This window comes from Delphinus delphis, chromosome 19 (genome assembly GCF_949987515.2).
Source record: "Delphinus delphis chromosome 19, mDelDel1.2, whole genome shotgun sequence".
In the NCBI taxonomy this organism is placed as follows: domain Eukaryota; kingdom Metazoa; phylum Chordata; class Mammalia; order Artiodactyla; family Delphinidae; genus Delphinus; species Delphinus delphis.
Genome location: NC_082701.1, coordinates 19,503,533 through 19,558,245, shown reverse-complemented (window position 1 = coordinate 19,558,245; position 54,713 = coordinate 19,503,533). Strand labels below are relative to the sequence as shown.

The 54,713-nt window shown below is 45.3% G+C and overlaps 2 protein-coding genes across 2 annotated transcripts; one reads left to right on the top strand and one right to left on the bottom strand.

Annotated features, from left to right (window-relative positions):
- Positions 1-576: 576 nt before the first annotated feature.
- On the bottom strand, positions 577-21,686 carry RETREG3 (reticulophagy regulator family member 3). Its single transcript, XM_059996282.1, has 9 exons — positions 21,414-21,686; positions 9,571-9,677; positions 7,830-7,860; positions 6,773-6,899; positions 6,048-6,132; positions 5,105-5,242; positions 3,908-3,990; positions 3,145-3,277; positions 577-2,741 (listed from the first exon to the last, which is right to left on the bottom strand). The coding sequence occupies exons 1-9, from the start codon at positions 21,650-21,652 to the stop codon at positions 2,284-2,286; spliced, it is 1,401 nt and encodes a 466-aa protein (XP_059852265.1). The 5' UTR covers positions 21,653-21,686; the 3' UTR covers positions 577-2,283.
- Positions 21,687-21,940: 254 nt separating this feature from the next.
- On the top strand, positions 21,941-26,667 carry LOC132414980 (tubulin gamma-1 chain). The gene is made up of 11 exons (XM_059998001.1): positions 21,941-22,080; positions 22,399-22,511; positions 22,716-22,883; positions 23,745-23,813; positions 24,101-24,180; positions 24,605-24,731; positions 24,955-25,041; positions 25,155-25,304; positions 25,720-25,872; positions 25,956-26,117; positions 26,286-26,667. The coding sequence occupies exons 1-11, from the start codon at positions 22,032-22,034 to the stop codon at positions 26,481-26,483; spliced, it is 1,356 nt and encodes a 451-aa protein (XP_059853984.1). The 5' UTR covers positions 21,941-22,031; the 3' UTR covers positions 26,484-26,667.
- The last annotated feature ends 28,046 nt before the right edge of the window (positions 26,668-54,713 follow it).

Genomic DNA, 54,713 nt, shown 5'->3' with positions numbered 1-54,713 from the left:
AGGCGCTGCTCTTAAGCCACAATGCTTGTAGAAGTTTCCTCTTGGCCGAGACAATCTTATGGCAACACCTGGCAGGTGCTTTCCACTCCTGCCCACATCGGCCAATGGGACAAAGCCTGAAATAAGTATTTCTAGTTTCTGAGGTCAGCTGAAGGCCAAAGAGCAGCTGTTGAGTTGCAGGTTCAAACAATCCAGGGGGCCATGGTGCTAATGTTTAAAGCTTCTATTACCTAAAATCTCATTAGCCATTGAAACCTGTGCTTGTCTTCACACGTTTAGGGGACAATATTAAGAATTAGAAATGACGGAACTGCAGGCTAGATGCCAGCCGAGAGTGCCGGTTATGCTCACATCCGGGCTCTCCTGGAGAGGGGAAGTAGCCTCCCACCATGGTGATTGTTCCGGCCATCACAGAAGGAAAAACAGGGATGGGCAGGTGGGTCCCTCACACATGGGCTTCCTCTTTTGAGGCTATCACCTCCTCAAATTAATATCATCTCAGATTAACAAGACTTATCAAAGGATAAGGCACCATTCAACATCAGTCTCTTAAAAGATTGTTCTCATACAAGATTTATTCCCCAGCACCCCTCCCTCCCTCATCCCCATCCCAATTCACAGTGGAGGACTAAGGAGATTCAGAGCAGGATCCGCAGGTACAAGAAACACCTTCCAAAGATTTTGCTCTCCTTCCTTCCCTCCCTCTTGCCAATTTCCAAGGCCCGAAGCTAAACACACTCATGCAAACACACAAAGTCCCACTCCTTTCCCACACCTGTTTTTTCCACATCAGAGCTCACTTGTAAGACATCTGGGCTCTGGGAAGAGAGAAGGTATCCAAAGTCTGTTTGAGAACACTAAAGTGGGGAGAGGCCGTTATCCTAACCTTCCACAAAGGGAAGTGACTATGAATCAGACACCTAGCTCTTCTCCCTTCTCACCGTTGACTATTTTCACTCCTTGGCCTCTACCTTGTCCATCAACCAAGAGCAAACATGTTAGCACACTCCCACCTGCAGCACGTGAAAATGGGCTCTGTCCAACATCCCTCACCCAGCTACAGGGGTGTTGGGGGAGTGGTCCCTGAGGATCAGCAAAGGGTTAATGCAGAGGGAAAGAGGACAGAAGAGTTCAGCTTGAGCTCTGATTGGGGAGGCACAGGTTTAGAACTAATGACCTTTTAAAATTTTTGTCTCACATGATTTTATTAGGGGCAGTAGAACAGATACCCTTTACTGGGGTCTCTGCTGATTATAGACACATTCTTGCTAACTGGGCTCATCCTTAAAAGAAGCCCTGCCAAACTGGGGAGGAGTTGAAAACAAAATTATTAAAGGAGCTGAACAAGGAGTAAGAATAGCTGGTGCAAGAAGAGCTGGTGGCTCCTGGGATGAATGCCACTGAGCCATCTGTAAAGTGCTACTCTGACATTGCCCATGTGGGATTATTGCTTCTCCAGAGGAGGAGCAGGGGAAGGAACAGGAACATGGAAATGGGTATGGCATGGTATTGCTTTGCTCACTGCTCAGGCTGATGGGCAAATGGAGCCAGGGGTTAGCAGCACCAAAAATAACCAGGCAGCTCCGAAAGATTCAGTGAGACCATGAGATACAGAGGCACTCACCCTCCCAGCCAGCTGACCCCATGGCCCAAAGTAATGTAGAAGAGGCCCACCCCCACCTCATGTTCACATTCTTAAATTTCACAAGCAATATGTTGGAGCACTGGAGGTTAGGCCTCGAGAAATGAGGATGGGCTGGGGCAGAGGGAACAGGCCTGCTCTGCAGAACCAAAGGACAAGCTTGCTTAGAAAAAGGCAAATCAAAGCATGGCTTAGCAAAAGAGGAAGATGACAGTGTAACTCTCCCAGCTGCCTGACTTGGAGCTCTCGGGAGATGATAAAGGGAGGAAGGAAGGAAGGGATCTATCACTGAGGGCTTCTGGGCACCCATACTTAGAAGCACACAGCAGCATCCCCTCAAAAGGGAACCAATACCCCTGACTACTTCGTTCCCCAGAAATACCACCATCCTGATGGAGAGAAGTGTCCCTCAGGGGAGCACATTCTCACTTCAGTGACTTGAGCTCAGAAGTCAGTGTCCAGCTGGTGGCAGAGGAGTGAGTGTCCTCTCTCATCAGGCCTCTGCGCATCTGCCAGGCTACTGAGCATACATATATAACTCGGGGGCTGGGACCTGGGTTCTTCCCTTGCCCCTTCACCTTAAGTGGAATGGGGAGCAAAAAAAACCTAAACCACAATGACCCCCAAGGGGAGTCTCTGCCTCAGTGGCTCCTGGAACTGGCAGGGTCCAGCTGATTCAGCTCCGACTGGTCCAGAAGTTCAAAGTCATCCCCCTCAGCATCAGTGTCCAGGTCTGAACTGGGGGCCCGGAGGACACCTCTTGTGGCTCTCCGGGGAGGTAGGCCAGCAGGGCCTGGCTGGGAGGCCCCTGACAGGGCCAGCTGGATCATGCCCTGGGAGACCAGGCTAGCAAGGTTGCTGGTGAGGTTGGATCCTGCAGGCAGGGCGCCGAGCAAAAGCTCCGGCAGTGCAGCCTCGTCCCGGCTGGCAGGGGGGCCCTGAGGCTCCTCGGCCCCTGGTGGGGAACGGTACATCGAGCTGGGCATCCCGATGCTGGTATCGTCCTCATCATCCAGGCCAGCAGGATCCACGTTAATGGAAGGAAAGTCTGGAAGGTCTCTGGCAAAGGATTCCTCTGGATCACTGTGACCATCTAGGTCTGGGAGAACAGAGGAGTGTCTGAGACATGGCAACTGCTTGGCCTTCCTATGCCCTAGCCCCACCAAGTCATCTCCAAGTAACCAGATGTTTCCACCCTGGATTTCTGGCACCGGTCAGCTTTCCCCCTCCACTTATAGACTGCTGTGACCTCTATTGGCCAGAGAACTCCCCCTTTCTTCCTCTGCTATGTCCCCCATAAGCCAAGAATCTGAGGCTATAAGGGACTGAGGATTTCTAGGAGAGCAGCAGTGCCACCTGGCTGGAGCCATACCCCTAACGCTGCTCTGCCACCTGCTCCACAGCTCAGAAAACAGGAGAAGCGGGGGCAGTATCCCCGCTGCCCGGGAAGCTGAGAGGCAACAGTCAGGGCCAGTATCAACTTGGGTCCAAGGTTCCTCTACCTTCAGAGCCTTCTGTTAGAGGTGTCTGGCCCCGTGAAAGATTGAATGTGCCGTTGTCTGTACAGGAGACCTCAGCATCCGAGTGCTCAGAGTCTGTGATGGCCAATTCCCTGGCAACAGTAGAATCATCCAGCTTAGGAAAAGAAAAGACCAACACGCCTGAAGAGATGGTGCCATTAGAAACGAGCGCAGTTCCCTAGTTACAGCTTCACCAGTGAGCTGGCCCTAAAGGCTACCTTAAGGCATGCATGGGGACTTGAGTCAAAATCTTGACCCCTTTTAGGCTGCTCCCCCAGGGAAAACACCCTTTTTCATCAGTCTTGAGCACAGGAAGGAAAGCAGTCTTGGGTGTCAACCAGCCACTTACTCTTAAGCAAATAATTGATCCAGAGAATACTTTTCACAGGTGGCCAGGAGGATGCCCACATTGCCTGACCTAAGGCAAGCCGGGCTGTTTAAAAAACGATCACGCCAGTTGCAGAAGTTCTGCCATGATGGCAGGGGTTAAAAGGAGGCATGGAAGAGGGTGTGCTGGTCACCAGGCTCAAACTGAGATTCTACATACAAAGTCCCAATATAAAACTAGCTTCTCTCCTCACTGCTCTTGGGGCAGTGAGGTCCTTGGAAAAGGGCAAGAAGCTGGGTCCCTGGAGAGCCCACAGGGAGCTTGAAAACCTGGTTACTGTCTAAACATGCGTGCCAGATGGTTAAAAAGGAGCTAAAAAAAAACTGGCCAGCGACGCAGCTCCCACACCCAAGATACCTGAGGACAGAAGGCAGCAAGTTCCTCTTCACTGTCACTGTGGTTGTCCCCAGCGCGTTCTGCGTGTAGACCTCTGCGGCGCACTATGTGGAAAGAGCAAAAACGCCTTGACGCCTTCCCTTGAGGGGAAACTCCTGTCCCCTTTGGATTTCAAAGGCATAAAATCAGAACACGAGAATGAACCCCCTAAGCCTACATAACAACGCCTGAGGGAGGAGCTGCTGAGCCTAAGTGGCAAGGTAAGCTGATAACACAGGAGAAAGATCTCTCTTCCAACATCCCTCCCTTTTTGTTCTGGTCAGATGATCAACTACCAGGCTTGTCAACAACTCTCAGGATCAGCTAGGGACAGACCAGATGTCAATGTGTAAAGCGGACACTGTCACAGAGAAGGCAAAGGGAGATGCCCCACCTGGGCTGAATCAGCCTTTTGAGGACTGGTACTATTCAACTGGCTGCGTTAGGGGGAGCTGGGCCTTGGTGCCCATGTGCAGGGCTCTTAGAAGGCCAGGGTTTAATGAAAACCCAACCTGACCATACCACAGAAGAGAGGGAAAAGTTCGCACGACTGTCACTCGTGTGTTGGAAGATCCTGGGCTAGTACACTTCTGGCTTCTGAAGCCAGTTTTAAATTACTTTTGGAAGGCAGCTTTCAGTACTGAATGGAGGCCGAGCTTAGGAGTTTGAAAGACCTGCTCTGCCATTTACTAACCGTGAGCTTCAGTTTCCTCAACCAGAAACTCAACCAGAAAAAGATAATACCACCCTCTTCTCAAGGTTGTTATAAACGTTAAATAAGACAATGTATGCAGAGCAGCCAGCACATGGGACGTGCTTCATAAAAAGAGGCTAACACTGGGAATATCTTCACTGTCTGTCTTTTAGTTGACTTGGTGGGACGTGCTTCATAAAAAGAGGCTAACACTGGGAATATCTTCACTGTCTGTCTTTTAGTTGACTTGGGAGAACTTTTCTCGTTATTTGTTTAAAATGGGAGCGTCTAGAATTCCAAACGGGAAAAACCAGTAAGCCTGCACAGATTTCCCTGGAATAGAAGGTCACTTTTACCACCAACCCCCTACACACCAACCACATCCCACTTCTCCATGTTCAAGGACCTATTATGTCAGACCTACGGGCTTCTCCTTCTCCTCCCCAAATTGTCCAAGTGGAAGGAAGCTTCCCCTTGACACTTACATTGTCTCTCTCTCTGCTTGGACATCATGTAGCCACGGACACTGAAGTCCAGCCGCTGCAGAGCTGGCTTCAGTCGTACATACACTCGATCCCACAGTCGGTGGTACACAGCAAGGGGCCACATCATGACAGTGACAACTGAGAGGAGTGGGAAAGAGTGGCAAAATGGAGAAAGGGCTGCATGAAACAGTCCTGACTGTCCCTCTGCTATCGTGTCCTTGGGGCTTGGACACGGTAAATTCTAATTCTGCTGGTCATCTTCACAGATGTGAAGGTTCTGGAGGGCAGAGACTTCGGCAGTCACCTACAGGGCTGTGCATAGCGGAGTACATGCTGACACATCGAGGGCAGGACCAGGCAGTGCTGTCACTTGCATATGGGTGTTGCTGAGCCATAAATAAGGCCAAATGGTAACAATGCCTCAGCAAATACACAACAAATCATGTGAGCTTCGGATATATAATGGCCAGGGCCATCACTGCTCAGTTCTTCCAGTCTCAAGCAGACAGAGTTCATGCCAATATGAAGCAACTAAATTTACAGAACTGTGCTCCAGGGGGAAAAAAAAGTGCTCCGGGGTAAACAGAACCTAGTAGAGGATCCCCTAAGTGTTATGTTCTACTGTTATACAATACACTGACTCTAAAAATTCCCTCCTGAAATAGGGACAGACAGTCCTTTATAGCTGGTAACACAATATATGTTAGTGGACCCTCATCAGTTTCTAAAGCTGACTTGGTAAGAAAAGGACTTTATATGTGGGGAGCCTGATACAGGTAAGAAGAAAGATATTTTCATGACACTAAACAGGACATGAAAATATAAAAAGGTCATTTCCTGGAGAACCAAAATATAAAAGTCCTCTCCCTAAACCCAGAGTTAGCTATGGCTGGAAAAGCTATGAGGAGGGTAAGCTTGTGGGGGAGGTATATACCATACTTACGAATTAAGTAGGAGAGCAGGAGCCCAGGGATGTAGCGGCCCAAGACAGCCAAAAAGGTCAGTATCCCACAGCTCAGCAAGCAGAACTGGGGGCGTCAGGAAACAGTAGTAAGCTTCTGCTATACGGCAGGGGACTGGGTTGGGCATGGGGGGCGGCTAAGATGGAGATGTGATAGAAATGATTCTTTATGACCTCTGAGTAAAGCATGGACATGTCAGAATGACATGTACCTAGCTACTGTTGCATCCAGTGGTGATTCTGTTTGGGAGGAAAGGGAGGATGTCCACTTCTATTCAAACTCTTCTCACATGGCTAACCCCACAGGGCCGCACCTTTCATGCTGGCAAACTGGTTTGAATAGGACTCAGCCAAAAGTTCTCTCTGAAAACAAGTGTTGGTGGTGGGCTTTTTAAGTCGAAGTAAAATAAAATAAAAAACTCAACCACCTACCACATGTTTAACGACACAGAATGCACACAAGCAAGCTTTCTTTCCCGTCTTGGGGCAGGAAGATGGCCTAATCTAAGTAGCAAGCACCCAAAGAAGGAATCGTCACGCTCTTGCCTTAGTCTTAGTCAGAAGCCCCTTCCTACAACTTCCCTTGTCTATACAAACACCATGGTCTTCCCTTTCTTGAAGGAGGGTAGGTAGTAAAAGGGCTGTTTCCGTTTAGCATGAACTGAACTGAGAGCCAGAAATGAGAGTGAAAAAGGGAAGAGTCTTACCTTGCCTGGGTTTTGCTTTTTGAAAAGCAAAAGGTTCCTTATGAAAATGGTCCCACTAACCCAGACTTCAGCTACGTGGTAGCAGAGCTCGGGCACGCTGAGCAACCGAGGGTGCACAAAGCCCCAGCTATGGGAGAGAGAAGGGGGAGCTGTGAAAGGAGGGTGTTGAAGGTTCCCCCCGCATCTCACTGTGAAGGCAGCCAGTCCTTCCGGTTTAAATAGGGTCTGGGAAGTGGCTAGTCCTAGTTGCTCTGGACGTGAAGCATGACTTTCTTCTTGGCTCACCAGGTTGAAACTGGAATTTAAGGACTAGGAGGGCAGACTTGTTCTGACAACTCCACCCTATGAGCAAGCAGCCCAATCCACGTGTGTAAACCTGCCACCAGCTCCAAGGCCCTTTGTGCTTAAAAACATCTTTCCTGGGCTCAGACCATTGCAATTCACTGTGATTGCAACGCAGGGAAAAAAGTAAAGCACAGTCTGATACCACTGCTGCAGAGGCGAGAGGCAGAGGATGTGCCCCTGAGAGAGAAAACAAAGCAAAACCAAAATAAACCATGGCAAAGAAAATTCTTTGGGTCAAATATATGAGATGAATGAATTGAGAAATGAAAGCAGGAGCTGTAAGCCACAAGGGGAATCTTTGGCTTGCTGATGCCAGGAATCACTGTGTTTTCTGACCAGGAACTTGAAACAGCCAGAGGTTACAGAAAACACTAAATGACCTGGTATAAAAGCCAGGAGACAAATGAAGTAAGTTGCCTCTAAGTTTTCATACTAGAGCTGAATAATGCAGCCAATTCCTTGGTTATGTTAGGTTATGGGGCACTGTAATGCTTCTTTCTCAGAAACATCTTTTGTAAATATCAGAGGACACTAGCCATCTTAACATATTCCTTCCTGAACTTGAGGATTTGTTAAAATGATTATTTGCAACAGACTAGGTTCTCAGCTTATACTTTGTATCTAGAACATGGAGTTAACAACCTATAACCAGAATATTACAACAAGAGAATCAATCAGAGCAACAAAAAGGGATTTAATTAGTGTTCCATACCTCTCATTGTCTAATGCGTCGGGTCTTGGCACTACAATATTAAAACAAACACCAGCATTAGTTGGTAAGGAAAACTTAAACATGAAAATGTTAGGCTGTTGGTCTGATAGCTCAAGTTTTAATGGGTTTGGGGAAAAGGAAACAGTAATAGACAATAAAAAGGAGACACCATGTTATACTGCCAGAGTTAGGGAGCTGCAGACAAGGGAATGATGGCTGATGCCTGCTCTTTTCTCTGGTGGGATGGGGTGGGGATCCAAATGGAGCATTAGGGCCCCTTCTAATTACTACAGTTGAGAGCCAAGGCGCACATAAAAAAAGGTCCATCCCACCCCTCAAGTGTGTCTGGGTTGCGCGTACGCATCAATGTGTGCCAGGTTACGAAGGCATTATATGACTACTTCAACTCTAGAAATCTGCCTATTCTCTTTAAAAAGAGACCCATTAACTACAATCAATGATGTAAAGTCTTTTGACATTCACTAGCCATAAGACAGGTGGGTGAACTACCTGATTCCTTGAAGTCTCTCCAAAATAGGATGGGAATGTATTTAAAAGCTGTATACTCTGGTTTGAATATTCTGCCAACACTTCAAAATTACCATGTCCGACCTACATCAATTTTCCTCTCTCTCACTCCCCACCCAAACCAACTGCCCTGCCTGACGTTGCCTACATCTAACTGTAATGCCACTGCTACTCTCCTAGCTTTGAAATCCCAAAGCTGCTGTTATCCCTTACTCTCCTAACCTCTACTTATCAGTTTGACGTGTCTTCCGTCTTCACAGCTCTCCAAGCCATCCATCGTTTGTTTCCACTGATACCTCTCTGACTACTTCTCACACAGATACAGCCAGAGTCTCCCTTCTTCGCCCTTTTCTCTTACCATGTGGTTGGGTAAAATGCTATCAAATTAATCTTTAATATCTTCTCAGCATATAGCTCTAATAAAAGAATTATCAGGGACCACCCACTATCTATAGGATAAAGGTTCTAAGCCTAACTTAAAGGCCCTTATAAAATCTAATCCCAACACACTTTATTTCCTAGCACTCCCTTTAATGACCTCTCCACTCCTGTGAAAATGATCAGTTCCCTGCCCTCAGGAGATGCTTTGCAGCTTCTGGTTCCTCAGACTAATCAAGCCTCTGACCCCCATAGAAACCCACTTATCTCTCTACCTGTCCAAATCTTTTGTTTCATTCAAGGCTTGAGCTAGGGCCAAAATACATGACAAACATACTGCACTGTGACATCTCTGGTGCTGTTCTGTAACTTTTCTTATGTTTACGTATGTATCATCTTGGATAAAAGGAACCATATCTTAGAGGACTTTATCTAAGTCATTAATACCTAACTTAGTGCTTTGCAAATAAACAATTTAAAAGAAATTCCAGAGGCAAATTGATACTGTCTTGGTAATGATGTAGCACCCAGTGAGGAGAATTATTTTTTAACAACTTGAGCACTATTTATTCCTCAGGCCAATTATGAGGGCAAGAATATCTCAGGTGGCGGATACAGATTTCCTAAGCTTAATAAACAATGAGAAGGACAGAACTCAGCTCTAAGGAACTACAGATGGGGCACTAGCCCTTCAAACGTCTCCTAAAGCAAATAATTCAGACTTCAAAAGATATTCCCAGCTCCACATACTCTCCCCAAACCCCCTAAAACTAAAGGTAAAAATGACAGAAAAGCCATTTCCGGTTCAGATTGTTCTAAATGCTACCAGACTTACCTTTTATTTCAGGCCAGATTTTGCTCTTCCATTGATCTATACACACAATGATCATTGAGCTGAATGCAAGTAAAAACACAAGACGAAGGGATGTCAGGGCAAAGAACCTAAAGAGAAGGAAGAACAGAAGATCATTATCCAATTAAGCTAATTTCAGAAAAGACCATATGTGCACCACTGGTCCTGTGGTAAACAGACTTAAGTGTTAGTTATACACCTTGGGAAAAATCACTTAAACTTTCTGGACTTCAGCTATTCTACCTATGGTGCAGAGATAATAATTTGCTTCTGTAAAGGCAGAGGACTAAACCAAATAACCTCTTAAAGCCCATTTCAACTTTCAAGCCTGTGATTCTATTAATGTCAAGGAGAAATTCATTCTTTGTTTTTGTTTTTGCCACACAGCACGGCTTGTGGGATCTTAGTTCCCAGACCAGGGATTGAACCTGGGCCCTCATCAGGGAAAAATGCAGAATCCTAACCACTGGACTGCCAGGGAATTCCCGAAATTCATTCTTGTACTGACCAAGTCGTTTTGATGAAAGCAAACATCGTTCTACCAAATTAGACCCTGGTTCAGGGCAACAAACTGACAGACATGCACTAAAGTGCACCTAATTCAATTAGATATCCTTTTACAGAGGAAGGAACTAAGGCTCAAAAAAGTAAAACGAGTTGGTCAAGGTCACACAGAAAGTGAGCACTGAAGCTACATCTAAAAGCCAGTTCTCCAGAATTAACACCAACCCTTCTCAAACTCTTCCCAAAAAATTGAAAAAGAGAGAACACTTCTTGATTCATTTAATGAGGGCAACATTACTGTGGTACCAAAGCCAGACAAAAACACTACAAGAAAACTAAAGTATATTGATACCTATGAATATAGATGCAAAAATCCTCAATAAAATATTCAAAACGCATTCAGCAGCATATTAAAAAGACTACACACCATGACCAATTCCTGGGATTTACTCCAGGAATGCAAGGGTGGTTCAACATACAAAAACTCAACAGTTGTAATGTATCACATTAAGAGAATAAAGGAAGAGCTAGTTCTTATTAGAAGGCATCAACCATAAAGAGATATTTACAAAAAATCTGGGAAATCTGAACACTGACAGTACATCTGAAGATATTAAGGAATTATTGTAATTTGGGGGCTATGATGTTATGGAAGTTATGCTTTTAAAGAGTCCTTATCTTTTAGAAATACATACTAAAATATTTATGAATGAAATGATATCTGGGATTTGTGTCAAAACAATAGTTTGGCAAGGGAAAGGGTGTGAAAGAAGAGGAAACAAGATTGACTATGAGTTGATAATTGCTGAAGCTGGATGATGAGTACTTGAGATTATTTATGCTATTCTCTCTACCTCTATATATTTAAAATCTTTCACAATAAAAATTTTTTTCAAAAAAAGCTAGTTCTTATGAGTCTTTCTATGATCCAACTCTAAAGCCTTTAGGGCAATGCCCTGTACAGTGTCTGTAGTCCAGTGACGTTACCAGACTGTGAGGAAATAAGTATAAAAATTGAAAGTAAGAATTTAGCAATTTGACCAAGTAATTTTGAATCTAAGGGTATATTTGGGCTTGTATTTTGTATGCATTTTAAACATATCTAGTAACTCATTTATACTGTATTTTACAAAAGTATTGCTCAGAAATAGACTGGGGAAAACGACAACACTAGTCCTTCACTGCAGATCGTTTGAGAAACAGTGTTCTAAGATCTTGAAGGAAGCCAAATGCATCACAAGAGGCGGTTCAGCAGGCATGGCTCTTAGACTGACTTGAGTTTGTTTCTCTGAACAGCCACTCTGAGTTGATGACCTTGAATAAATTAGCTTGACCTCTTTAAGCCTCAGTTTCCTCATCTATATGTGATGTTAACAATAACAAATCAGGAGACTTTCCTGGTGGTCCAGTGGCAAAGAATCCACCTTCCAATGTAGGTGACACAGGTTTGATCCCTGGTCGGGGAACTAAGATCCCACTTGCCGCGGGGGCGACTAAGCCTGCGCGCCACAACTACTAAGCTCGCGCACCTCAACTAGAGAGAGAAAAACGCACACGCCACAACTACAGAGAAGCCCACACACTGCAATGAAAGACCCCTCATGCCTCAATGAAGATCCCACATGCCGCAGCTAAGACCCAATGCAGACAAATAAATAAATATTTTTTAAAAAAATAACAAATCATGCAAGATTATTTGTAGGTATTAGAAACAACATACTTAATCACTTATAGAAATATCATAGTTGGGCTTCCCTGGTGGCACAGAGGTTAAGAATCCGCCTGCCAATGCAGGGGACACGGGTTCGAGCCCTGGCCTGGGAAGATCCCACATGCTGCGGAGGAACTAAGCTCACCACTACTGAGCCCACGTGCCACAACTACTGAAGCCTGCGCGCCTAGAGCCCGTGCTCCGCAACAAGAGAAGCCACGAGAATGAGAAGCCTGCACACCACAAAGAATAGTAGCTCCCACTCACCGCAACTAAAGAAAGCCCAGGCACAGCAACGAAGACCCAACACAGCCATAAATAAATAAATAAATAAATAAAATTTTAAAAAGGAAAGGAACAGAGAGCTAGAAAAGCAGCAAGAAAACAACTAACAAAATTTAAAAAAATATCATAGTTGATCTTGCTAAAAAGACAAGAAAATACAAGGCACCTAATATACGCCTAATATATGTCCTATTCAGTTTTACAATGCAGAAGTGTCGTTAGCTATCATCACAGCAACTGATCAAACAAGAGTAAGGATGACCAAGAGTTGGTTATAAATGACCTCTTCTCTCCTCAACACATGACCTAATGACATATTCACAGAACACCATACTAAGAGTATAATCCTTACATTAAAAAAAAAAAAGCTTTATCTGTATCTATGAATACGTATATGCAAGCAGGAATTGTCAGAGGAACTTTCATTTTGGTCTCTAGACGTTTCTGCACTGTTTTCAATAAACATGAATCTATGTCACATAATTTTTTAAACTATACAAAGAATGAGGGATGGAAGAAACCAAGAACTTAGAAATCCAGTCATCAATGACAACCCTATTCCAATATTTCCACTCCATCACTTGAAGGATACTGTAATTATATATGAGATTACAGAATGAAAGTAGTTTAATAGATTTAAGCCTCTAGAGCTGCCCCAGGCCATTAATCTTCTCTCCAAAGCCAGTTCATCATCCCAACAAACAAGGAAATTTAGCAAGGCCAAGGAGAAGGGCTCGAGGGCATCCTGCTCCCCAGTGCTGCTGCTTCCATGTCCCAGCAGCAGGATGTGGCACGACTGTTTTCTCCGGAGTACTTGAAAGGGCTCTCTGGGGAGGCAATCCAGGCTGTCTGCAATCTCTGCTTCCCAAATCATGATTACTAACACAAATATAAATTGGGGTAGGGAAAGGATACTAAGCTCTCCTAAGAAAGGTCAGTTTTCCAAAGATGATGGCAATAAAAATACTGTTTCTCCAAGAGCTGGACTATTTTAGTAACCTGTTAGAGCCCCCACCTATGCTTCAACTCAGTTCAAACATTTATTAATTGCCTATTATATGCTGAGGCCTTGTGGTAAGTAGGCCAATTACAGAAAAGAGTAAAACATGGACCATACCCTCAAGTGTATTTATGTCAGTACGTGTTTGTAACATAGCATGACAAGTTAACGATAACAAAGAGGACATCTAAGCTGGGATTTGAAAGATTAATGGTAAGACAACAGGGCAAAAGGATGCGGGGAAAGAGAGGACATTCAGATAGGGAGAAGAGCCAGCTGGAATGACGTATTTAGGGAACTACAAGTAGTATGACAGAACTGGAACTTAAAGAACAGAGGGAGGGGATGAGTATGCGGAGAGAGGCAGAAGTCAGATCACGAAGGGTCTTTCATGACAAAGGGTACTGGATTTTATCCTGCAGATAAAGTTGAATCAGCAAAGAGTTTTACAAAGGGTATATTTTCTGGATCATGAAGGCTGAAACTGTGCGCATCTTCTTGAACCAGATTAATCCTGGTCCATAATTCAATTTTAGAGCCAGATATAAGATAACCTTTCCTTGAACAAGCCAATGCAGAAACTTAAGAGGAAGAAGAGTTTTTCTGTGTGGTGCAAAGTAACAATTCTTGGAAAAATAGCTTCTTCCATATAGATAAAATCTTAACTAATGGAAAGACCACCTCAAACCACTAGAGTTACCTCTCCAAGGTAACCAGACAATTAATATCAAATATTATTAATTCCCTTAGGGGGTCTATCAAATATAAAAGAATATGGATAAGTGTGTGCTCCTTTCCTTCAGCCCTCAATACTAAATTCTTAAACAAAAAGGAAACATCAATCTCAGGTGCATGTGTTTGGGATATACTAAAGTCACACTACACTTTTATTTTATGGAGGTAACCTGGAAGCCTACCTGTAAAAAAACCTCTGCAACTATGCACAAGGACAAGACAAAATTGAAGATAAAGTACTTGTGAGATTGGTATAGGTAAGGAATGAAGAAAAATAAGGGAGGATTCCTCTGGATTAGTTTAGTCCTGCAACGTCTATTCACGCAGGCCAAAAAATTCACATGCAGATATGTGTACAAGTTTGATAAGACAACATGCAAAACATTTTTCAGCAACTATGATCAGCATGAGAACTTTCCAATTTAGCAAAGATAACTACAAATGCAGTCAACTCTGGATATTCACATGTGAATTATTTAATTTGGTTACTGCCCATAGCCCATTACTCCTTCTACCCATTGTAGGCTCACAATAGACTTTTCCTTAATGATATTTATTTTTTCATATTTCTAAAGGCAAGCATGTTTACAGGAGAAATTTTAGAAAATATAATTACTAATTAAGGAAGAAAATAAAAATAATTAGTACACTATCACCCGTATGAAACAGTCTTGCCAATAAAAAAAAAATTTTTTTTTTGAAACTAAATCTGATCAAGACTCTAGATTTAGCTACCAATTTACAGGAAATACACAGAGGAGCACAGGGGAACATGTTACACCACAGGGATGCAATCAGCAAAATTCAATCTGTAGGACACTTTACAGGACAAACTGGCTTCTTCAACAGATAAACTGCAGAGGAAAAAAGACTGAAAGGGAAGCAACAGAGTAAAAGAGATGCTAAAAACAGAACAATCGGTCACAATATGTGGACTGCATTTGGATGCTAACCCCAAAGAACTGTTGAAAAAAAACAAAGTGACATTTATGAGAAAATTTGAACACTGACTGGAGCCATTAATTTTTTACATGTGATAATGGTAGTGATTTTTTAAAAAATCTTTATTTTTCAGGGTCACATACTGAAACACTTAAGAGATTAAATGACATGATGTCTAGGATTTCCCTCAAAACAAGAAAGGAAGCGGAAAAGAACTGGGGTATGGAAGACACAAAATTGGCCATGAAATGAAAAATTTTAAAGCTGGGTACAGTTGTAATACATACTATTATTCTGACTGCTTATATATATATTTTTAATTTTCCATAGTAAAAAGTTTAAAAAATAACCTATTATCTACACACATATCCTAAAATGGCAACAGAGGTTCTTCATTTAAAAAAATATTCAAATATAAAAACTCCATGGAAGTATATAGAATATCTGGTTTAAAAACCTCCTCCTTCATTTAAAAATACATGGGCATGTTTTCCTTCATCACCAGAAAAGCACCACAACTTGAAAATGATTACATCATACACAGATACAATTAGGTGGTTTTTTTTTTTTTCTTTGGCTGCACTGGGTCTTCCTTGATGCACGCGTGCTTTCTCTAGTTGCGGTGAGCAGGGGCTACTTTTTGTTGCGGTACGTGGGCTTCTCATTGCAGTGGCTTCTCTTGTGGAGCACGGGCTCTAGGCGCACAGGCTTCAGTAGTTGTGGCACGCGGGCTCAGTAGTTGTGGCTCGTGGGCTCTAGAGCGCAGGCTCAGTAGTTGTGGCACACAGGCTTAGTTGCTCCGCGGCATGTTGCATCTTCCCAGACCAGGGCTCAAACCCCTGTCTCCTACATTGGCAGGAGAATTCTTAACCACTGCGCCACCAGGGAAGCCCCTACAATTAGTTTTCTAAACCTTTCCCTAATTGAACTGAGATGTTTCCAATTTTTGATGTAATAAAGCTGAACTAATATCACTGAGCATAAATCTTTGACCTTATTTATGATTAGCCACTTTAAATAGAAGTACCAGGTCAAAAAGCATTAACTTTTTTTTTTGTAACAGTATTATTGAGATACAGTTTGCATACCATAAAATGTATCCTTTCAAACTAATTCAATGTTTTTTAGTATATTCAGAGTTGTGTGACTATCATCATTATCTAATTTAGAACATTTTGATCATCCCAAAAAGAAACCCATGCCCATTAGCAATCACTCCCCATTTCTCCCAGCCCCTGAAAAGGTAATAACTTTTTAAGTATCTTAATACATGTTGCTAAATTACTTTCCAGAAAGTCTGTTGAATTTATGTTCCTATCAACCATAAACCAGTTTTTCCATATTGTGCCCGGAATTAAATACTATCATTTTTAAAAACCTAATAGGCAGAAATTAGTAACTCACTGCCACTTATATTAGAATTTTTTATTACTAATACGTAAAAATTTATATATCTATTGATTTATTATTATTTGGGTCTTTTTGTCTTTTTATAAACTGTCCATCCCCTTTATTATGGGCTAAAATCCAATTAATTATCCGTCTAAATAGAATACTCCTTGGAAAAACAATCTGGTGTCCAGAAAAATCATGAGAAATTTCAAAAGTAAACAATTTTTCTGAGGTCAAATATACCATGGATCCTCATCATTAGTACAGATAAATTAAAGTTTGTTATAATCATAAACAAAAGAAAGATCCCAAGTCTATTTTCAATCAAAGAAGATACTATTTCTGGGTTCCTTTGTTATTATGGAGTAAGCTTCTCTCAGTGGCACTTCGAACAAAGCATCCCATCCTATAGGGACAGAAAGCCCCCTATTGTACAGCACTTGTGGCTGTCTGCTTAATGAGCCAGTCACTGGTAAATCAGAATGAAAACAAATTAACCCAACCAATATCATGTAGAGATAGTGTTGCTTGCACAAAACCAAAAATGAAACCAGCTAGCTGCAAATGACCTACCTTATGTTAATGGACAGAAAACACCCAACCTATAAAAAAATAAATAAAATAAAATTCAAAAAAAAAAAAAAAGAAAGCACCCTTATAATCAGAAGAGATAAAAACTGATGGCAAAAGAGAGGCAAAAAAAAAAAGTAAGCCAAGGCATCTCTGGGAGTCTTCCTTGCTATCAAAAGCAACAAGAACCCTCCAAAACTATCATCAGAAACATTTGCTCAATAGATTTCAACTGAAATTTGACGTGTAGATTTTTTTTTTCACAGAACAAATGTTTCTACTTAAATAGGCCCTCCCTTCCATCTCCTATCTCTCACTATTACTTTTTACTCAAATTCTAACTTTTAAAAAATATTTATTTATTTATTTGGCTGCGTCCGGTCTTAGTTGCGGCACACAGGACCTTTAGTTGCTGCATGCGGGATCTTTTAGTTGCAGCATGCGGGCTCTTAGCTGCGGCATGTGGGATGTAGTTCGCTGACCAGGGATCAAATCCCGGCCCCCTGCATTGGGAGCACTGAGTCTTAACCACTGGACCACCAGGGAAGTCCCTCAAATTCTAACCTTTTAGATCAGCATTGTGGTATACCTTTAATCACTTCTCCAGTCATTTTTTGGGGGGGGGGGATGGGGGGGATTGGTTAACTCAGACTAGTGACTGTAAAAGCAGATCCCGACAGAGATCTTAACAAAAAAACAGCTTGTGGATTGCTCTAAATCAATATTCCTAATTTGAAGACCATCTAGAATCACAGACTGCTAAAAACTGAAGAGGAGCTCAGCAGTCATCTAGCCCTCCTTGAACCATATGTACTTCATAGGAGGCGGTGCGAGGGCTTAAGAGTTCACACACGTTTCCAGGGCTCCTTTGTCCTCCCCTTACCTTAAGAGTCAAACTAAAAAAGTTACTGAAACTCTTCTTTTCTGATCCTGTCACGACAGACTCTTGCTGACTCATATTCTTCCCCCAAATCATTCATTTACAGGTGGTGCTGAGGCTAATGAAAATATAGGCTATTGATAAGGAAGGCCTGACATTTCTGTTATTACACTAGAGAAAATAACATATAAGTGACCAGAAGCAATATAGGCTGGAAGATCTCTAATATGATCACTATAATTTTTCTGGAACCTGAAAATAAGAGTGAAAGCCTTGAAATACTATAGGAGCAAGGCATCTACATCTATCCCTATCTCTTATGTTGTTTTTTATTAATATGTAAGAGGGCACATTCACAGGTATGGAAAAACCTCAAATGAGAAGACAGAACACTGAAAGTTAAGAGCTACCTACCTGAATTCTGATGATTTGTTTGTATTCCTATCCAGTCTTCTAATACCTCACAATGTATAAAACACCTCAGTTAATGACATATCATTATTCAAAACAAATAATGAAAGAAAAGTAAAATGTTTCAGATTTGATTTTTCTCTGACCTGAGCTAATGGATCCACCTGTGTTTCTTAAATTGCTTTTTTAAATAAAGTGAGAACAAAGCAGTTACTCTTCAACATTCCTAAGCAAAACGTCAACACCCACATTCAATTTGATGCTACTGGAATGTGAAGTCTAACTTTTATTTTGAACCTCACACTACCTTCCAAGGAAGCTCAGTTCCTAAAACAATCCTGTGAATTCCAACGCTAAAACTACCCTAGCCTCTGGGGTCAGTCATTTTGTACCCTTCACAGGTATGAGTCCTCTCCAAGAATGGCATATCCAATTGCTCTTTCATTCTCAAGAGTCACACCCTCATTTTGCTACATCTCTCCCTCAGCTACTTAGAGCCTGATGGGAACGTAACAGGAGTAACTGCATTCTGGATACACAACAGGCAAGCTACCAGGAAATGCCAGAGATAAAGACCAATCACACTGATGCTTTAAGAGACTCAGAGTAGGTAAAGGGGATCTGAGTGAGATTCTAAACACAGCATATTAGTAAACTTAAGTATATACTATTGGGAGCCAGTAAATTAAAGATAACTAACATTTAAAGATGTGTCTCAGTCAGAGTGGCTCCTTATGTGCAGACCTCAACCCCACATTCTACTTTGAAAATCTCTCTCAGGCAAGGGGGATGTGGAAAGTCCTCTCCTCAAAAATAACAACATACATGCTACTGATCTATTTGCATTAATAAACCCTTGGTTTCTCAGGATTCATTTAAATCCTGATAAAGTTTTTATATATCAGTCACACTCTGACACAAACTGGTTTATGATCAACTTTTTTCCTAGGCCCCCTAGGAAACCCAATGTAGGAAATGAAGTTCTGACTAAATGGTCTGCGGTTAGAGGTTGGGACAGGGAGGTGACAGGAAAAGAAGAAAAGGTCATTTTGGAAACTGCTCCAGAATGAGGTGCTACAGTTAAGGTTTTTGACAGACAGCCAAGGAGAGAAGTAGATACCTGGGGATCAAGGAAGAAACACTATCAAAAATAAATGAAGGGGCTTCCCTGGTGGCGCAGTGGTTGAGAGTCCGCCTGCCGATGCAGGGGACACGGGTTCGTGCTCCGGTCCGGGAGGATCCCACATGCCACGGAGCGGCTGGGCCCATGAGCCATGGCCGCTGAGCCTGCGCGTCCGCAGCCTGCGCGTCCGGAGCCTGTGCTCCGTAACGGGAGAGGCCACAACAGTGACAGGCCCGCGTACCGCAAAAGAATAAATATATAAATAAATAAATGAAGAGGGGCAGGGGACACAGGTTCGAGCCCTGGTCAGGGAAGATACCACATGCCACGGAGCAACTAAGCCCGTGCGCCACAACTACTGAGCCTGCACTCTAGAGCCCACGAGTCACAACTACTGAAGCCTGTGCGCCTAGAGCCCATGCTCTGCAACAAGAGAAGCCACCGCAATGAGAAGCCCGCACACCGCAATGAAGAGTAGCCCCCGCTTGCCGCAACTAGAGAAGGCCTGCATGCAGCAACAAAGACCCAACGCAGCCATAAATAAATAAATAAATTTATTTTTAAAAATAACAAAATAAATAAATAAATGGGGCTTCCCTGGTGGCGCAGTGGTTAAGAATCCGCCTGCCAATGCAGGGGACACAGGTTCGGGCCCTGGTCCGGGAAGATCCCACATGCCGTGAAGCAACTAAGCCCGTGCGCCACAACTACTGAGCCTGCGCTCTAGAGCCCGCGAGCCACAACTACTGAGCCCACATGCCACAACTACTGAAGCCCGCGTGCCTAGAGCCCGTGCTCCACAACAGGAGAAGCCACTGCAATGAGAAACCCGCACAACACAATGAAGAGTAGCCCCCGCTCGCCACAACTAGAGAACACCCACACCCAGCAAGGAAGACCCATAGCAGCCAAAAATAAATAAATAAATGAAGAAAAAAAAGAACACTCTTTAAAAAAGTCATGAGGGACACAAAATAATTTAAAAATAAATGAATGAATGAATGAAGAATGCTGTAGGAGAAGTTTATCATCAAGTTTGCTCAAGACTCTAGAAGCAACAACTGCTGTGACACCTCTAATCTGAGTCTCCTTCAAACTGTGAGAGGATTAATGTAATAAGCACCAGTGTGTCTTCCTGTCAATGAACTTGGAATTATTCATTTTGCTCCAGCTCACTGAAAGTCTTCTTTCAGACAAAGGATAATAAATGTTTTGGTTTTAAAACCAAGAATTTCAAGAGGAAATGTATTTTTAGCAAAAACAATTTTGTTTTGGAAACACACACTTCGTTCTGTTTCAGACTTATCCAGAACAGCTTTATTTCACTCAGCTGTAGAAGCCACCCTACACTTCAGTTCCCTTGGAATCTGATCAATAATACTTCCCTAGTTATTAATAAATCCAAACTCTGCTTGGCACATCTTATGAAGACCTAAGTCCACTTTAGGTGATGACAACTCAGAAGCAGCAGTTCCATTTTCACAGAGCATGACACAGACTGATTCTTAAAGCATACTTGTAGCCCCACTTTTCCAGCTCAGGAAAATACACACACTATTAGACACCCTCAATTTCCCTGGCTATAAACCGTGGCTAAGGATGCCTCTCTAATTCCCTGGAACAGGGAAGACTTGCCGTCATACGTGACTTTGAAACGGGTGAAATCTCACAATCACTATTTCATAACTGTTCTTTAAAAGCTTACAATTTTCTTTCAAGTTGCAACTATGGAGGCTCTCACGGACGCTCAGACTTCGCAAACTTCCCGAGTGGGCGAAAGGATATCTATCTAACATGCTAATTCAGATCGCTCAAGTTTGTTTTCTTATCACACCTATGTATACCTTTTCAAGAGCTCACACCTCACGCATCTACCCCAATAATAATTACTAAAATCCCTGGAGACAGTCTTCAAACCACTGTTGAGCAGACAAGAGAAGGGAGGTGATGGCCTTAACGGGACACAGCTTCCCCTGGCTAATATGAGGCGCCCTCGCTCACTGCGAGCGGCTCAAGATGTTACTAGAAGCTCCTGCCAGATGTGCGGGGCGAGGGTGCGGGAGCAGATAAAGCACGGGAAACAACTGGAAGGCCCTGGGGAGAACTGCGGTGCTAAAGCCGCAGGCGGGAAGCAGTGGAAGGTGAGGCAAAATTAGGCAGGTACAGGAAGGAGCCAATGCAGCGAAGAAAATAAGGGGGGCGAGAGATAGAGCCTTAGAGAAACCTGACGAATTCGCGCCTCGGAGGGTTTCCGAGGATCCAGTTCTCTCACCAGAAAGCCGCGTTCAGCCCCAGGCACCACAGGGCGCTCCTGGCTGGCCGCTCCCACACCAGGGCTGCCTGCACCCGGCTCAGCAGAGGCTCGTAAGGCCCCAGCACCTCCACCAGGGCCCGCTGCGCCGCCTCAACCTGCTGGTCACGCTCCCAGGAGCCTGACATACTGCGGCGGCCCCTGAAAGTCTGCCCCGAAGCTGGGCCTGGGGCCACGGCCACCCCCTCAGCCTCCGCCATCTCCCCCCGGCAGCCACAACATCCGGGGCCACGGCTCGACAGTCACAATAACACCAACTGCGCAGGTGCAAGATTCGGCGGGAAGGCCGCTTCCCTCCACAGTGCGCCTGCGCGTAGGGTCTAACTCCTGTCCACCCAGAGAGAAGAACGCTGCGTCAAAGTACGTCCCCGGCGCCCCAATCAGGAGCCGCGCACGCGCAGTCTGCAAGACTGAAACCAAGTGATTAAGGAAGTGCGGTCGGCAGAACTCAGTTCTCATTGGAGCGAAGAATGTTCGTGGGCGGAGCGAGTTGTTTGGCGCCTGCGTCGTCCGGCTAGCGGGCTAGCGAGCCGCGGCTGGGCTGGCGGGAGCGGCTGCAACGCAGGTGCCTGAGGAGCGATGCCGAGGGAGATCATCACCCTACAATTGGGCCAGTGCGGCAATCAGAGTGAGCGAACCTCCGGCCCCTCCACTAGCCAGGTTCCTTAGGTTCTATGGGATCTCGCTGTGGGATCCTGGACTTCATCGGCCCTTCCCAGAATCGTAGTTCTCCGAAAGGCAGGACATACCTGACCCAGTGTCCAGTTGCCCAACCCCGAGGGGCCGTCCCCTGCTCAGTCGCTGACATACAGCCCTTTCCTCTGACACGGGAGACTCCCGAAGCTTGACTTCCTATCCCTGGACCCAGGCGCTCAGTCCCCGCTCCTAGCTGGAACCTGCCCAGACCTAGATATCCTCTTTCTCCCCCGCCCGCCCCTCCCCCCAGTTGGGTTCGAGTTCTGGAAACAGCTGTGCGCCGAGCATGGTATCAGCCCCGAGGGCATCGTGGAGGAGTTCGCCACCGAAGGCACTGACCGCAAGGACGTCTTTTTCTACCAGGTGCCCCCAGCGACTTGGCCAGGGCCGGTAGTGGCCCAGGGGGCCTGAAGGGAAGGGCAGTGGCTTGGTACTGGAAACCCGCTGGGCAGAGGAGCCAGGGCGGCTGGCTTGAAGAGGGAGGGCAGGCAGGAGCCAGAGTTGGGAGGACTGGAGGAGTGGGTGGGCCCGAGCTTATTGGGCCCGATCCTGGACTCCCCTCGACAGGCAGACGATGAGCACTACATCCCCAGGGCGGTGCTGCTGGACCTGGAGCCGCGGGTGATCCATTCCATCCTCAATTCCCCCTATGCCAAGCTCTACAACCCAGAGAACATCTACCTGTCAGAGCATGGAGGAGGAGCTGGCAACAACTGGGCCAGCGGATTCTCCCAGGTTATTTGCTGTTCCCTGGCAGAACAACTCCATTCCTGTGTGGGGACAGGCCCTATGACTTCTTAGAGAGAGATGAACCAGATGGAGGATGTGTGACTGTAGAGAGAGAGACATGGCTGAGGGGAGTTCTAAGCCAACTATGTAATATTGTTAAGAAACTGTACTAGCTAGTGCTGTGTGCCAGGCCATACTAAGTGCTTTACGTATATTAACTTATTTAAACCTCCCAACAACCCTATAGGTAGGTTCTACAGGTCCACAGGCTCTGTGGGTTTCCAGAATAAAAAAAACCCTCTGAAACCAAAAGATGATTTATAACAACTCATTTAGCAGCAAAACCAAATCTCAATGGAGACAAGTTATTTTATAGTTTCTTTGCAACTTATTGTCACTACTCATAACTTCCACTGCAGAAATATTAATGTATTTGATTAGCACCCCTCAGACCCCCACTGGCATTTTACTTGGTACGTATTATACATTCTATGTTGCCTTCCTAGATCTGAAGTACTTGAATTCCAAAACGTAACTGGCCCCAAGAATTTTAGATAAGGAATTGCGGACCTGTATTAGTACCTTCATTATACAGATGAGGAAACTGAGGTATAGATGAAGTAACCTGCCCAGAGTCACCTAGCCAACTAGAACTAGAGCTAATATAGGAACCCAGGCAGTCTGGATGTAGAGGGCCTGCTTGTAACCGCTAGGCTGTACTACCTCTCAGTGCAAATAAAAAGCAGGACCACTGTGCTCCTAAAAAGGACTTTTAGGTGCTATAAGGAGAATCGAGGGTGGCTCTTCTGAGGTCAGAGTCCTTGTCCCTTAGTCTGTCCCACTCTGACACCCCCCATGTCTGTACAGGGAGAGAAGATCCATGAGGACATTTTTGACATCATTGACCGGGAGGCAGATGGCAGTGACAGTCTAGAGGTGAGTGTCTCAGGAATGCTGGTGGGAGCCAACATGGGGAAGGCTCAGCAACACCCTTTAGAAGCCACCTGTTAGGTACGAGACCTTCCCATGTGCCCTTTGCATTGGTCAGAAGCCACAGGGCCTTGCTGGAAACAAGGCAGAATCTCCTAAGCTGCATATGTGTGGCGGGGAGGGAAGTGGAGGAGAGGGCCTGGGAAGATAGGAGTCCAAGAAATTATGAGATGGGTCCAGTTTGAAATCCTGCCACTAGATATGTAGACACTGTCGGCCCCTTCCCCATACAGGGCTTCGTGCTATGTCACTCCATCGCTGGGGGAACAGGCTCTGGCCTGGGCTCCTACCTGTTAGAACGGCTCAACGACAGGTAAGTCTGTGTTTTGAGGGGCTGGGAGGATTTGGTTTCCCAGGTGACTGGGAGGCCCTCCAGATGAACCTTCCTATTTCCTGGAGCAGGAAAGGGCCCTTCTATTCCCTCCTGTACTGAGGAAAGACAAGGTACAATGACCAAGAACCCAATCACACTCCCAGTGGCTGGAAATGGAGTCTAGCATCTCAGCCTTAGATTAAAATTCAAGGAGTATGGCCGGTTTGGAATTAGAACCCTAGGTCCTAAGATGTCTCTCTACCCTTCCCCGCTTTTGGGTTACAGACTTCCAAAAGTCAAGTCTCCCTTCTCTGCTGTTCTGTGACCCCACCCAAATTTCCCCACCCTGACAGTCATTGGAAGCCCCGAGTTTACCAAGCCTCCAGTCTGTTGCCCTTGACCATCCTCTCTCAAACACCGCTAGGTACCCCAAAAAGTTGGTGCAGACATACTCGGTGTTTCCCAATCAGGACGAGATGAGCGATGTGGTGGTCCAGCCCTACAACTCACTGCTCACGCTCAAGAGGCTGACCCAGAACGCAGACTGTGTGGTGAGTCCTGGATTCTCCCTTCTCCACTCCCAACCTTCCTATTTTATCATTTTCATGCATTTTCAAATGTCCATTTGGGACCTTCCTGTGCCCCAGTCCTGTTCAAGTCCCTTTTGGATGGGTCTTTCTGGTGCCAAGGAAATTAAGCTTCAGAGCCCAGAATCAGGCAGAGCTCCTGTCCTTTCTGGCCCCATAAATCTGTCACCCTCTTCGGTCCCCCCAGGTGGTGCTGGACAACACAGCCCTAAACCGGATCGCCACAGACCGCCTGCACATCCAGAACCCATCCTTCTCTCAGATCAACCAGCTGGTGAGCCCTCACTCCTAGACTCCTTTGGACTGGAACCCCACCTCGCCGGAGTGCCGTCTGGGGAAGGGAGGCCTCGCAGGACAAGGCCCTTGACACAGCACCCCTGTCCCCAGGTGTCCACCATCATGTCGGCCAGCACCACCACCCTGCGCTACCCTGGCTACATGAACAACGACCTCATCGGCCTCATCGCCTCGCTCATTCCCACACCACGGCTGCACTTCCTCATGACCGGCTACACACCCCTCACCACGGACCAGTCGGTAAGAGCAGCCCGCAGGCCCAGCAGGCCCTGACTTGCCTTTCTCTTTTCCTGCTGCACCCGGAGCTGCCCCGTGCAGCCCCCAGAGGCCCTGCGCTCAGGGACTGGCACAGGCTGGGCGACCTCCTGGCTGGCTTGCTCTCCTCTTCCCTCTGCCTGGGGCTCCCTGCAGGGCCCGGGCTGTACGGGGTCTGCTGATGCTGCTGCACAAGGGCATGAGTTTGCTGAGCTCGGGAGGACTGAGATCCCTGATCCCACAGCAGAGGCTCAGTGTGGACCTGAATCTAAGGACACTCCCCACAGAGGCCAAAGTACCCCGCGTCTGACGGGGACGTGTGTTGCCTGCTGCTCTCCGTCCATGCGTGTCTCGACTGTGCCCTGAGTGCTGGCCTGCCCTGTGGCCACTGTCCCCTCAGGTGGCCAGCGTGAGGAAGACCACGGTCCTGGATGTCATGAGGAGGCTCCTGCAGCCCAAGAACGTGATGGTGTCCACGGGCCGGGATCGCCAGACCAACCACTGCTACATCGCCATCCTCAACATCATCCAGGGGGAGGTGGACCCCACCCAGGTAGGTGAGGCCCCTTCGTTCTACCCCCAGAGCCCACAGGGGTAGAGGAGAGGCTACCACCACCACTCCTGTGCCCACCCCAGGTGCACAAGAGCCTGCAGAGGATCCGGGAACGGAAGTTGGCCAACTTCATCCCCTGGGGCCCAGCCAGCATCCAGGTGGCCCTGTCCAGAAAGTCGCCCTACCTGCCTTCTGCCCACAGGGTCAGCGGGCTCATGATGGCCAACCACACCAGCATCTCCTCGGTGAGTCTCACAGTTGGCACATAAGTATTGTCCTGGTTGTGCCGCACCCCTGCTGCCCCTGCTTCTGGCTTTTTTACTGTGGAGATAGCCCAGCCTTGGTTCCCTGGCTCTCTGAGCCATGTTGTTCGCTGAGGTTCTTTGTGACCCCTGCTTTCTGCAAACCCCAAGCTTTTCGAGCGGACCTGTCGCCAGTACGACAAGCTGCGGAAGCGGGAGGCCTTCCTGGAGCAGTTCCGCAAGGAGGACATCTTCAAGGAGAACTTTGACGAGCTGGACACATCCAGGGAGATTGTGCAGCAGCTCATCGATGAGTATCATGCAGCCACGCGGCCCGACTACATCTCCTGGGGCACCCAGGAGCAGTGAGTCCTCAGGATGGGGACCCTCATCTGCCTTACTGGTTGGCCCAGGCCCCACCTGCCTGACCACCCCCTCAGAGCACAGATCAGGGACCTCGTACCTCTTTCTTATAAACATACAAGTACATGGCCAGGAGACACATGTACTTCTCCTCTTTTGAGACTATTTATGTTTAATAAAGCACTGGCTATAAATCAAGTCACTGGTCTCTTGGAAGCCTTGGAGAACTGGGGGAGGTGGGTGCCTATACTTTCTCCATCATTCCGACAGGGTCTTCCTCTACCTCCTACACCTTCAACTCTAAGCAAACGGCCTCCCCTAGCTTTTCCTCCTCCCGCCCAGTATTGGAGAACATGGGTGAGGTTGACCCACCTGAGACGTTCCTTTCCAGGACAAAAAGGTCCACAAATACTGCCTTGCTCTCTATCTGACACTCCACGTCCCAGTTCCCTCCCACCCCTCCCTGTATGGTGACCATTCCATCAGGTTCACATTCCCACATCAGAGTGTTCTGTTGGTCGTCACAGCAGCAGGCCTGTGGCCACCACCCTCACCACCAAACTCTGGACAAGCAATAGCGTCAGCCCAAGTGCCTTTAATCTTTCTGCAGGCAGAGCAGTGACAGAAAGCCAGTCCGGGAGAGCCCTGGTCAGGCAGCTGGAGTCTAGGACAATCAAATCAGGAGACCAAATCCAAAGTCTAGACTGTAAGCAGGGCCAGAATGGGCCCATATCTGGGGCACCATAATTGTGTATTCAGGTGGTCTCCAGTTATTTCAAAGGCCAGAGCCTTCCACTTCTGGTGCAAGATTGCAGGGAAGTAGTCAATACATAGTGGCCTAAATCTTCAGGATCAAAAGGGCAAAGGATTGGGGCTGGCCGGGCTCAGCAAGCAGATGAAGCAGCCCAAGAAAGTTCCTGCAACTCTAGGGAGGCTGAAGAGTACACAGGAGCTTTGGGTGAACTAAGACCTTTTTCCTTCTTGCTGCCTGTTAGCCTGGGGACACACTTTTCCTTCCACGAACCAATTTATCTTTTATAAAGCTCTGGACGTGAACAAAGTGAGCAACATACAGGCCAGACCTTCATGAACAAAGGGGACACAGGACTGATGGGCAGAGAATGCACGGTCACAAGCCAGGTCCTGGGCTGCCTGAGGGGTGGCAGGGAGGCCACAAGCCTGTCACCACCACCGTCATAGCACGAGCCTGTCACTTTTGGTTGCCAGGGTCTGTAGGTGACTGACTAGGGAGAGCCAGCCTGGCTGGTGTCAGCCAGCTTCCTCCCTTCATCCAGTAGGGAGGAAGATGACTTCAGGGAAAACCTATGGGCACCGGGTCCCTTCTCAGCTCTACCTCTGACCCCTGCACCACTGGGTACCTTGCCTGGCTCCTGTTCTGACCCTGATGACCAGCCTTTTATCACTTGGGGCATCTGCACGAGTGGCTGGTGCGAGTAGGGGATCATGAGCTGGCAGATGGGGTAAGGCTGCTATATGTGAATAGCAGCTGGTCCCCCTCCAGGCCACAAGCCATCCCAGGGCCCTCATCTGCAAGACCTAGTTAAAGAGTGTGGAGCCCAGGGGGAGGGAACACCTAGGTAGTCCGGAGTAAAGTTGTGTGTGGATATTACTACAGTCACCAACCCAGAGGGGTGAATACCATCCCTGAGAGGGAGAACTGGACGTAACAAAGATGCCTCCTTTTTCGGACCGCTGAGTGTCTAAGCGCAGACAAACACCTCAATGCCAGCTTCAGAGCCAGGCCCCTCCCCCAAGGCTATTTCCAGATCACCCATCACCCCACACCAGCACAGCCCCTCCCTGTTCTTGGGCAGCAGCACACCCCAAAGTATGTCAACCAGAGGGCAGAGAGGAGGCCAGGTGGAAAGGGAGGGAGGCCTCTGGGAATCAGGGCAGCAGGTGGTGCTGGTGGTGAAAAATCCCTGCAGTCTGAGAGCCTGCCAGCCACAGAAGTAACAGTGAGACGAGGGCTGCCGCAGAAGAGCTGGAGAGAGCAGAATGCTCAAGCCGGAACAGGAACCTCTCTTGACTAAACAAATCAGAGAAAATGAGCCATTTAAAGGTAATGTTCCTAGAACACTCCAGTGTGATGTGACCCCAGGGACCCTGAAACACGCATGAGACAGAGATCTAGCAGCAGGAAGCACTTTAAAAATAGAGTGGTATAAACCAATCTGAAACCTCAGGATTGTAATTTTGGAAAGTGTGTGGAGATGAAGGCAAGAGGTAATGAGCACAAGGGTAGGGAGGCTCAGGGTGAGCACAGCCACTGCACCGAGCTGGTGAATCGTCTAGCAAGCCTTATCCCTGGTCTCCACTGGACACAAGTATTCTAGAAATCCCTGGAAATGGGCACTCTGCAGTAGATAGTCAGAGTGCCCAGACTGTATCTTAAAATCCAACATACAGGGCTTCCCTGGTGGCGCAGTGGTTGGGAGTCTGCCTGCCAATGCAGGGGACACGGCTTCGTGCCCCGGTCCGGGAGGATCCCGCGTGCCGCGGAGCGGCTGGGCCCGTGGGCCGTGGCCGCTGGGCCTGTGCGTCCGGAGCCTGTGCTCCACAGCAGGAGAGGCCGCGGCAGTGGGACGCCCATGTACCGCAAAAAAATTTAAAATCCAACATACAGCCCCCCCTCCAGTAATGCCCACCCCTCTACCACTTGCTCACTTTCCAGTCCCACTTGAGGATCTGAAGCAGGTAAGGGGCTGCCCTAGAAAAGTCACAGAACATTTAACTCGACATTCTGATTTACTAATCCATCATGTGTAAGTTTAAATTAAATTCCCTAGGGCCTGATCACTCAGTGTGAATTGGTGAAACTGAGCTCCTTGCAAAGCTGCAGGCCCCATCAGTCAGGGTCTAACGCCCCCATGAGACCCAGTTGGAAACACCATCTGCATATCTGTGGCATTGCTATAGTGGTAACCTTGGCCATGGAATCCAGAGGTAGGCAGTTCTTCTACATAACCCTCAACCCTCAAATCCAGTGGTACTGAATTATCACCTGGGTGACCAACTCATCCTGGTTTTAGTACTGAATGTCTTGAGTCCCAAGAACCCCCTCAGATTTGGTTTTAAAACTAAAATTCCCATATTCCCTCATTCCTGGGAAAACCAGGACAGTTGGTCACCCTAAATTAAAGAACACCATAGAGAATGACTGGAAAATCTCAAAGCAGTACAAGTGAGTGATCAGGGCTGAATCAAGGCCAAGTAGACAACAGTTCATGTGTTCACTAATTAAGCAAGCATTTATTAAAAATAGAGACCAAGGGCTTCCCTGGTGGCGCAGTGGTTGAGAGTCCGCCTGCCGATGCAGGGGACACGGGTTCGTGCCCCGGTCTGGGAAGATCCCACATGCCGCGGAGCAGCTGGGCCCGTGAGCCATGGCCGCTGAGCCTGCGTGTCCGGAGCCTGTGCTCCACAACGGGAGAGCCCACAACAGTGAGAGGCCCGTGAACCCAAAAAAAAATAGAGACCAAGTTGCCCATTAAGCTTCACAATGGACCCTACCTAAGGAGGTTTCCAATTTTATTGGGAGTGGGTAATATATAATGTAATTTATATTATGTATTTATAAAATATTAATAATATTTTTGCATGTGATCATATATTGTTTTAATTAAATGTCTCAAACTATGTTGTCCAATTTTAAGTGCTATATGTAAAATATAATACAAAATAATTTTGGAATCATTATTGAGCATTTAATATACACTAAGCACTGTTCTAAGCACTTTACATATATGAGCTCATTTAATTTTGACAACAACCATATAGATAGGTACTGTTTTAGCGCAATTTTTACAAACAAGGAAACCGAAGGTCAGAGGAAAGTGAAGCTCAGGGTCACATGGCTAGTAAGTAGTCTTTCCCCACCTGGAAAGAAAAGACTTAGGAGGAGATGTGGTGACTGCCAAATATATGATGGGCTGTCAGCTGCAGGAGGGAGGAGACTCATTCTGTAACACTCCAGGGAGCAGAATGAGGACCAGTGGAGGGAACTATGGGGGGGGCAGGGTCCAGCTCTGCAGCAGGAAGAACTTCCCCATGATCAATACTGTCTACCAGGTGCAATGAGTGGCCACATGGACCGTGAGTCCCCCTCCACTGAACTCGGTCAAGCAGATTCTGCATGACGACTTGCCTGGAATGGATGGATCCCAGGAAACGGATGAGGTGACCTTTTTTTTTCACAGCATGCCGGATCTTTGTTCCCCGACCAAGGATCGAACCCGTGCTCCCTGAAGTGGAAGAGCAGAGTCCTAACCGCTGGACCACCAGGGAATTCCCAGATGAGGTGACCTTCAATGTGCCTTCCAGCCTTAAGGACTGTTAGGAATTTCTTGAAAACCACTTTCTTTTATAGTAAAGCTTATTCATTTTCAAAACGAATATATTAAGGGCTTACTGCGTGCCTGAACTTTTCTGGGAATTGGGGATACCTAAATGAATAAACTAAGGTGCTGAATCTCAAAAAATTCATAGCCCAAGACATCTATGCAGAAAGTGACAGTCAAGGTGGTAAGCAAACATCAGAAGGATCACAACAGTGTGTGCTCAATCGATATTTGTTGAGGATTTCCCTGGTGGCGCAGTGGTTAAGAATCCTCCTGCCAATGCAGAGGACACGGGTTCGAGCCCTGGTCCAGGAAGATCTCACATGCCGTGGAGCAACTAAGCCCATGCGCCACAACTACTGAGACTGTGCTCTAGAGCCCACGAGCCACAGCTACTGAAGCCCGTGTGCCGCAACTACTGAAGCCCGCGTGCCTAGAGCCCGTGCTCCACAACAAGAGAAGCCACTGCAATGAGAAGCCCACGCACCACAACGAAGAGTAGCCTCTGCTCACTGCAACTAGAGGAAGCCCGCGCGCAGCAATGAAGACCCAATGCAGCCATAAATAAATAAATTTTTAAAATAAGAGCTAAAAATATATATATATATAATTTGTTGAATACTTGCAAGAACGAAAGGCTGTGAGAGGCCAGTGCGGGAGTCACAGAGAACAATCATTTGACAGGGTCTTGAATTCTGAGGGAAAGCTTTCCAAGTGGAGACGTATGAGAGAGTAGGAGGGCTGGCATGTGCAAAGGCCCAGGCTGGGCAGGGGAGCGCGAGTTGCAGCTCACCTCTCTTCTGAAGCTCAACCCCTCCCTTCCCATCAGTGGCTGCGAAGGGAAGCTCACACCAGGCAAATGAGGCCACCAGCGCTCACCTGGGGCTGAGGGGAGACCAAAGGCAGAGAAAAGGGGTGTGGCCCAACCCAGGTATGATAGTAGGCTTCACAGAGAGAAACCAGCAGGGCCTTGTATGCCGGGGAGCAGTTAATGCACTGACACCCAGAGGGAAGAGCATGGTAGGCACAGGGAAGAGCACCTGAGAGAGGAGGGAGCCCCCAAAACAGGACAGGGTTCTGGAAGCTGCAGAGGCTCAGAGGTGCATGTGGGGGAGCAACAGGAGACCAGGTCAGGGAGATATTCCAAGACCAGACAGGTCATGTAGAGCCTTTTATGCCATGTAGAGTTTGGACTTTATTCTCGGAGCAAAGGGGAACCCCTGAAGGCCACCTGGGAAGCTCCAGTCACCAGCCTGCCCTTTCTGGACTTTCCCCCCCAAATGACCCCCACGCCCCTTCCTGCTTTCTTTCTTATTTTTTTTTTACTCTTCCATTATGGTTTATTACAGGATATTGAATATAGTCCCCTGCCTTATACAGTAGGACCTTCTTGTTTATCTATTTTATATATAGTAGCTTATATCTGCTAATCCTGAACTCCTAATTTATTCCTCCCCCACCCCCTGTCCTCTTGGGTAACCATAAGTTTGTTTTCTATGTCTGTGAGTCTGTTTCTGTTTCGTAAGTTCATTTGTGTCATATTTTTAGATTCCACATATAAGTGATATCATATGGTGTTTGTCTTTTTCTGACTTACTTCACTTAGCATGATAATCTCTAGGTCCATCCATGTTGCTGCAAGTCACATTATTTCATTCTTTTTTATGGCTGAGTAGTATTCCATTGCGTATATATACCGTATCTTCTTTATTCATTCATCTATCGATGGACAGTTAGGTTGCTTCCACGTCTTGGCTATTGTAAATAGTGCTGCTATGAACACTGGGGTGCGTGTATTTTTTCGAATTAGAGTTTTCCCCAGTTATATGCCCAGGAGTGGGATTGCTGGGTCACATGGCAACTCTATTTTTAGTTTTTTAAGGAACCTCCATACTGTTTTCCATAGTGGCTGCACCAATTTACATTCCCACCAACAGTGTAGGAGGGTTCCTTTTTCTCCACACCCTCCCTAGCATTTGTCATTTGCAGACTTTTTTTTAAAGTTTATTTATTTATTTATTTATTTGTTTATTTGGCTGCATTGGGTCTTAGTTGCTGCACGTGGGCTTTCTGTAGTTGCGGCGAGCAGGGGTTACTCCTCATTGCAGTGAGCGGGCTTCTCATTGTGGTGGCCTCTCTTGTTGTGGAGCATGGGCTCTAGGCACGCGGGCTTCCGTAGTTGTGGCACGCAAGCTCAGTAGTTGTGGCTCGAGGCCTCTAGAGCACAGGCTCAGTAGTTGTGGCACACGGGCTTCGTTGCTCCGCGGCATGTGGGATCTTCCCAGACCAGGGCTCAAACCCATGTCCCCTGCATTGGTAGGCGGATTCTTAACCACTGCACCACCAGGGAAGTCCCATTGTAGACTTTTGAATGATGGCCATTCTGACCAGTGTGAGGTGGTACTTCACTGTAGTTTTGATTTACATTTCTCTAATAATTAGAGATGTTGAGCATCTTTTCATGTGCCTGTTGGCTATCTGGATGTCTTTGGAGAAATGTCTATTTAGGTCTTCTGCCCACTTTTTGATTGGGTTGTTTGTTTTTTTTGTTATTGAGCTATATGAGCTGTTTGTATAGTTTGGAAATTAAGCCCTTGTCGGTCACAACATTTGCAAATATTTTCTCCCAGTTCTGTAGGTTGTCTTTTGGTTTTGTTTATGGCTTCCTTTGCTGTGCAAAGTTTGAGTAGGTCCCATTTGTTTATTTTTGCTTTTATTTCTATTGCTTTGCTCATCCCCTGCTTTCTCTTCCCTCCTGTTCCCTGACTTTTTCTGCAACCAATATTTGGCAAATCTGATGTCAAAACTCTTGTCTATGCCCTGCCACTCCTTTCTGAAGGTGGATTCTTAGATGCTGTTGCCAGCACGCTGACGGCCTGCTCTTTATCATTTTTTTCTGAGGAGCCATGGCCTGCCCTGCCCTAAGCTGCCCCAGACCAGTTCTGCTCAGCAGCCTGCCCTGCTTCCTTCCCTCCCCCAAAGCCCTCAAATCATTCCTGACAGGCTCAGCCAGGCCTCCTCCCCCAGCTCAACCACAACATTCCCCTTTCTGTCTGCAGTCCACCAGATGCATAATTTCACAATATTTTGTTAGTGTTATAATTATATTTTTGTCATGTAATTTCCTTTTCTAAACTCTCAAACACAACGCCATGTAGTCCATAAAATGCTTTGGCATTCTTGCAATAATTAAGTTCCAACAAATAAAGTTGGTTTTGAAATGTACCCCCCCTTCCTTAGCAGTTAACTCTATAATTAAGACAGTTTCTTCAGTTCATTTTTTAAAGTAATCAAGACGTGGATATGAAACATGGACATTCTCTTTTTTCGTTAAAAATGAAAATATAAAGGGAAAGGCAGGGTACAAAACTCTAGCTACAAACTGATTTTTTTTTTTTTTTAGTTTGAAATGATAGATTCACAGGAAAGTGCATAGAAACATACAGGGAGGTCTTTGACACCCTTCAGCCAGCCTTCCCTGATGTTAACATCTTGCATAACTATAGTACAATAGCAAAACTAGGAAACTGACGTTGGCACAATCCACAGAGCATAAGCAGACTTCACCTGTCACATATAGTTCGCTCATGTGTGTGTGCAGCCCTATGCAATTTTATCACATGTGTACTTTCATGTAACCACCACAATAAACATGATACTTCATTGTGACAACATCCCACGACTCTTTCATGCCACCCTTTTATATCCACACTCACCCTGCCCTCAGCCTGATTTAAATATGAAAAAATATTAAATGGAGCACAGAAAAATTGCTGAGAGAAAATACAGCAAAACGATTGTCAATAGATGTCTGGATTGTGGATAATGCTTGATTTATTTTTTATTTTACTTTTTATTTTTACAATTTCCAGTCTTTTCCATTTTTCTTCAGTGATAATCCATTACTTTTATGAGGATAATATCTTGAAGAAATTTATAACATATACCATAGTATTTATAATAGCGTGATCCAACAATTTTCAAATTGGAAAAAATTCTGGTAGATTTTAACTTGTTTTGAAGTTTACTTTACCAACAGATCAAAATAAGCCCTTCCTTTCCAGGTGTAAAATTTTTTCCATCTCCCACAGAGCGATTTACAAAGTAAAACATCTAAGCGTTGTTCATAATTCTATCTTAGCCCGCCTTTATAAGGTTAAACTTGAGCACAGTAAAAGGACATTGTTTCAGTTATTTATTGATTGCATAAAAATTCATCGCAAAACGTAGAGGCAAAAAATATTGATTTATTGTTTCTCTTGATTCTGTTAGTTGATTGCAAAGTTCTTTTTCTGGATCACTTGGGCTACTACAGATGGTTGGAACAGCTGGAAATTTATTCCAAGTTGGCCTCATTCACAAGTCTGACAGTTGGTGCTGGGCAGGGAGTCTCAGTTCTTCTTGTGACCTCCCAACCTCCAGCAGACTAGACACTGGTACAGGACAGGGTTCCAAGAGGGCAAGCCCCAGTGCACAAGCGCTTACCCTCCCGTGCTTGTGTGATTCATGAGTCTCTTGGTCAAGTCCAAAGTTGATTAGGGAGGGAGCTACACAAAGGCAGGAATACTGAGAGTCAGGGTCATTAGGGGCCACCAAATGCAACAATCTACCACAGATATGAAGGCTTGCCCCTTTATAAGAATGTAAATATGGGCAAAATAAAATATTGCTTTGGGTCCAGGGGTAAGGTTGAAGAAGGCAATTATAAGGCAATTTCTAATCGTCATGATTAGATCAAGATAATGATTCAATCAAGAATCATGATTCAATCAAGATAATAGAAAAGGCCAATTTCCCCATGGCTAACTTAAGAACTAGTGCCTTATTAAGTGAGTTGAATAATACAGTTACATAATCAACTAGATGTTACATTCCTATATCTATTTCCATAGTAGAAAGTAATATAGATAAGAAATTCTCTTTTCTTAATATTCACCAAACATAATTTAGCTTTTTTTTTTTTTTGGCCACACCGAGGCACGTGGGATCTTAGTTCCCAAACCAGGGATCGGTCACCCGAGCCCATGCAGTAGAAGCGTGGAGTCTTAACCACTGGACCGCCAGGGAAGTCCCCATAATTTAGCTCTTTATTTTAAAAAAGATTTGTTGGAATTCCCTGGCAGTCCAGTGGTTAGGACTCTGTGCTCTCACTGCCGAGGACCCGGGTTCAATCCCTGGTAGCGGATCGAAAATCCTACAAGGCTTGCAGAGTGGCCAAAAAAATAAAAATAAATTTAAAAAAAAGATTTATTGTTTAAAAACAAGTATTTGTGAAAATTATAATTCCTAAGAGTTATACATTAAATCAAACTTTGCCTCAGAACTAATTTCTACAAATACAGGAAATATAAAAATGGATATGTTGGGACTTCCCTGGTGGTGCAGTGGTTAAGAATCCGCCTGCCAGTTCAGGGGACACGGGTTCGAGCCCTGGTCCGGGAAGATCCCACATGCCGCGGAGCAACTAAGCCCGTGCACCACAACTACGGAGCCTGCGCGTCTGGAGCCCACGTGCCACAACTACTGAAGCTCACGTGCCTAAAGCCCGTGCTCTGCAACAAGAGAAGCCACCCAATGAGAAGCCCACGAACCGCAACGAAGAGTAACCCCTGCTCGCCGCAACTAGAGAAAGCCCACGCACAGCAACGAAGACCCAATGCTGCCATAAATAAGTTAAAAAATTTTTTAAATCCTTTAAAAAACAAAAAGTCTGACCTGTTTAGATGCATGAATTCCTAGACCAACACAAATTTGAAAGGAGAAAGGAGAGAGCTACTAGGGACTGTCAAGTAAAAAGCAGTCAGGACCAGCACAATCATCCTGATAAGGAGAGAAGAAACAGAAACATTACCAAAAGCCATAAGGAAGGGCCAGTTGGCTTAGGGGAGAACCTAAGAGTCTTTGGGCAGCATGGCCAAACTCAAAGCCTAGCATTCATGCAGTGCCTCGAGTCAACGAGAAAAGATTGAATTTCATTCAGTATATTCCATTTAAGAAAAAAGAGAAGAGTACATTTTACATATACTCCCATCAGAAATATATATATATATATATATATATATATATATATATAAATGTTTTAAGTTCTGAGACCTAAAGAGATAAGCCTGGTTATCTGGAATATCCACTTATCTACATGGAAAATCTTTTTTTTTTTCCCCTGTTAAACAGTGAGGGGCTACTGATTTTCCACTGAAAGGGGTAGTATCTTTTCTCTGGGATACCAGCCCCCTGTTCACTGCTCTCCTGGCAATTACTCCACTACATTTCAATTAATGATTCACTTCTCTGTCTCCCCCGCTGGCCTATGCATTTCTTGTGGGCTGGGAGAGGGTCTTTTATCTCTGTAGCCCTGATATCTACCGCAGGCCTAGCACATTGTAACCATTCAACAAACATCTGTTAAATAAGTGAAAGAACAGTGTCAAGGCCATAGCTTCTACTGTCTTTCCTTTAACAAGGAGACAATAAAAGACTTGCCACACAATCACATAATAGTGTACCCCAGGATAAATTTGTGTGTTCACTACATTGGCCTTCAGATCAAGAACATTGTGACTTTAATCCCAGACCATTTTCAAAAAGGAGGGAAGGGCTTCCCTGGTGGTGCAGTGGTTGAGGGTCCGCCTGCTGATGCAGGGGACACGGGTTCGTGCCCTGGTCCGGGAGGATCCCACATGCCGCGGAGTGGCTGGGCTCAGTGAGCCATGGCCGCTGAGCCTGTGCATCCGGAGCCTGTGCTCCGCAATGAGAGAGGCCACAACAGTGAGAGGCCCGCCTACCGCAAAAAAAAAAAAAAAAAAAAAAAGGAGGGAAAAGGGGGCAAGAGATGTCATTTCTGCAACTTACAGAGACAAATTTTTTTCAATTCCTTTTATGCATGACGTAAGGAAAGCAATCCCCAGATTCTTACACTGAATAGCTTTATGGTATCAGGAACCAAGTGGCTTGTTGTAGCTGAATTTCTGATATTTGATCCTTTGGAAATCTTCCCAATGGATACATTATACAATGTGCCATTAGCGCCTGAATGGAAACAAACTAGTGACTAGGAGTATTTTACTTCCTACAAGATCAAATCATAGTCATGAATCACGAACTAGATCTGTAGACGGCTGCACCAAAACAGAAAATCAGTGGAAGGTATGGCAGTTCCAAGGCCCTCCCTGCAAAGTCAGTTGGGAAAGAGGGCGTCAGAACTGGCACAGCGGGAAGGTCACCCACAGGGTAAGACAAAGTTGCCAACTGGATGTGCTCCTTTGAAACAAATTTGCAGCGGCCTGCCTTTCTCAAGGAGCAGGGCCGCAGCCAGGAGATGACAGAAAGGAGGAGGTGAGGAATGAGAGCGAGCCTCATCGACACCCAGCTACAGCGGGTTGGGCCAATGAGAAAGACACTGGGCCAGAGAGCCCCAGACCTTGCCCAGAGACTCGAAAGTGATTCAAGGAAAATGAACATTTTCCTTTCCCCAACCTACCGTCCTCCCTGAGAGGCCTGACTCCCACCATTCTTCCTTAGGATTCCAGAACCTAGAGAGAACCGCTCCCCAAAACTTTTCTCTTGCCCACCTAGATTCCAGTTCTGGAAATGGTACTATTCTGAGTATCCTGTCAGCGGGGAGGACCCCAAGGGCAGAAAGGAATCACACAGGGCACTGGCCACAGAGTTGGTGTGAAAGAAACACCAAGTCACCTGAGGTTCATGAAAAGGATCAAGTAGTGATGAGCATACTAGGGTTCATGTCAAGGAGCTAATGAAGGCCAGACTACTACCTCTGCTTCTAGGACATAACTATAGACGATAAAGCTTAAGAGGGTCCCCCACCCAAAGCCCTGGGACAACCTTAACTGAAGTCTAGTGTGGCCCCTGGAAATCCTTGTGACCTCACTCTCTCGTGGATTGTAAATGGACTCCTGAGAGCACTGGGATACTCTGCTCTGGGGTCCAGTTGTGTTCAGGGATCTCCCCGTAGTGACTCTTCTCTTCCAACCAGCTATGTTCCCTTGGCCTCACGCTATTTATTTCTCTGTATACACTGCAGTTGTCCCTTGCTCATTCAGTAAGTTTCTGACCACTGCCTCTAACCCACATGTGAGTGCATGCCTTCAGGTAAGTTTTGTTATCAGGAGATGCAGCAGCTGTTAATCCGTAGGCCCTGAGCCACTAAACTGATTCTCCTACCCTGCCATACTCCATGCACTTATATCCTTGCCATGTGAACAGCAAGGCCCCCTATAAATGCAAGCGTTCCTTCTGTTTCCCCTACACCAAGACTTCTTAACCTTTGCTGGTGCATGGATCACTTTGAGAATCTGTTACGAACCTTTCCCCAGAAGAATGTAAACATATGAATTTGAAAATAATGTTAAGGGGTTCTTGATTCCTAAAGCCCATCTTTTGGACTCCAACCCAATGCTAACAATTCCTGATGGCAAGAAATGATGACCCTTCTAAAAAGACAGGCAGTCAGAAGAGTGAGAGCTCTGGGGAATTCCCTGGCAGTCCAGTGGTTAGGACTCAGGGCTCTCACTGCTGGGCCTGGGTTCAATTCCTGGTCAGGGAACTAAGATCCCACAAGCCACGCAGCGCGGCCAAAGAAAAATAAAAAAGAGCAACAGCTTAACCTACTTGCTCTCCATATGCATAAAAGCCTGCAGAAGATTTGGGGACAAAAGTTTGTCAGTTTCATCCTTGAGGTCCAGCCAGGGGCTGTGCTCAGCTGTCCACCGAGCTCAGGCAGCAGGCTAGGCTCATAACGACCAACCAAGGCAGCATCTCCTCATTGAGGCTGGCAGACACAGGCCCCTGCCCTTGCCCACACCAACACACTCCCACCTATGGGGCTAGCCCAGGCCTTACACACCTTTCCCCTATGGCCATCCAGGCAAGCCAGGTGACTCTGGTGCTACCTTGTCACCTTGAAATAGTGGATGAAAAGGACTTCCTCCAGGTCTGCCAGGCCACACCTTTTCTATATTTCCTTCTTCTACCTTCATCTCTCTCTCTCTCTCTCTCTCTCTCTCTCTCTCACACACACACACACACACACAGACACACACACACACACATTCCAGCTGTCACTCAGGAGAACAGCCAGTGTCAGCATCTTGAGGCCCCCCCTGGAGCACTTCTCCCAGATCACATCTTCAGGGAGGACTCTGCTGAGCTCAGTCATGACTGTCACCCAGCCACTGTCCAGATTCCATTTCCTGGGTCACTGTGACCTCCTCAAAGGCCACAGCCATCACGGAGCTGGTATTCTCATGCTGACATCCTACTCCAACCCTCTCTGCCTCAAAACAAAACAAAACAGCCTTGATCTTGGCACAAAACTAAGTGGTCATCACACACACAGAGGGTTGCCACCAACCTTCCCCAACCAATGCCCAAAATGGTCACATATCTTTTTTTAAAAAAAAAATAGTCAATAGGGCTTCCCTGGTGGCGCAGTGGTTGAGAGTCCGCCTGTCGATGCAGGGCACACGGGTTCGTGCCCCGGTCCGGGAAGATCCCACATGCCGCGGAGCGGCTGGGCCCATGAGCCATGGCCGCCGAGCCTGTACGTCCGGAGCCTGTGCTCTGCAACGGGAGAGGCCACAACAGCGAGAGGTCCGTGTACCACAAAAAAAAAAAAAAAAAAAAAAGTCAATAATGTATTGCATGGCATTCATAACATTTTTTTGGTTATAAATTTATTTATTTATTTATTTTTGGCTGCGTTGGGTCTTCATTGCTGCACACAGGCTTTCTCTAGTTCCGGCGAGCAGAGGTTACTCTTCGTTGCTGTGCACGAGCTTCTCATTGTGGTGGCTTCTCTTGTTGTGAAGCATGGGCTCTAGGTGCATGGGCTTCAGTAGCTGTGGCACACGGGCTCAGTAGTTGTGACTCACGGGCTGTAGAGCGCAGGCTCAGTAGTTGTGGCACACGGGCTTAGGTGCTCTGCAGAATGTGGCATCTTCCCAGACCAGGGCTTGAACCCGTGTCCTCTCCATTGGCAGGCAGATTCTTAACCACTGTGCCACCAGGGAAGTCCCTGATTACATATTTCTAACAAAGACTGACCATGAACATAATCTAGAGTCCGTGGACCCCAGGGATAGGGAGAGATTTCCCTGCCCTTCCATAGACTAGGGACTTCTCCCACTCTAGCCTTTCCCAATCGTGGGAAAGCTTCCTCCTCCCCACATATACCATCTTTCCTACCGGTAGAGCATTTCATCCTTGAGGTCCAGCCAGGAGAAACAAAACTGTAAGGTACTAAAAAAAACCTCTCAGGATGGACCTCAGAGTCAATTCTTGATGCCGTGGACCGTCACATGAATTAGAAATCCATGTGAATAACATGTCACCAGAGTTTTATTCCAAGATTCAGTCCAATTCTGGCCTCTCCCGACATGCTGTCAAGCAGTGCAATGTACTTAAAATGTTATCATAACCTATGTCTCAGAACGTTGTCAATAACTAGATTTGTGATCTTGGGCAGGGCACCTGTCCCTGGGCCTCTGTTTCACCATTCATTCACTCAACAAACATTTATTGAGAATCTAGTAAGCTCCAGGCACTGTGCTAAGTGCTAATGACAACAAAGATGAGCAAGATATAGACTGGCTGAAGGATTTCCCACTCTATTGTTTACGTATTAATGTAAATAACACATCACATGGCTGCATGAGTTATTTACATTAACACATAATTAGGGCAATAACACACTAGGGTAATAATGGAGGCCAGACAAGGTACTAGGGGAAAACTGGGAGGGGAGAACCTGTGTCTGACTGGGGCAGAGGGGTCTGTAAAAATAAGGGGGTTGGACTTCCAGATGAAAGAGTCTGTTACTCTAAGATCATGATGCATTCCAAAAGGGCCCAGCAGCCGTTTGGATATTTCAGTTCAGGGAAATGTGTGCTAACCACCCTCCACTAGTGCAGATAAGGCGTTTACCATTGGCAGTTTACCATTTGGCACCAACACCTCTTTCAAATTGAAGAGAAGCCAGATTCTCATTATCAGACCTTTGCAATATCCAATTCCAATGATTACCTACGAGTGTAAATGACACTTGGTGAAATCAAGTCTCTTCCAACTCAAAGGTCAGAAAACACATTATGTATACTTGTACCATATATATACTCAACCAGTTGATGAAACAAACACATCATTTAGGAGGGGGAAAATAACCAAACCCATACACACATAAAGTGAATCTATCATAAGGTTTTCTTTCAAACAAAAACCAGAAATAAAACCTATTGATCTGTGATTGCTGGGAACCCATTCACCCTGAGATGCTACTGAACTAAAGTCTGCTAAATGTGGCTTACAATTAACTCACAAGCACTAGTTAATACAATTTAAATCCTCAAATACTGAGAGGAACAGAGTTGTGAATGCCTAAAAGGTCAATATCAATCCTTCCAAGCTATTTTCTTTTTCTGCTTACCTGTTTTTTCTATATTTACTACAATAAATATTTTTTCAAATTAATTAATTAATTAATTAATTTCTGGCTGTGTTGGGTCTTTGTTGCTGTGCGTGTGCTTTCTCTAGTTGCGGCAGGTGGGGGCTACTCTTCATTGTGGCCCACGGGCTTCTCATTGCGGTGGCTTCTCTTGTTGCAGAGCACGGGCTCTAGGGCATGCGGGTTTCAGTAATTGTGGTGCATGGGCTTCAGTAGTTGTGGCGCACGGGCTTAGTTGCTCTGTGGCATGTGGGATCTTCCCAGACCAGGGCTCAGACCCGCGTGTCCTGCATTGGCAGGCGGATTCTTAACCACTGAACCACCAGGGAAGCCCAATAAATGTTTTGATGTTGTAATATTTAAACCTGGTAAGGTCATTATCTTACATAGAATAAAGTGTGTCCTCTCCCATTAAAATATTTATTAGTTTTTCCTGTCTTCCCAAGGTAGTGTGTGGAATCTGATACTGCCACATGCAAAATGACTGGTAAGTCAGTTATATCTACAATTCAGTGCTTAGATTTTGTTCTATCTTGAAGTAGGAATACAGGTAAAATACAAGGCTTCCCCATCCCATTTTCAATTCTTCATCAGTTTTATATATATATATTTTTTTTTTCTTTTTTTTTTTGCGGTACGCGGGCCTCTCACTGTTGTGGCCTCTCCCGTTGCGGAGCACAGGCTCCAGACGCGCAGGCTCAGCGGCCATGGCTCACGGGCCCAGCCGCTCCGCGGCATGTGGGATCTTCCCGGACCGGGACACGAACCCGTGTCCCCTGCATTGGCAGGCAGACTCTCAACCACTGCGCCACCGGGGAAGCCCTATATATATTTTTTTGATAAAAGTATATCTATGTATATTTGATATATATTTATCAAAAATATATATTTATCAAAAATTTTACGTGTTAAGAAGCCACCTTGATGGTTGCACACCAATGTGAATGTACTTACTGAATATTACACGTTAAAATTACACTGAGGGCTTCCCTGGTGGTGCAGTGGTTAAGAATCCGCCTGCCAGTGCAGGAGACATGGGTTTGAGCCCTGGTCCAGGAAGATCCCACATGCCGTGGGGCAACTAAGCCCGTGCACCACAACTACTGAGCCTGTGCTCTAGAGCCTGCGTGCCACAACTACTGAACCCGTGTGGCTAGAGCCCGTGCTCCACAACAAGAGGAGCCACCACAATGAGAAGCCCACGCACCGCAACGAAGAGTAGCCTCTGCTTGACACAACTAGAGAAAGCCCACGTGCAGCAACGAAGACCCAATGCAGCCAAAAACAAAATTACACTGAACTGTACACTTAAAAACGGTTAAAAGAGTAAATTTTATGTGATGTATCTTTTACCACCTTAAAAAAAATAATTAAAATGTTTTATTTTAAAAAATGCAATTGACTTGTGTATATGGACCTTGTATTGTAATCTTTCTAAACTCCCTTATTAGTTCCAGTAGCTTTTGAAGGAATAGTCCTTAGGATCTTCTATGTACAATCTTGTCTTATGTCTTCTGTAAATACAGTTTTATTCTTTTCTTAAAAAAAAAAAAGATATCTCTACATTAACAAAGCAAAGACTACCAGAATATAAAATCTTCTTTTCTGTACACTAAAATGCTTTTAAGATATGCCAAAGAGGAAGAGCCATGACACAACAGATGTCAACTCAGATTAGGGAAGATAAGATTAAAATTACTTTGATTCAACACATGAGAACAATTTGAGAATGACTTTGCTTCAACATGTGATTAACAGAAGAACACCATGAAGTCCTGTATCATTCCTGAGCCACAGAGGAACTATGGCAGAGGGAAGTGGACACAGGCTTTCCAGGGTTCCTTGGACTCTCATCTTATTGATCACGGGGTGATTCAACCAGGGAGCACTGTTTGGTCTCGATCCACCCAGAAGACACCCTCGATGACTTGCTTCTATCACACATTTACAGATGGGGTTGAAGTAAGTAAGGGAAGGGATTCTGACACGTCTCACCCGGAAACCTCAGAATAGACGCAGATCCCCCCTGAGAGCCTGCACAAAGGGACTGTCTGAGACCTGCAAACCCTGGGGTTCAACCGCCAAGGTCTTAAACTGGAGAGGTAAGGAGCCCAAGGGGCAGGCAGGCCAGGACTAAGAAAACAAGAGCTCCAAAACACATAAACAAAAACCATTAATAAAAAGTGCTAGGGCTGGATTTTCCAATTCTCAGTTAGACTGTTAAATAACTATTCTTAGAAATTTGTTGCGCTGATTTAACAAACCAAGAGCAGGAAACTAAAACTATGTCAAAAGTTAATTTTTAATAATCTCCCAAATAGTTTTAATTAGCCAAATATACTAGCCCGGCATAGCTGGAGAGACATATTGATAGCGTAATAAACATCAGTAGAGTCAAAAGGGACTACAAATTTCAACATACATATAAAAACAGTGGAAGCCGTAGAAATAATGACTTAGTCCCAGATACCTGAGGAGATCAAATTATTAAATATAACATATTAAAGCAGTAACAGAAGATATTACATCTTACCACAGTGGAAATATTTTTTTTTATTTCATCAGAAAAAAAATCTGATTTAATTTTTTCATGGCTGGGAAAATAGGATCTTAAAAAGGAATTCTGCCAAGAGCACCAACACAAATATATCATGACTTAAACAGAAATCATCTTTACTGTAAGAAGGAGAAAAAAATACAACTTTCACAATACAGAAAATACAGGCCATGAACAATATTATTACTAGTAGATCATGCAAAGATATTTTTTGAAAAAGAAACAAGCCTCAGTTTCCTCATTCATGAAATGAAAACTTGAAATAGACTGAGTATTTAGTGATCAAACTTTTTATGCGTTAACAAGCTATCTCGGACTTCCCTGGTGGCGCAGTGGTTAAGAATCCACCTGCCAATGCAGGGGACACAGGTTCGAGCCCTGGTCCAGGAAGATCTCACATGCCGCGGAGCAACTAAGCCCGTGCGCCACAACTACTGAAGCCCGCGCGCGTAGAGCCTGTGCTCCGCAAAAAAGAGAAGCCACCGCAATGAGAAGTCCGCGGGCCACAACGAAGAGTAGCCCCCACTCGCCACAACTAGAGAAAGCCTGCGCGCAGCAATGAAGACCCAATGCAGCCAAAAGTAAACAGATAAATAAATTTATAAAACAAAAAACAAGCCATCTTGGGGGATAGGGAAGGATGGGTTGGGAGTTTGGGGTTAGCAGATGCAAACGATTGTACGTAGAATGGATAAAAAACAAGGTCCTACTGTATACCACAGGGAACTATATTCAATTTCCTGTGATAAACCATAATGGAAAGAATATTTTAAAATGTATATATATGTATAACTGAATCGCTTTGCTATACAGCAGAAATTAACACATTATAAATCAACTATGCTTCAATAAAAAAGAGAAAAAGAAGCTATCTCGATGGTTGCACATCAGTGTGAATGTACTAATGCCACTGAATTGTACATTTAAAAATGGTTATAATGGTAAATGAGCTATAGGGGTGACAGGAGCCCCCAGGCAACCCCTCCCGAGGAGAACTGCCTCTACTCTTCCCTTTCCTTAGGGTGTAGTTGTCATTTTCTCTGTGAACACTGTGGGGGAAAGGTTGAGAAGGTTTAATTAATAAATGATTTTTATGTCCCATCCAGCTCTAGCATGCTGTCACTATGCCTCCAATAAATGAACATTGTAATGCACAGTGACAACAATTTGAATAGACAGAACCCCCCGTTCTACACAAAGAAGTTATAACAAATAATGAAAATGACAGAAACATTTCTATCTCTCTAACAGCTACTTTTCTGAAAAGTACATTTAAAGAATATCAAGATTAAAAAAATTAAATACATTTTAAAGCAGGCATTCCTAGCAAAATGTGTTTTAGGGCAGACTGAAATGAGGGCCTAAGGTCATCCATTTGATGGCTGTAACTGTAGCTATTTCCAACTAAGAGAATGTAGCCATTACATTCTCCCCAGCCACAGTTACAGGGATAACATGGACATGAACTAAGGACAAACACAGAATCCTGAAACTGTCATCATGAAATACATAATTTCCAATAAGTAGTATAAAAAAGGATACAAAAAATACATAATAAAATCAAAAAATTGAAATTTGCCCCTATCCTTTCTCTAGTGGGTATAAAGATATTAAAACACAATCATTTATTCTTTTTTTTATAAATTTATTTGTTTATTTTTGGCTGCATTGGGTCTTTGTTGTTGCAAGCGGACTTTTCTCTTTAGTTGCTGCGAGTCGGGGCTACTCTTTGTTGCAGTGCGCAGGCTTCTCATTAAGGTGGCTTCTCTTGTTGTGGAGCACGGGCTGTAGGTGCGCGTGCTTCAGTAGTTGTGGCACATGGGCTCAGTAGTTGTGGCTCAAGGGCTCTAGAGCGCAGCCTCAGTAGTTGCAGCGCACAGGCTTAGTTACTCCGCAGCATGTGGGATCTTCCCAGACCAGGCCTCAAACCCGTGTCCCCTGCGTCGGCAGGCGGATTCTTAACCACTGGGTCACCAGGGAAGCCCCAATCACTTATTCCTAAAATAGTGCATGATTTTTTTACAGAGCACTGATGGCATACACAAATTTACCTTAGCATTCAAGAGATTCCTAAAAGAACGTTCTCAAATTTATACATAGGATAAGTTCTTCACTTGAAATCAAGTATGAAGTACATAGGGTGCAATTATATGATCCTTGCTACTTTTTATGTTTTTAAATGTCCAAAATCAAAAGTTTGGAAGTTTAATTATAGATTATATCTTTCTAATGTTAAAATGTTTAGATTTTGTTACGTGATGTGCATAGCTGAATCCTGAGTGTGTTATTTCAGCCTGGTCAGTGATCTATGTTTTTAGCACTCCTGCTTCAATAAGAGAAATAAAAAGACTCAATTGAGCATATTGTTGAGCAATGCTCCTTAAAGTTCAATGTACAAACAAATAACCCAGGGATCTCCTGAAAATGCAGATTCTGATCCAGTAGATCTTGGGTGGGACCTTGTTATTTTTTAACAAGTCTCTAAGTGAGGCTGAACCTGCTGGGCCAGAACCATATCTGAGGAGCATAGCTAGAGAGCAATGGCTTTCAAACTGAGGTGCATGAGAATCATGGGGAGGGCTCCTTAAACCAGATTGTTGGGCCCCACCCCCAGATCTGAGGTGGGGTTTGAAATTCTGCATTTCTTTTTTTTTTTTTTTTTTTTTGGCCGCATTGCAAGGCTTATGAGATCTTAGTTCCCTGACCACGGATTGAACCCGGGCAGTGAAAGCACCGAGTCCTAACCCCTGGACTGCCAGGGAATTCCCTGCATTTCTAACAAGTTCCCAGGCAATGCTGATGTTGCTTGTCTGGGATCCACACTTTGAGAATCGCTGCTCTCAAGGAAAGAATATTAGATTGGGAGAGAGAACACCTGGGTCTAACCGCCGCTCTGTTACTAACTGGCCCTCTGACTCCATCAGGTAGAAATGCAGTCAGCTGCAATTAAAAGAGCATTCAATGAAGAGTAGCTTCATTATAGTAGTTTGTTTTTCTCACTTGGTAAACCCAGAGGTGGGGAGTCCAGGGTTGAGGTACCTATTAGGAAGCCATCAGGACACATGGCCTTTCTATCTTTGTGTTCTTCCATCACTAATGTGTGGCTTTTTGTGCTCATGGACACAAGACAGTTGCTGAACCAAGTTCCACGCAGAAGGAAGGGAATAGAGCAAAGGTGGAAGGGGCATCCGGCTGCACTTGCCCTTCTGAAAAAGTGTTCCCAGGAGTCTCGCTCCATGGCTTCTGCTTACATCTCACTGGCCAGAACTGAGGCAACCACAGACCAATCACTGGAAGGTGACTAGACAGAGGGGATTGGCCTCGCCAACCAACAATGTCTACCACAGTGATCTAAGACACAGACACAGATCTTAATATAACAACAAGACAGACAGAAGCTCCAAAACCTCAGTACACGTCTCAGCTCTCTGACCCCCCGTCTCCTCATTTGTAAAGTGTATGAGATACACTACTGGCATTTTGGCACCCGCAGTATGGGTCTGTCCTGTACGTTGCAGGACATTTAGTAACTCTGATCTCTAGGTACTCAGTATTGCCCACACCCACCTTTGTGATAAGACCAAATAGGCCTCTGCTGTTTTGCTGCTGCTACCTCCGGTTGGGGTGGAGCTTGGTAGGGGACTACCTTCTGGGGTTGGAAACCATCGTACTATATGGTGTCTGGTCCAAAATCATGTGATTCTTCCTGGCCTCTTCGATAAAGGCTAGTGTTTTTTTGTTTTTTTCTTTTGTTGGTTTGTTTGTTTATTTGTTGGAAGGCCTGCCTACACAGCAGGAGCATGGGTCCTCACTTTTCACCTCATGGTGGGTAGGCATTTTTCATCTCCTTATTGCTATTTTTAGACATTACTCTCTTTTTTTTGAAATATAGTTTATTTACAGTGTTGTGTTAGTTTCTGGTGTATAGCAAAGTGATTCAGATATATATAGATATCCAGGTATATTGTTTTTCAGATTCTTTTCTATTATAGTTTATTGTGAGATATTGAATATAGTTCCCTGTGCTATACAGTAGGACCTTGTTGTTTATCCATTCTAAATGTAATAGTTTGCATCTACCAACCCCAAACTCCCAGTCCATCCCTCTCCCCGCTTCGCCTTGGCAACCAGAAGTCTGATCTCTATGTCTGTGAGTCTGTTTCTATTTTGTAGATAGGTTCATTTGTGCCATATTTTAGATTCCACATATAAGTGAAATCATATGGTATTTGTCTTTCTCTTTCTGACTTACTTCACTTATATGATAATCTCTAGTTGCATCCATGTCGCTGCAAATGGCATTATTTCGTTCTTTTTTATGGCCGAGTAGTATTCCATTGTATATATGTACCACATCTTCTACATCCATTCATCTGTTGGACATTCAGGTTGCTTCCATGTCTTGGCTATTGTAAATAGTGCTGCTATGAACACTGGGGTGCGTGTATTTTTTCAAATTAGAGTTATCTCTGGATATGTGCCCAGGAGTGGAATTGCTGGATTATATGGTAGTTCTATTTTTAGTTTTTTAAGGAACCTTCATACTGTTCTCCACAGTGGCTGCACCAACTTACATTCCTACCAGCAGTGTAGGAGGGCTCCTTTTTCTCCACACCCTCTCCAGCATTTGTTATTTGTAGACTTTTTAATGATGGCCATCCTGACTGGTGTGAGGTGGTACTTCATTGTCGTTTTGATTTACATTTCTCTAATAATTAGAGATGTTGAGCATCTTTTCATGTGCCTATTGGCTATCTGGATTCTTCTTTGGAGAAATGTCTATTTGGGTCTTCTGCCCACTTTTGACTGGGTTGTTGGTTTTTTTGTTATTGAGCTGTATGAGCTGTTTGTATATTTTGGAAATTAAGCCCTTGTCAGTTGCATTGTTTGTAAATATTTTCTCCCAGTCCATAGGTTTAGAGAATTACTCTTTTACCTGGTTGAAAAAGCCCTCTTCCTCCTTTTTTTTTAAAATAAATTTATTTGCTTTATTTATTTATTTTTGGCTGTGTTGGGTCTTCGTTGCTGCACGCAGGCTTTCTCTAGTTGCAGCGAGTGGGGGCTACTCTTCGATGCGGTGTGCGGGCTTCTCATTGTGGCAGCTTCTCTGGTTGCAGAGCACGGGCTCTAGGCATGCAGGCTTCAGTAGTTGCAGCATGTGGGCTCAGTAGTTGTGGCTCGCGGGCTCTAGAGCACAGTCTCAGTAGTTGTGGCACATGGACTTAGTTGCTCCGTGGCATGTGGGATCTTCGCGGACCAGAGCTCAAACCCATGTCCCCTGCATTGGCAGGCGGATTCTTAACCACTGCGCCACCAGGGAAGCACCCCTCCTCCTCCTTTGAGGCACCTGTTATCCACCACCACACTCTTCTACTGCTTGCTCCAAAGACCTACCTACTTCCAAATCATTCTTCCACATTCTCCAGACTTTCCTCTCCACTCCAAGCCTCACCATCATATGGATGGTCCTGACTGTACTGGCTGTTCCCTGACCTCCTCACCTCCAATGCCCTTTACCACTTCTCTACTTGTCACCCACACTATGGACAGACCTCAGCACTTGCCATCCCACAAACTACTCCTTAACTTCAAACTTGACTGTCTCACTCTTGCACCACAGCTTCCTGCACCTCCACCTTCTCATTCCCTTTGTCCCATTCTTCTTTCTAATGTTGATTTCCCTCTCCCAAGCAATCAGCCCCTTCCTAGCGTTACATTCTTGTCCAGGCAGTCTGGATAATCTGATCCATCCCTCCTTTATTCCCCAGATCTTTACCTCACCCTCCTGGTAAAACCCAGCCCTGGCTCTCACTGATCTGCCTCTGACACCCACATTTGGGCAGCTGAACACTGCCCGAGGCAGCATTCCCCCCCCACCGCAGACTATTGCCTTGACATCCTGATGGTCCCTAACTGCCCCAACCTTCTCCAGCCCCTGGGCTGGGAGTCCTTCTACTTGTCCTTGTCAGCCCTCTCTTCTGCTCCCAACCTTTGTCACCTCCCCTCTCACTCTCACTCGAAGCAGATAACTTCACTCCTACTTGACAGTGAAAATAGAAGCCATCAGGCAGAATCCCCCTCAACTTCCTGCCCCCCACTCCCACCCCACTAAAACACTTATTTTTATCCACACTCATCCTTTCCTCCCTTTCATTGTGGGAAAAGTTTCCTTCCTGTAGTTAATGCCTCCACCTGAGCCCTGCGTCCCAATAGCTCCAGTCTCCTCAGGGACTTGGTTCTTAGAATCCTCTCTGTCCCTTCAGTATTTCAACATGATGTTGAAATACGGAGGCTTTTGCAAGCTTCTCCCATGTTCTAAACAGCAGTGTTCCCCAGACGCTACATTCCCACCTCCTCTGTAAAAGTCTCCCTTTCTCTCTTTTCCCCTTTAAAGCTGGAATTCTTAAACTTTTTCACACCACGGATGCTTTTGGCAGTCTGGTAGATTTCTGAATGCATACAACAATACACATAGGGGATAGGGAGGGTGGGAGGGAGGGAGATGCAAGAAGGAAGAGATATGGGAACATATGTGTACGTATAACTGATTCACTTTGTTATAAAGCAGAAACTAACACACTATTGTAAAGCAATTATACTCCAATAAAGATGTAAAAAAAAAAGATATTCATAATCTGGAAGGGGAAATAACAAGCATAAAGAATAGTAGAAGTGAGGGAAAATATACTAATTGTCCCCCAAAGAGTTACAAACAAAAAGATTTAGATATTTAAGGGAGGAAGAGATCACATTAGGAAAGGTTCCATGGAGGAAGTAGCCTTTGAGAAGGGCCTCGAAAAACTGATAAGATTCCAACTGGCAGAGATGAAACAGAGTAAGAATAATAGAGAGCAAGAAATCAGCTGCAGGAAGATGGGCATTTCTAGAGAATGGTGAATAGCATATTTTGATTCAAGGGTTTGTTAACCTTTTCTGGCTTTAAGAATTTTATGAAAACTATGAACCCAATTCCTAGAAATAAAATCACAAATTTCATAATCAAAAACAAAACAGGGCTTCCCTGGTGGCGCAGTGGTTGAGAGTCCGCCTGCCGATGCAGGGGACACGGGTTCGTGCCCCGGTCCGGGAAGATCCCACATGCCGCAGAGCGGCTAGGCCCGTGAGCCATGGCTGCTGAGCCTGTGCGTCCGGAGCCTGTGCTCCACAACGGGAGAGGCCACAACAGTGAGAGGCCTGCATACTGCAAAAAACAACAAAACAAAACAAAACAAAACAACAAAAAAAAACAATACACATAGAATTACCATGGAAACCAATTATATTGAAATACAGTTGTTACAATAGATTAAAATTTGTGACACAGTAATACATGTGCTGCTTTCATTTTATTTTTCTGTCATCCATGAATGCATTAAATAATGAGATACTGGGACTTGTGTGGTGGTCCAGTGGCTAAGACTCTGAGCTCCCAATGCAGGGGGCCCGGGTTCGATCCCTGGTCAGTGAACTAGATCCCACATGCTGCAACTAAGAGTTAGCATGCCACAACTAAAGATCCTGCATGCCACAACTGAAAGATCCGGCACATGGCGACGAAGATCCCACATGCTGCAACTGAGACTCGACGCAGCCAAATAAATAAATAAATAAATATTTTTAAAAAGAAAATAAATACATAAGATCTTGAAGTGAGTCTAATAGCTCCCATATTCGCAAGCAGTTATGATTATAAACAATACTTTGCAACATCTGCATCAACTGTCATGTGATCTAAAAATAGCTGTGATTTTTACAGGCGACAAAGTCACAGTCACTGCTAATACTCGTGAAATGTGATGCCTACAGTTATAATGGAAGGGGAGGCTAAATTTTAATTAGAGGTGAGTGAAAAATCAAAACATAATTTTCTTCTCATCCAAGTTCATGGATTCCCCTGAATTCTATTCATAGACCCCTTGGAGGGGATTAGTGAGCCCCAGATGAAGGCCCCTGTTTTAAAGTCTATACTCCCTGCCCACCTCCTTATCTTTCATTCATGTCTTAATTTTAGGATTCATTAGTGCCAACTATGTATAAGGGTAAGTAACCTTCTGCAATCTAGTTTTTATTCTCGTAGCCCAGGGTCACTATCCTCACCGAAGTCACCAGTGTTCCCCCCACACTAGAAGGACTCTTTTCTATCTCCATCTTACTCCATCTCCCTGCAGCCTCAGATGTCAAATCATTTCCTACTTGGAAACTTCTCCTTCCTAGGCTTCTGCAGTATCCTTCTCTATGGCCATGCCTCCAGCTGCAAGTAAAAAAAAAATTTTTTTTAAGATTTAAATTATAAGGAAATATCCCACATTTTAAGAGGCCCAGATATGAGGCAGCTCCAGGGCTGCCTCATCAGGGACCCAGGTGCCTTCCATCTTTCTGCTCTACCACCCTCAGCACGATGGCTTATCCTCAAGATGCTCTCTGCACAGTTAAAAGAAGACTGTTGCAGTTCCAGGTGCCAACATGCAATTTTTAAAATAAATTTATTTATTTTATTGACTTATTTTTGGCTGCATTGGGTCTTCATTGCTGTGCACGCGGGCTTTCTCTAGTTGAGCGGGGGCTACTCTTCGTCGCTGTGCGCGGACTTCTCATTGCATTGGTTTCTCTTGTTGGGAGCATGGGCTCTAGGTGCGTGGGCTTCAGTAGTTGTGGCTCGCGGGCTCTAGAGCGCAGGTCAGTAGTTGTGGTGCACGGGCTTAGTTGCTCCGTGGCATATGGAATTTTCCCGGAGCAGGACTCAAACCTGTGTTCTTTTTTTTAATTTATTTATTTTAATTTATTTATTTTTGGCTGCGTTGTGTCTTCATCGCTGCAAGCGGGCTTTCTCTAGTTGTGGAGAGTGGGGGCTTCTCTTGAGGAGCACGGGCTCTAGGCGCGCAGGCTTCAGTAGTTGTGGCGCACGGGCTTAGCTGCTCCGCGGTATGTGGGATCTTCCCGGACCAGGGCTCGAACCCGTGTCCCCTGCATTGGCAAGTAGATTCTTAACCACTGCACCACCAGGGAAGCCCCCCAACATGCAGTGGAGGAAGAGAGTGTGTCTCTTCCTTTCTTTTCTTTTTGGCCACGCCTCGCACCTTGCAGGATCTTAGTTCCCCCACCAGGGATTGAACTCGGGCCTCAGCAGTGAAAGCGCCGAAAGCTAACCACTGGACCGCCAGGGAATTCCCTCTTCCCCTCTATTTTTATCCAGTGAGGAGACATTCCCCAGAAGACCCCAGAAGTCTTTCCTTACATCTCACTGACCTAAATTGCATCACATGTCCCTTCCTAAATCAGTTGCTGGCAAGGACACTGTGATAACCAGAGTTGGCTTGGATTAATCAGGATTTACTGCTGCTTGGAGGAAAGGTGGAATGCAGAACAAAATCAGGGCTCTGCCAGGAATGAAGAGGGTAGGCAATCAAACCTCACTGATATGCACTCGTTTTTCTTCTGCCTTTTTGCTTGCTCCTTCATTTTTCTTTGCAATACAGTCTTCCTACCCCTTAGGTGTTGTATTCTATCAGGTTCTATTCCAGTCCTCTTCCAAGCTAGGACCATCCCACACCATGCAGTCTCCCTGAGTGACCCTATTCGGGCCTATGGCTTTAACTGCCACTTGGGTACAGCCGACTCTCCACCTAGACATTGCTCCTTAGCTCTAGGCCTGTGTATTCCCTGTTGCGTACTGGCCCCTGACTTCCATCTGGATATTCTTCAGGCCTCTCAAACTCAACCTGTGCAAACACACTCCTCCTGAATTCCCTGTGTCTCAGTACGTGGCCCTACCTTCACCCAACATCCCAAGACTGAAATCTGTCCACTCAGAGTCTTCCCTCTCCCTTACCCCCATGACACGTTCAGTCATCTTGAACTGC

Coding starts and splice junctions, on each gene's coding strand:
- LOC132414980 (XM_059998001.1), top strand. CDS start 22,032: ATGCCGAGGGAGATCATCACCCTACAATTGGGCCAGTGCGGCAATCAG. Junction 23,814..24,100: donor ATGGCAGTGACAGTCTAGAG/GTGAGTGTCTCA, acceptor TTCCCCATACAG/GGCTTCGTGCTATGTCACTC. Junction 25,873..25,955: donor GGGAGGTGGACCCCACCCAG/GTAGGTGAGGCC, acceptor TGCCCACCCCAG/GTGCACAAGAGCCTGCAGAG.
- RETREG3 (XM_059996282.1), bottom strand. CDS start 21,652: ATGGCGGAGGCTGAGGGGGTGGCCGTGGCCCCAGGCCCAGCTTCGGGG. Junction 7,861..9,570: donor AATCTGGCCTGAAATAAAAG/GTAAGTCTGGTA, acceptor TTAATATTGTAG/TGCCAAGACCCGACGCATTA. Junction 3,991..5,104: donor CAAGCAGAGAGAGAGACAAT/GTAAGTGTCAAG, acceptor CTTTCCACATAG/TGCGCCGCAGAGGTCTACAC.